This window comes from Eschrichtius robustus, chromosome 8, assembly GCF_028021215.1.
Source record: "Eschrichtius robustus isolate mEscRob2 chromosome 8, mEscRob2.pri, whole genome shotgun sequence".
In the NCBI taxonomy this organism is placed as follows: Eukaryota; Metazoa; Chordata; class Mammalia; order Artiodactyla; family Eschrichtiidae; genus Eschrichtius; species Eschrichtius robustus.
The window spans coordinates 23,453,633-23,525,721 of NC_090831.1; positions in this window are offsets into that span (position 1 = coordinate 23,453,633).

The window sequence follows — 72,089 nt, forward strand, 5'->3', positions numbered from 1 at the left end:
GAGGAGTTTGATATGAATTACTTTGAATTGATAGGTTTATTTTGATGTAATTAATTTTAATAAAATTTTAATTTGAGTATAGTTTTATATTTACAGAAAATTTTAAAGATAGTAGAGAGAGTTCCCATATAGCACATACCCAGTTTTCCCTACTATCAATATTAACAGCTTACATTAATGTGTACATTGTCAGAATTAATGAATCAATATTGATACATTATTATCCACTATAACCCATCTTTTATTCAAATTTCGTTCATTTTTACCTAATCTACTTTTTCTATTCCAGGATACTAGATTACATTTAGCAGTCATGTCTCCTTAGGCTTCTCTTGGTGCCACAGTTTCTGAGATTTTTCTTGTTTTTGATGACCTTGAAAATTTTGAAGAGTTATTTTGTAGAGTCTATAATGAAAGATGACAGTAATGGTGAGTGACATTATGTATTTGTCAAAATCCATAGAATTTCACATCACAAAGTAAATTTTAATATGTGCAAAAAACTTAAAAAGTCATTTAAGAGGTCGAGAGAACCCAGGATGGGATGTAGAATGTGACAAGAGAATCTAACTGTATTACAAATATATGAAGCAACCTAACAGAACAGGATGGGGAAAAAGATGCTGAACTAAGTAATTTTGAAAATGACTTCTGTAAGAATAAAGTCTGTAAGAATAAAGGTAAAAGGAAGGCTCCATAAAGACTATACTAGTTGATAAAGTTGTTTATTACAGGGACACATTTAATAATTCTGAAGCTACTATACCTATATATCGCATTAAATTAATAGATGGTGGATGGTGAGAACCAGGTTTTTCATTGCTGGAGTAGGAGGTTACAGATAAGAAAGAAATTAGAATTAACCATAATCCATATGGTAATGGATTAATGTTGGAGGGATCAGTATGAACTTCTGTTTAGGTTAATATAGATACAGATGGCTAAATAGGGAAACATTTATAGATATGTTTATAGACACATATATTTCCTTGCTCTATCAACTAAAAGAGCCTAGAAGCGATGACACTCTAGTTACAATGAGTAGATGTAGCACTCAGATATCAGTTTTTAATACCATTCTCTAATAAAAACAATTAGCCATTTTCCTTGGAAAATGGCTAATTCTAAGAAGTGGGCAGGGAATATGCAACATGAGCTTGCAGCATTGTGTATTGTAGTGCTAGAAAGTTAGGTAATTTTCATTCCCCCCCACCCCACACACACACCACACACACAGACACAGACAAACACACACACACACACACACACACACACTAATAGAATATGTGAAAGGGATTCAAGAGCTAACTGAAAGGTTGAAATAGCCAAAGTTGAAATAATTTTAGGAACAACAAAATAAAGTAGTAATGGATTAGAACCCAAAGTATAAAATAAATATCCATGAGTCCATACTGACATAAATGATTGAATAAATAAGTAAATGATGAGAACAGAAAAATCCTCCATGCAGAATTCCAAATAATATATGTAGCTATTCTGCTCTCAAGAAGTGGAGCAAAACTCCCTACTCCTTAAGATGTGCTGAACAGAATGGCTTCTTTCTAAAGAATACCATATGGAAAGGGGAATAAAAGAATAACTTTATAGTGAACAAGCCTGAAAAAGACTACCTCAACCCAAAGATCAGATCAACATCAACAGTGATAAGTTACACTGATAATATATAACCTTGATATGATGTGATGAGAATGTAATGTCTATAGATTTTATCACTGTGGTCTTCTGCCCAAAATTCCATTCCTTTACTATGCTCTATTAAACATCAGACAGATCCCAACTGAGGCACATTCTATAAAAATACGTGACTAATACTCCTCAAAACTCTCAGTCATCAAAAACAAGGGAAATCTGAGAAACTGTCACTTCAAGAGGAGCCTAAAAAGATAAGACTACTATTTATGTAGTATTCTGGTTGGGATTCTGAAATAGAAAGTAGAAAACGAAGATTAGTTAAAAATGAAGGAAATCTGAATAAAATACGGGTTATAGTAGATAATAATGTATCAACTTTTACGCCTCTGTGTGTGTGTGAGGCTATGGACCATAGACTACATATAAAATCCAATGCTATAATGAGAATTATGGTGTATATGAGAGAGAGAGAGAGAGAGAGGAGAAGGGAGAGAGAAGAGGAGGGAATCTTTAGTCCTTGTATGCTCTCCCAGGTTTTTGTTTTTGTTTTTCTCTCAAACTGGATTAAAGCCCTATAAAAGAATTATACTGTATTGAACAAAATCCCCTGATGTATAATTAAGGGCCCATAAAATTTTTCTTTTTCGTTCATTTAGAAGCTCTTGGGGATGAAGAGTCAGGTGTTTCATATATTTAAATCAAATGAGCACATTTAAGAATTTCGTTGAACCTGATCCATCCATACACTTAAGAAAGTCTAAGAGGGGCACACCAGGGCCTTCTTTCTTAAGGACACAGTGGGTACCTGCAGTCCTTGAGAGCTGGTGATTGATCATATACCGCAAAACTCCAAGAGGACCACATCCTGGAATAGGATAAAAGATAGTAGACTAAACTCTTTCCTTGTTCAGAGTCTCCTGCATCTTTATAGCCCTAGTATACATTTTATATAATATATTCTAGTAAACAAGCATACAACTCATACACTTCAAAAACATAGTAAAATAATGTTTACTCATTATTTGGGTTCTGGACTCAATTCCAATGTGTAGAGGGAGGTGGTGTCCCCATACCACCAACCAATGCTCTGGACACTAGCTGTGTGTCCTACAATACAACTCAATTCTGACACTGTCTACCCAGAGATAGTATCAGATCCCACAAGTAAAGGACTCAGTCCCACAAGACTGCCCTCTACTTCAGAGGACAATTGCAAACCCAGGTTGTTACCTGTGCTTCAAAGGTTCCCGTGATCCCCTCCTTGGGTTTGATTAATTTGTTAAAGTGACTCACAGACCTCAGGAAACTCATTTACTCACTAGATTACTGGTTTAGTACGAAGGATTTTAAAGATAGGATTAAAGGACCATTCAGATAAAATTTATCTCTGATAATCACTCTTATTCTGGGAAAGACCAATTTAAATCCTGGTGAAGAAATACATAGTATGAGCAGAGGAGCTTCTGTCCTCATGGAGTTTATGGCTGGGCACAGTAGAAGTCATTTGTTCTGGGATGAATTTTCTATTACACTTTTCATTTGTATTTCATCAAACTAACTTACCCTACAGCAGTCTAGCAGCACTCTCAGCATGTGAGACTGTTAGTTTATGACAAATTACTGCACATGGTCACCTACTAGAAAACTGAAGGTTGCTGTAAAAGATCAGTGAAAACTTGTGTATGGCATGATCTTAATTTATTTTATACATCACAGGATTCAGCTTCTGAGGAAAAATAGATTTTTATTACTCTTATTATAATGCATACTTAGAAGCTAAAAGATAAAAGCCGATGATGCTTACTAGTATTTTCTAGTTTTTTAGTATGTTTTAAAGGCTATGAATCTAAATTACATGTAATGATGTTAATAATGTGTTATCCATCATGAATAGACTTACATACCTGACTTTCAAAATTACTTTAGTAATATAGATGGTGACTTTGCACTAACTTATTCCTGGTCTCATGACTAATTTCCTTTGTGACCAACAGACTGTGGTCATGAATGGTGAATTAAGATTTCGCTGCAGCCTATGGCCATTGCAAGAGAAAAGTTAGAAGTCACAGATGGGAATTGATACCAAGATATGATTTTAATAACACCAAATTACAACAAATGAAACAAATTAGTCACAGATACACAGGTAAAATCATGACACAGTGATTCACATTATACCCAGAGGACATTTAAAAATAATAACGACTGTAGCACTTGGTTTCTTTTTTGATAAATGTTGTTAATAATACTTTATATTTGCAATTTGTAAACTTTTTCAAGTGTAATGCAAGGATTAACTCTGATATTTTTACATGTAGGAGTATACGAGACATAAAGTAAAATAATGGGAATAATTTTATGAAAGAGATGTCCAACTCACTAGTTTTGACTGTCTAAACTGGATTATTACAGAGTAATACATTAGAGTTTTTTTTTTGAGCATAGTAAATTAAGACGACTAAACCATTACATTATCACAGTCCTGTTGAACAAAAGTGGTATTTGACTTAAATTTCAACTTCTTTTCAGTGGAATAAAATAGATTGCTCAGAAGTTAAAAAAGAAATTGGAAGGATAATTGCAACTTAAAAGTTAAGAGAACATGTTTGCAGCTTAAAAGTCCTAAAGCAGTTGAAAAAGTAGAAGTTTAAGTCTGACAAAATGGAAGATTTAAATGGAGGTTTTGAAATGAAAGACATACCTCCCTTATCATTAGAGTACAGTTCTTTTTCTTACTTTATGGTGCCCAAACTTAATACAAGTGATGCAGGTGCAAGATTTTTTTTTTTTCTTCAACATGTGTAATGTATGGCTATTACTGATTGAAGAGTTCTATTGTTTTCTTTATTGTAATAGCATGCCTAGTGATGCTTTACCTTACTTGGAGAAACCTCAATCTGATTCTTCAGAAATGCTCAGTAAGCAATAATACCCACACTAAATTTTAATTCACTTTTGAGAACTTTCTCAAATGAACTCATAATGATTTTCCTTAGATATTTCTGGTAATTGTAGAAGGATGCACCACAAACCAATTCTTACAATAATGCCCTTTAGCATCTCTTCTTTTGTGGATCTCAGCATTTCTATGACAGACTGTGTTATCACAGTTTTGTAACATGACTGCTATTTAGCAAGTCACAAGCAGGAAACTTGTAGTACATTTTAATTTAATATATTAAATTATATTTTAATTGGTTAACATTAGACATAGGATAATAAAATGAATTCTTAGTGGTTACATAGTTGAAACAGGAGGGAAGGGGGCAGGGCAAAGACTTTGAAAGAATGACATAGCCCGAGGACATGACATAAACTGATTAGAACCAAATGGGCCCAAGATGGCAGGCAAGTCGACTTCCACTAGACCTTGAGTCTCAGTATATGCTCACTGTAACCCATCAGCAAGCTAAATGACACACCCACAGGCGCCATGACAATTTCCAAGGCCAACCATAAGGATCAAAGAGTGGGTGATGGCCCAATTCCTGGAAATCCCCACCCCTTCCTGAAGTATCTGGAATACTCCTCCCACTCATTAGCCTATGAAATTACCCACCCCTATAAAAACTGACAGCCCCATACCCCGGTGCCCTTCTCACCTTCTGAGATGGCCCACTCTCTCTCTGTGGAGTGTGTTTCTCTCTAAATAAATCCAGTTCTTACCTATCACTTTGTGTCTCACTGAATTCTTTCTGTGATGAGACATCAAGAACCTGAGCTTCATTAAGTCCTGAAACCAGGTGTGTGATCTCAGTTGGAAGACTGTGGGTTTTGGCCAGGTTCAAGTCCCAGCCACATGGGTTCAAGTCCTAATCTGGGTTTAGCCTGGGTTCGAGTCCTGGCATGTGGGTTCAAGTCCCAATCTGAGGTGCATGGTTTCACAGTGATGCCAATATCACTTTTTTTGTGTATTGATTTTCTTCATACAGTGAGAAAGAGAATTGCTGATAAGAACTAGAAGGCTTAGTTGCATGATATTTTCATAATTTTAGCTTCATATTGAGCAGTTCAAGAGTCATCTTGAATTAGTAAATTGTACTTTATTCCAGAATGAAAGCCCTTTTTCTTCAAGATAACATTGTAGATGTATCACTTTTTTGTTGCATCAACACTGATTTGCAAATAACACAGCAGTGCAGTAATTCAAGGTATCTGTATATGTCTCCAGAGATATAGAGCCCAGAAACGTTCTTTAGGAGCTCAGACTCCCTTCCTGTGGTCCTAAGGGTGCTGGTTGTACTCAGTCTCTCTGTTATAGGACTGTTGAGACATTTTGTCCCTGAATGCTCATTCAGGCAGCTATTGGACTGCATAAACTTAGAATCTCCTTTCAAATGCCCAGAAACCACATACAAAATACATTCTATTTTAATATTTCACAAATAATAATATTTTTCCCCACCTAACTTGATGCATGTTCAGTTTTTAACAAAATTGGTCATTAACAAATTGGAATAATCAAAATTCTATACTAAATAGCATAGGGGTGATATGCTTCTAGATGTCTATGGATGTGTGAGATCATTTTCTCCAGTTACTTCACCTTGGTGATACCACTAATAATAATAAACATGAGAGTAAAACTGAATATTTTTATTGAATGTACTCTTTATAGGATAATACAATGTTATGTATTTTTTAAGAATCATCTTCCTTAATCATCATAGCAATCCTAGGAGGTGGGTACTATTATCTATATCTTACATTGAAGTGTTTCAGAACAAACCTCCCCCAAATATGTTACTTCTGCATGAAAATTATTTTGAGCTAAAGGCAATTGAGACCCTGTGGATTGAAGAGAAATTTCTGCCCCTGCTTAACTACTTAGAAGAATTTAAATTGGTCTTTCCCAGAATAAGAGTTATTACCAGAGATAAATTTTATCTGAATAGTCCATCTGTAAATCAAGGCAAACATCTAATTACCCAACATCTGCTCTTCTTCTTATTGTCCTGTAAATTACCCTCCTGTCCTTGGAAGCCTCAGGCCCCTAGCCTATTTCTTAGCTCAAGATGGCATATATATCTTATTTTTCTCTCTTTGAAGCTCTCATGTATGTGGGGTCTTTGACCCTCTCATATATGAGGGGTTCCCATACATACAAAATAAAATTTGATTTTCTCCTGTTAATTTGTCTCATGTCAATTTAATTCTTAGACCATCCAGAAGAACCTGAAAGGGTAGAAGAAAGTTTTTGGGTTTTTTTTTTCCTCCCACAATATACAGAAAACTGAAACACTGAAAGCTTAAATAAATTGCCTCATGTCACCCAGCAAGAGGAAGTATCATGCATAGATCTTGAATCCTGAATCTTTGCTGGATGTGACGTTGTGATTTATAATAAGAAATATGTGTTTGGTCTTTATCCCGTTTCTAGCCCTGAGCTTCTAAAACACTTGGAACTTCCTAAGTGGTGAAAGAGATAAAGGTGTCTTTTTTAATGTTAATGAGGTGACTTTTGGAATGCCCCCAGGTCACCTAAGGATGGGGGCTGGTTGCCAGAAGAACCAACCCTGTGAATGAAGAGTTGGAACTTTCAGTTCCACCTCTTGACCTCTGGGGAGGGGTGAGGGGCTAGAGGTTGAACTGATCACCACTGGACAAGACTTCATCTATCATGCTTATGTAATGAAGCGTTTATAAAAACCCAAAGAGCTTTTAGGTTGGTGGACAGGTGGAGTTTGGGGAGACTGACAACTCAGAGAGAGCATGGGAGCTCCATATCCTTTCCCCATACCTTGCCCTGTGTATCTCTTACATCTGGCTATTCCTGAATTATATCTTTTTATAACATACTGGTAATTTAGTGGGTAAATGTGTTTCCTGTGTTCTGTGAGCTGCTTGTAAGCAAAAAGAACAAAGAATCTTGCTCATCATCCAGTTTAAGAAAGGTTAAAATGCAACCCACTGAAGAGCCCACCAACAGTGTGCCCTGAGAAGAGTTTCAAGACCCAAGATTCTTGAATCTTCCCATACATAGATAAGCACTAAAACCATTAACTTGAAGTATCAGGATTTTGTGATAAGCAGTAATCTTTTACAAAGATATATATTTTATTACATGTATTTCCCAGGACCACTGTCCTCCCCCACCCACCCCCCCCCAAAAAAAAAAAAAAAATATATATATATATATATATATATGCTGGCTCTTGGCTCTTTCCCTTCCTCTTTGGAGCAGTTCCTCAGAGTTATCTGAGAGGCTATCTCCTGGGCTATAGTCCTAGTAAGACTCTGAATAAAATTCAACTCACAGCTCTTATGTTGTGCTTTTTTTTTTTTCCCCCAGTAGACATGCTCTAGCAAATTAATCAAACCCAAGGAAAGGTCCTGGAAATCTGATTTATAGCCAGTTGGTCAGAAGTACAGGTAACAACATGCACTTGAGATTGGCATCCTGAGTTGGAGTGGGTTGTTGGAACCTCCAATTTGTAGCACATGAGTCAAAAGACTGGTCACAACCTGGGCTTTGTTGACCTGAAACTAATTAACTGCCTGATATTTCTCCAGCAAAGATAGGTTTATTCAGGATTGGTGGAGGATTGCAATTTGGGATCAGCAACCACGGTGAGCCACCTGCAAGTCCCTACAGGGCAAGGAAAGGAGAACACTTTTATAGAGAGGAAAAGGAAGTTAGGAGGGCTATAGTAAACAAAGAGTCTGTGGCTTTTCATTGGCTGAGTCCTTGTCAGGAAAGAAGAGGAGTCTTTCTGTATCCTGTTGGGCTCTGCTATCTTCACCATCTGTGAGAGCTCTCCTTTCTGGTCTCCCAACTCTAACTGAGGTTTCTGCTTATTAATTTTTTATAGCCTGCAATTGGCATCCAAAGTGGAGGGCAGTCTTGTAGGATTGAACCCTTTACCTGTGGAATCTGTTGCTATCTTTGGGTAGATAATGTCAGAATTCAGTTGAATTGTAGAATGCTCAGCTGGTGTCTGGAACATTGCTTGATGGTGGGGAGAAACCTCCCTCTCCGCCATGAATTAGAATTCTCCATTCCAGAACCCAAATATTGCAGTATCCTGTAAAATAGCCTTGACATTTGGTTTTAGGTTAAGTTACCATGCTTTAAAAGTATTGTTAATGTCTTAGATTATTTTTAAGTGTGTGAAATACAAAAATATGTTACTTTTTGTGCTAAATAGGCTCCCAGTGATCAGTGGACTTTGCCTGTACTGAAAAGTAATGGGATTGCAAAGGCAGTGAGGACAAATACCATGGACAGCACACAGAGTTACAGTGTGTACTTGCTTTTCCTTCTGCTTCCTTTTTAAAAAATATTTTTATACCAAATACTAAAGAGGTCATGAAGTCAAGATATGAAGACAATCTGACTTTCTTGAAGATTTGTGTTGAAGAAATATTGAAACTGAGATGATAGTTGATGAAATATGTAATCTGTGATTCATCTGTCCTCCTCTAAATTCTAGAATTACTTTCTCCACTCATTTTGTCAGCATTCAGAAATTTCAAAGGACTCAAAACTTAGCCTAAGACATTAAAAAATGGCATAGATGAAATACAAGAACACACACGCATTTTTTCCTCATCAGTGGTTTCCAGGCAATAGTGGTGTTAAGTGTATTTCTCTAATACATTAGCTGAAAAGTAGAGAATTAGAACTATATTTCTCTCTTTTCTCATCCACTTCCTCTTCTTTTGTATCTTTTTTCTTTTTCAGCTGAACTATTCTTTCAATTGTTTTCCTTTACTTCTCTTCTTACCTTCTTTTCCTTTACCTCTGGTTCTTAGAATGCAGATGTTGAGAATTGTGTTTTGATGAGTTTGAGAGATTTGCAAGGGTAGCTGAAGTAATTCCAGCTTGAGTTTTTGTTTTATGCTAAGTTTAAATCAGAGGGGAAAAATGCGTGTGAATAGTTTCAAAGGATTCTTTATGGTTCTCTGAACTTAAGACCTATCTGGTTAATAGAATAGAAGAATTAGTATAATATGTTGCTTAAGAACACATGTTGGAGTAAGATTGGAATTTTAAATCTGGATGTTCCATTTACTAGCCATGTGTATTTATTATTGACTCAATTTCCTCATCTGTAATAATGGAGACAATATTACTCTATAGGGATGTTATACTTATTAAGTTGAGTGATGTGTACCAATTGTCTCGTTTCATGCTTCTGAAAAAATAAATGCTATTTCCCTTTTCCTTACCTAATGCAAATCCAGTAGTTAGCATGGGGTTTAAATTTAAATAGGACTAGTTATTCGTAATTGTTCTTAGGAGAAGAAAATGTTTCCATATATCTTTAAAAGTCAACTAAAACATGTTAACAATTAGAGTAATACATAGCTGATCACTTTTTGTCGTTGTTTTTGTCAGTTTTGTTTTCTGTTTTACAAGAGAGTTTCTTCAGCGGGTTTTAAAGTCTAGTTTCATTTGAAAATGAGGCAGTTTCCACAACTGGATGGACCCCTTGCAATCCTGTGGATTAGGTTATATTAATCTTTCCTTACCAGCAGGGACTTTTCCTCCAGATCAGTGCATCATTCTTTGCCCAGTGTATGGAATGGCTGATTGTGCTTTTGCCCCCTATGGAGCTGGAAACTGGGTGACCAGGTGTAGTATATAATTAGTGTGTCCCAATCAAGCATCAACTGTGTTGTTCCTGAGTGCATTTTCCATATCTGAAATATACCCGTCTGAGCTAAAACTCACTTTACTTTTAAACATTCTACAAATGTGACTGAAGTGTTTTTCATATTGAATGCTTTTTTTGACTTCTTAAACAGAGGATTTGGAGATTTTGAATGACTCTAGCCATGCAGTATTACCATGAATCATCCAGTAGCTACTGAGGAATAGTTATGTTAGACTTCCTCTATCAACTTTTTTTTTTTTTTTAATTTATTTTTGGCTGTGTTGGGTCTTCCTTTCTGTGTGAGGGCTTTCTCCACTTGCGGCAAGCGGGGGCCACTCTTCATCGCAGTGCGCGGGCCTCTCACTATCGTGGCCTCTCTTGTTGTGGAGCACAGGCTCTAGACGCGCAGGCTCAGTAGCTGTGGCTCACGGGCCTAGTTGCTCCGCGGCATGTGGGATCTTCCCAGACCAGGGCTCGAACCCGTGTCCCCTGCATCGGCAGGCAGATTCTCAACCACTGCGCCACCAGGGAAGCCCCCTCTATCAACTTTTAATAAACATTCACCTCATCCCTCTAAGCCACAGTTCCATCTGCTGCTGCTTGCTGCTGCCTATGGATATTTAGATATCAGATGCAGCATCCACCCTTATTTTAATCTACAGGTTAATGGAATGAAATAAAGGACTTTAATGGAATATTATGCTGACATTAGAGGGGTTGTGGTGGCCAAGAAGTAATGGCATGGAAAATATCTTTGATATAATATACAGTTGTCAACTTAAAAAATTGCTCACAACCTAAAAGTTGAGAGTTATCTTTTACCTGGCAGGAATTTTTAGGACTTCAAGCCCAGGAGGCAGCATCTCAAGTAACCCTGAGAGAACTGCTCCAAGGATGTGATGGGGAGAGCCAGAATATATAGGAGTTTTGCAACAAAGGGCAGGTAGTCTGAAAGTCAAAATATTATTGTTAATTAAAAAAAAAAACAAAAACAGATATGTCAAGTTTAGGAATGTAGCACTTTTCTGTGTATGGGAAGATGCAAGAGTCTGGGCTCACTGAAATCATTCCTTTGATATACACCTCAGCTCTCTGGGGCCAGTATCTTGTGTTTTCACATCCTGAGTTTCCTCAGGGCTCACCATGGGGAGTGGCTGCAGTCTGATGGCTGCTAGATGGCAGGTATGCTTTCCTTCCTGAGTTTCCTCAGGGCTCACCAGCTCAGGTTGGAGGGCTGCAATCGCTGATAACTGTAACATACTTTGTTTATTGATATGGCAGGCAATAGTCAATTTCTCACAGTGATAAAGGAGAAAGGATACATACTGCAAATGTACAGCATTTATTATAAAAGATGTATACATAGGTTAAAATGCAGAGAGAATGTTAAAAAGCTAATGGAAGTTTTTAAAGGCAATTTAAGCTATTGGTGCATATTTTTCTATATATTTAGAATTTTATGTATTGACATTGCTTCAAAAATAAAATGAAATATGTTAAATTTTAGGAGTTTCTTACATTTCTATGTAGTTGATCTGAAAATGAGTGGATTTTGCTTGTAGAATTGTCTATAAATTAAGGGTGCATAGGCTTTGAATGTGAGACCAAGGGATTTCCCTTCCATCTGTGTGCATGCATTTAGCGTAATGAATTCTAAGTCCAGAATTTTTGCTGTTAGAACTTTTTGAACTTATCTCTGGTTACTAAGCTGGTTTCTGGGTAACTGAGGTTTTAGACAAATTGCTATCCATTTCCATTCATGGTTGTTTCTCAACAATGATTAGAATAACAGTAATATAAAAATAAGAGACATTAAGAAATAATGACACAAATCCACAAGGGCTGATTAGGAGGACTTCGCAGTGGAATATTTTTCAAATCACTTACTTCTATGATCACAATGATTTTCTTCAGTATTTCAGAGCATTCCTCCTACCTGGATTGCTTTGGGTAGATGGTCTTCTTCATCGTGAAAGATGCAAGGAGCCTAACTAAAGCCAAGGATCAGTTACTGCTGTACAGGACTAACAACTTCATTCCAAACAGTGAAATATAACCCTGAAGAATATTATTTTGACAGATATATCCACAGTGTTTTTTAAGATGCATATACTAGAGCAATGATCAGAGGTGTCTTTACTGTAATGGATGAGGAAAGTGTTTTATAATTCTAGTGTGCAGGATGAGTTTGAAAAATAAAATTTGTGAAGCCAGGAACTTTAAGAGATTGTGTAGAGATAACAAAAATCACATGTTTTAGTTTCTTAGGATTGGTGTAAGAAAGTACCAAAAAATGGGTAGCTTAAAACAGCAGAAATTTATGGCCTCATGCTTTGGAGGCTAGAAGTCCAAAATCAGGGCTATGCTGGCATCTCTGATGGTTCCAGGGGAGAATCCATCCTTGCCTCTTCTAGCTTCTGGCATTCCTTGACTTGCAGATTAATCTTTCTAGACAAATGGCTGACTTCTCCCTACTTGTCCTCATATGATCTTCTCTCTGTGCATGTCTATCTCTGTGTCAAATCTCCCTTTTTTATAAGGACAGCAGTCATATTGGACAGTGCCCATCTTAATGACCTTATTTTAACATGATTACCTCTATTAAGGTCCTATTTCCAAATAAGGTCACATTTTGAAGTATTGGGGGCTAGACTTCAACATATCATTTTGGGGGACACAGTTCAACCCATAACACCTCATGAAATGACAGCCATAATAAGGGGAAAATGAAAAATATTTATAATCCATTGACCATAAAATTGAGATGATCCAAAAATAAAGTGAGAGTTTGATAATGCATGGTTTAGATTTCAGTAGACAACACTCCTACACCTCATAAAGAAGCACCTTCACATGCTAATAATATTATGATGAGAAAAAATGAACTATGTTTGAGGCAAAACAACATGCTATGAGAAGATGTGAAGAAGTTTAAAATGGCTTAAGTCAAAGACCCAGGACAAAGCTAGGAGGAAAAGAATTTTGTATGTCCAAAATTATTAAACAGCTTATGGGGTAAGATCTTCCAGCCTACTGTTGTCCTAGTATTTTTCTCTGTGATGTTGATAAGTGGATGTCAGTCAGAATTTTCTAGTTTTAGCTGTCAACATTGTTTCCTGGAGATAGAAAAGTGGCCTAAATTCATTCTTCTGATGCCTATGTTGTCTTGGGATCTGAGCAGTTGTGAAATTTTGGCTTAGATTATTCTCCCTGGCTTTAGTATTTCAGGGTTGCTAGGGTTTGCTTGACCTGTCCATAGGGCATTAGGGGTATTCAATAGAATTTCAATTCAGTAGAACAGGGATTTGGTAGAACATCTGTTGTTATACCAGCTAAAAATAAGTTACAATTCATAAACACAAATATTTTTTTAACATTCTATGTAAAATAATATCTTATATTTTAACATCAGAGGCACTGATTATATTTATCAAGACTTTAATACAACTAAGGAGCACAAAAGTATCTACTAAATGATGCCATAGGGTAAAAAGGTGCAAATAGATCAGTAGGAAATTTCTCTTCTTATAAATCTGATTTAATATTTTCTAGAGGACTGAGTCCTAGTCTCCAATATATTGGTCTGTATTGTTAGAAAGTAAAGAAATTGATAGCTGGTCATATTAGAAATGTTCTAATATATACTTCATGAATAATTTTAGGGTTATTAAAAAAGAAAATTTTATAAGAAAATATATCCTTACCAAACTCAAAAGGTTAAATAGCACTTTCAGCTTAAAATAATTGTGTTTCTTCTTTTTTGCAAATCTTTTTTCTCCTATCCCATTCCACCTACAAATATGTTTAATGTTAACAATTAAAGCCACCAAATCAAAAATATGTGTTACTGAAACAATAATCACTGAAAATGAAATTTGATGCTTCAAAATACATCCAAATTTATTTTAAAATAACGTTTTCTAGAGGCATAGCTTGTTCAGACTCATGTAACAGAAAATATTGCCTACTAAAAAGAAACTTGAAAAGATTCAGTTTAAAATGAACTCTTTTAAATATTATTTCAATATTTTTTAATGAAACCCTTTGAATTATGGAAATAGCCTTCTAATAATAGCAAAAATATGCATGAAAAAGACACTATAATTTATTGCTTGCAAAACATCTTAACTTGTTTTCAGATGCTCCAGAGTTGACATTAGATATATTCCAAGCAGAAAATAGATCTTAAGGAACTAGCACTGAGCAGTAATGTCCTGGGACACAACATTTATTATTTCTAGGTCACTGCAAGGTCACAGCTGAAAGGAAGAAAAACATAATATATCATGAAATCTCAAGTTTGGCCCTACATATTTTTCAGTCTGCTTTTGGATTTTTCATTTTGGTTGAGCTTTCTTGCTCCCAGATCTGTACCTGACCTTCTTCACAATCTCCTGATCATCCACACTGGTCTGTACCTCTTTCCTCCTGAGTCTGCTCAGAGACTCTGGATTTCTGCTTCAGCCTTAGAATGTAGCCACATCTTCTACAGAATCTCCCATGGCAACAGACTCAGCCTGATTCAAAGATATTTAATTTTCTAGGCAATTTTATACTTTTATGAGAATGAAAACATATTTTAATTCCAAAACATTCTATCCTTTTTCTGAACACTTAAAGTCTTCTCAAGCATATTGTCTATGAATAGTTAAGATGCATTGCTCATTAATTTTTTTGTAGTCCAACAATTTACAATTACTTCCAAATTTCCAGACCAATGCTTTTGCTTTTTCTCTTTTCTGCAACTCTTCAACATCATCATAAAACATGGCATGGAGAATTTAGTCAGAAGTTGTCAACCCTAGATTTAGTTTGGAATAACCTACAAAACTAAAAAATTCCAGAGGCCTGGTGTCACTCCCAGAAATGTGATGTAATTGATCTATATGGACTTGGACATCAATAATTTTTAAAGATCCTAGGTGATTCTAACGTTCAGATGGAGTGGATAAACCCTGAACTCAACTTCCAGAATCCACAGAAAAATGTGAACTCCTCTCCCAGTCTTTGGATATTGTAAACTCTCTCCTTGAAGCAAGTTAGATAACTAAAAATTTACAAATTGAAACCAGAAAAAGAGTTTTGTTTGTGGTTTGTACTCTTATTTAAGGCATTTATAAATACAAACAGTAAGAAGAGACAATTTTCTTCCTTGTTTATTCTGAAGAAATATTGCTGAGGAATGCTTTGCTTCATTTTTGTACTCTCCCTGTATTTTATTTCATAAGAATTTTAATATTTAATCCAGCCATTCGGAGCCAAGTCATTTATCCAGGTTAGGTCTTCTGGTAAAGTTTTATATTTTAAACATGTAGGTCCTGCACATTATATATTAGAGTTATTTCAACATATAACAGAGGTTTGTGGCTATTATAAATGTGTAAATGGGATTTTTTAAAAAAGATTTTACAATTTCCAATCAGTTATTGTTTATGTGTAGGAAAGTAATTTTCTAGTGTTGATCTTGTGCCAACTCATTTTACTCAATGATCTAGATTTTCAGTTAGCTCTGTTTTATTCCTTTTAAGATAATATTATAAAAGGACAATTTTGCACTCTCTTCCAATTATTCCTCCCCAATATTCACATCTCCTAATTCTGCTTTTATTGTTCTTTTGAATTGCCTAGGACTGTAGTATAATTTAAAATGCTTTTGGTGATAGTGAATGTACTGATCATTGTTGGTAGCTATTCCTTTGTTCTGTTTTTCAATCAGTGACTTGATTTTTAAAATCAGTTATACAAAATTCCCCAAAGTACCCCATTTGGTTCAGAGAAAACTGACCCAACTGCAGCTACAAAGCTAAATTTTATTGATCGGAGACCTTCAAGATGGCGGAGGAGTAACACGTGGAGATCACCTTCCTCCCCACAAATACATCAGAAATACATCTACGTGTGGAACAACTCCTATAGAACACCCACTGAACGCTGGCAGAAGGCCTCAGACTTCCCAAAAGGCAAGAAACTCCACACATACCTGGGTAAGGCAAAAGACAAAAGGAAAAACAGACAAAAGAATAGGGACGGGACCTGCACCTCTGGGAGGGAGCTGTGAAGGAGGAAAGGTTTCTACACACTAGGAAGCCCCTTCGCAGGCAGAGACGGGGGGGTGGGGGGGAAGCTTCGAACCACAGAGGAGAGCACAGCAACAGGGGGGCAGAGGGCAAAGTGGAGAGATTCCCGCACAGAGGTTCGGTGCCAACCAGCACTCACCAGCCCGAGAGGTTTGTCTGCTCCCCACCAGGGCAGTTGGGGGGGCTGGGAGCTGAGACTCCGGCTTCTTTAGAGATCAGATCCCAGGGAGAGAACTGGGGTTGGCTGCGTGAACACAGCCTGAAGGGGGTTAGTATGCCACAGCTAGCTGGGAGGGAGTCCAGGAAAAAGTCTGGACCTGCCTAAGAGGCAAGAGACCGTTGTTTCGGGGTGCACGAGGAGAGGGGATTCAGAGCACCGCCTAAACAAGCTCCAGAGACCGGCATGAGCCGTGGCTATCAGCGCGAACACCAGAGACAGGCATGAGATGCTAAGGCTGCTACTGCAGCCACCAAGAACCCTGTGTGCAAGCACAGGTCACTATCCACACCTCCACTCACGGGAGCCTGTGCAGCCCACCACTGCCAGCGTCCCGTGACCCAGGGACAACTTCCCCAGGAGAACACACAGCGTGCCTCAGGCTGGTGCAACCTCACGCCACCCTCTGCGCCACAGGCTCGCCCTGCATTCCGTACCCCTCCCTCCCCCCAGGCTGAGTGAGTCAGAGCCCCATAATCAGCTGCTACTTTAACCCCATCCTGTCAGAGTGAAGAACAGCCACCCTCAGGCGACCTACACGCAGAGGCAGGGCCAAATCCAAAGCTGAACCACAGGAGATGTGCAAAACAAAGAAGAGAAAGGGAAATATCTACCAGCAGCCTCAGGAGGAGTGGATTAAATCTCCACAATCAACTTGATGTAGCCTGCATCTGTGGAATACCTGAATAGACAATGAATCATCCCAAAATTGAGGCAGTGGACTTTGGGAACAATGATATATATATATATATATATATATATATATATATATATATATATATATATATATATATATATATATATATATATATATATATATATAATATTTCCTTTTTCTCTTTTTGTGAGTGTGTATGTGTATGCTTCTTTGTGTGATTTTCTCTGTATACCTTCTCTTTTACTATTTTTCCTAGGGTTCTGTCTATCCTTTTTGTTTGCTTTTTTGTTTGTTTCTTTGTTTTTTAGTATAGTTTCTAGGGCTTGTTATCATTGGTGGATTTGTTTTTTCATTTGGTTGCTCTCTTCTTTTCTTTTTTTATTACTTTTTTTTTTACTTTTAAAAATTATTTTTTATTTTTTTCTTTTACTAACTATTTTATTTTATTTTATTTTATTCTTTCTTTCTTTCTTCTTTTCTCCCTTTTATTCCTAGGCATGTGTCTAACAGGGTCTTAGTGTTCCAGCCGGGTGTCAGGCCTGTGCCTCTGAGGTGGGAGAGCTGAGTTCAAGACATTGGTCCACCAGAGACCTCCCGGCTCCACGTAATATCAAATGGTGATAGCTCTCCCAGAGATCTCCATCTCAATGCTAAGGCCCAGCTCCACTCAACGAGCAGCAAGGTAGAGTGCTGGACACCCTATGCCAAACAACTAGCAAGACAGGAGCACAACCCCACCCATTAGCACAGAGGCTGCCTAAAATCATAATAAGGTCACCCAAAACACACGACTGGACACGATCCTCCCACTAGAAAGACAAGTTCCAGCCTCATCCATCAGAGCACAGGCACTACTCCCCTACACCAGAAAGCCTAGACAACCCACTGAACAAACCTTACCCACTGGGGACAGACACCAAAAACAACAGGAACTACGAACCTACAGCCTGCGAAAAGGAGACCCCAAACACAGTAAGTTAAGCAAAATGAGAAGACAGAAAAACACACAGCAGATGAAGGAGCAAGGTAAAAACCCACCAGACAAAACAAATGAAGAGGAAATAGGCAGACTACTGAAAAAAACTTCAGAGTAATGATAGTAAAGAAGATCCAAAATCTTGGAAATAGAATGGAGAAAATACAAGAAACCTTTAACAAGGACCTAAAAGAACTAAAGTGCAAACAAGCAATGATGAACACAATAAATGAAATTAAAAATTCTCTAGAAAGAATCAATAGCAAAATAACTGAGGCAGTAGAACGGATAAGTGACCTGGAAGATAAAATAGTAGAAATAACTACTGCAGAGCAGAATAAAGAAAAAGGATGAAAGAATTGAGGACAGTCTCAGAGACCTCTGGGACAACATTAAACGCACCAACATTCAAATTTTAGGGGTCCCAGAAGAAGAAAAGAAAAAGAAAGGGACTGAGAAAATATTTGAAGAGAATATAGTTGAAAACTTCGCTAATATGGGAAAGGAAATAGTTAATCAAGTCCAGGAAGCACAGAGAATCCAATACGGGGAAAATTCAAGGAGAAACACACCAAGGCACATATTAATCAAACTATCAAAAATTAAATACAAAGAAAAAATATTAAAAGCAGCAAGGGAAAAACAACAAATAACATACAAGGGAATCCCTATAAGGTTAACAGCTGATCTTTCAGCAGAAACTCTGCAAGCCAGAAAGGAGTGGCAGGACATATTTAAAATGATGAAACAGAAGACCTACAACCAAGATTACTCTACCCAGCAAGGATCTCATTCAAATTATATGGAGAAATTAAAACCTTTACAGACAAGCAAAAACTAAGAGAATTCAGCACCACCAAACCAGCCTTACAACAAATGCTAAAGGAACTTCTCTAGGCAGGAAACACAACAGAAGGAAAAGACTACAAAACAAACCCAAAACAATTAAGAAAATGCTAATAGGAACATACATATTGATAATTACCTTAAATGTAAATGGATTAAATGCTCCCACCAAAAGACATAGATTGGCTGAATGGATACAAAAACAAAACCCGTAAATATGTTGTCTACAAGAGACCCACTTCAGACCTAGGGACACATACAGACGGAAAGTGAGGGGATGGAAAAAGATATTCCATGCAAATGGAAATTAAAAGAAAGCTGGAGTAGCAATTCTCATATCAGACAAAATAGACTTTAAAATAAAGACTACTAAAAGAGACAAAGAATGACACTACATAATGATAAGGGATCAATCCAAGAAGATACAACAATTGTAAATATTTACGCACCCAACATAGGAGCACCTCAATACATAAGGCAATGCTAACAGCCATAAAATGGGAAATTGACAGTAACACAATAATTGTACGGGACTTTAACACCCCTCTTTCACCAATGGACAGATCATCCAAAATGAAAATAAATAAGGAAACACAGCTTTAAATGATACATTAAACAAGATGGGCTTAATTGATATTTATAGGACATTCCATCAAAAACAACAGAATACACTTTCTTCTCAAGTGCTCATGGAACATTCTCCAGGATAGATCATATCTTGGGTCACAAATCAAGCCTCGGTAAATTTAAGAAAATTGAAATCGTATCAAGTATCTATTCCAAGCACACGCTATGAAACTAGGTATCAATTACCAGAAAAAACCTGTACAAAATACAAACACATGGAGGCTAAACAATACACTACTTAATAACCAAGATATCACTGAAGAAATCAAAGAGGAAATCAAAAAATACCTAGAAACAAATGACAATGAAAACACGATGATCCACAAGCTATGGGATGCAGCAAAAGCAGTTTTAAGAGGAAAGTTTATAGCAATAGAATCCTACCTCAAGAAACAAGAAACATCTCAAATAAACAACCTAACCTTGCGCCTAAAGCAATTACAGAAGGAAGAACAAAAAAAACCCAAAGTTAGCAGAAGGAAAGAAATCATAAAGATCAGATCCGAAATAAATGAAAAAGAAATGAAGGAAACAATAGCAAAGATCAATAAAAATAAAAGCTGGTTCTTTGAGAAGATAAACAAAATTGATAAACCATTCACCAAACTCATTAAGAAAAACAGGGAGAAGATTCAAATCAATAGAAATGAAAAAGGAGAAGTAACAACTGACACTGCAGAAATACAAAGGATCATGAAAGATTACTACAAGCAACTATATGCCATAAAATGGACAACCCGGAAGAAATGGACAAATTCTTAGAAAACCACAACCTTCCGAGACTGAACCAGGAAGAAACAGAAAAAATAAAAGGCCAAACACAAGCACTGAAATTGAGACTCTGTTTAAAAATCTTCCAACAAACAGAAGTCCAGGACCAGATGCCTTCACAGGTGAATTCTGTCAAACATTTAGAGAAGAGCTAACACCTATCCTTCTCAAACTCTTCCAAAATATAGCAGAGGGAAGAAAACTCCCAAACTCATTCAATGAGGCCACCATCAGCCTGATACCAAAATGAGACAAAGATGTCACAAAGAAAGAAAACTACAGGCCAGTATCACTGAGGAACATAGATGCAAAAATCCTCATCAAAATACTAGCAAACAGAATCCAGCAGCACATTAAAAGGATCATACACCATGATCAAGTGGGGTTTATCCCAGGAATGCAAGGATTCTTCAATATATGCAAATCAATCAATGTGATACACCATATTAACAAATTGAAGGACAAAAACCATACGATCATCTCAATAGATACAGAAAAAGCTTTCAACAAAATTCATCACCCATTTATGGTAAAAACCATACGGAAAGTAGGCATAGAGGGAACTTAACCTCAACAAAATAAAGGCCATATTTGACAAACCCACAGCCAACATCATTCTCAATGGTGAAAAACTGAAACCATTTCCACTAAGATCAGGAACAAGACAAGGTTGCCCACTCTCACCACTATTATTCAACATCGTTTTGGAAGTTTTAGCCACAGCAATCAGAGAAGAAAAAGGAATAAAAGGAATCCAATTTGGAAAAGAAGTAAAGCTATCACTGTTTGCAGATGACATGATACTATACATAGAGAATGCTAAAGATGCTACCAGAAAACTCCTAGAGCTAATCAATGAATTTGGTAAACTAGCAGGAACAAAATTAATGCACAGAAATCTCTTGCATGCCTATACACTAATGATGAAAAATCTGAAAGAGAAATTAAGGAAACACCCCGATTTACCATTGCAACAAAAAGAATAAAATACCTAAGCATAAACCTACCTAAGGAGACAGAAGACCTGTATGCAGAAAACTATAAGACACTGATGAAAGAAATTAAAGTTGATAGAAACAGATGGAGAGATATACCATGTTCTTAGATTGGAAGAATCAACATTGTGAAAATGACTATACTACCCAAAGCAATCTACAGATTCAGTGCAATCGCTATCAAACTACCAATGGCATTTTTCACAGAACTAGAACAAAAAATTTCACAATTTATATGGAAACACAGAAGACCCCGAATAGCCAAAGCAATCTTGAGAAAGAAAAACTGAGCTGGAGGAATCAGGCTCCCTGACTTCAGACTATACTACAAAGCTACAGTAACCAAGACAGTATGGTACTGGCACAAAACCAGAAATATAGATCAATGGACCAGGATAGAAAGCCCAGAGATAAACCCACACACATATGGTCACCTTATTTTTGATAAAGGAGGCAAGAATATACAATGGAGAAAGGACAGCCTCTTCAATAAGTGGTGCTGGGAAAACTGGACAGCTACATGTAGAAGAAGCAAATTAGAACACTCCCTAACACCATACACAAAAATAAACTCTAAATGGATTAAAGACCTAAATGTAAGGCCAGAGACTATAAAACTCTTAGAGGAAAACATAGGCAGGACACTCTGTGACATAAATCACAGCAAGATCCTTTTTGACCCAGCTCCTAGAGAAATGGAAATAAAAACAAAAATAAACAAATGGGACCTACTGAAACTTAAAAGCTTTTGCACAGCAACGGAGACAATAAACAAGACAAAAAGACAACCCTCAGAATGGGAGAAAATATTTGCAAACAAAGCAGCTGAGAAAGGATTAATCACCAAAATATACAAGCAGCTCATGCAGCTCAATATCAAATAAACAAACAACCCAATCCAAAAATGGGCAGAAGACCTAAAGAGACATTTCTCCAAAGAAGATATACAGATTGCCACCAAACACATGAAAAGATGCTCAACATCAGTAATCATTTGAGAAATGCAAATCAAAACTACAATGAGGTATCACTTCACACCAGTCATAATAGCCATCATCAAAAAATCTACAAACAATAAATGCTGGAGAGGGTGTGGAGAAAAGGGAACCCTCATGCACTGTTGGTGGGAATGTAAATTGATACAGCCACTATGGAGAACTGTATGGAGGTCCCTTAAAAAACTAAAAATAGAACTGCCATACGACCCAGCAATCCCACTACTGAGCATATACCCTGAGAAAACCATAATTCAAAGAGTCATGTACCACAATGTTCATTGCAGCTCTATTTACAATAGCCAGGATATGGAAGCACCTAAGCATCCACCAACAGATGAATGGATAAAGAAGATGTGGCACATATATACAATGGAATATTACTCAGCCATAAAAAGAAACGAAATTGAGTTTTTTGTAGTGAGGTGGATGAACCTAGAGTCTGTCATACAGAGTGAAGTAAGTCAGAAAGAAAAAACAAATACCATATGCTAACACATATATATGGAATCTAAAAAAAAAAAAAAAAAGTTTCTGAAGAACCTAGGGGCAGGACAGGAATAAAGACGCAGACGTATAGAATGGACTTGAGGACATGGGGAGGGGGAAGTGTAAACTGGGACGGAGAGAGTGGCATGGACTTACATATACTACCAAATGTAAAATAGATAGCTAGTGGGAAGAAGCTGCATAGCACAGGGAGATCAGCTTGGTACTTTGTGACCACCTAGAGGGGTGGGATAGGGAGGGTGGGAAGGAAATGCAAGAGGGAGGGGATATGGGGATATATGTATATGTATAGCTGATTCACTATATTATAAAGCAGAAACTAACACACCATTGTAAAGCAATTATACTCCAATAAAGATGTTAAAAAAATTATTATAAAAAATTAATCGATGACTCTTCTATCGTAATGTAGAAAAGTGAGAGTTTTAGCTCTAACTTTAGGCAAGAAATAAAGGCTTAGCTTTTTATATTATCTTTGATAAAATTTAAGAAAAAAAGAGACACAGCAAGAAGGTGTCAGTCTGCAAACCAAGAAGTGGGCTCTCAACAGAACCCAAGAATGCTGGTGCCCTGATTTTGGACTTCCCTGACTTCATAAACTGTGAGAAATAAATTTCTGTTTTTAAGCCAAAATAATAATAATAATAATAAATTTTATTGATCAAGAATATTCCCATCACCCTTACCATAATGACTGGTCCAGTAACTCAGGTTTAAGCCAATCATCATAAGACATTACCCTTAGCCAAAGTGGAGAACTGAAATTGAACATATTTACTAATTTGGGGCCAACAGACATAGATAGCAACTTGCTAGAGGAGTCTGGGCATGAAGTTTCTTCTCTCTTAAAAGCAATCCACCAAAAGAGATACATTTTTTTTTTCTTTTGGACGTCCTGGTATGGGGGTGAGTTATCTGAAAAAATACTACCTCCATTTTTCCACCATGAAAAATAATAGAGCCTGAGAGTGAAGCAAACAAAGATACCACATATGAGTGAATTATAGGAAAACAGCGACAGTTTCAAGCCAATCCTGAAATTTGAAGCCAGGATGAATCCAATCCTGTGAGTTAATAAACTTTCTTATCATTTAAGCAAGTTTAATTTCCATTTTGTTATTTGCAGTTGAAAATATCATAGATGATACTTGACTATATGTGTTTAGAGTCTGGTTTTAATGAGGATGATTCTTACATTTTTTTGTTAAGACATGACAAAAATATATATACATAGTATGACAATGTTAAGTAATTTTTTACCTGTATATATCATGACAATGTTAAGTAATTATTTTTTTCTACTCCTAGCCTGATAAGGAGTTTTATTAGCTATACAGTTGACTTTTATAAATGTTTTCTGAAATCTAAATGACCAGGTGGATATTCTCCTTTATTATGTTAATGAAGTGAATAACCGTAAGAGATGACCAATGTTGAAAATATCTTGGATTTCTCAAGTAAAATTTACTTGATCATTATATTATTCTTTGATACACTGACTTGTTCATTTATTATTATAATCTTCTGTAATGGGGATACATCTTGTCCACATTTGAAGACATTATTTTGCATTTCTGCACCAGGTTCCGTTAGTTGTTAATCCCTGCCCCTCACTGCTTCTTCCTCCCTGATTTTGTTTGGAGCAGCAATATACCCAACAAAATATAGTTGGTTACTCTTATTCACAGATTCTATATATATAAACTCAAGTGAGTTTGTAATGGTCCAAACACTTACCTTTATTCATGCTGGCTCCCAGACATCTAGAGTACAGCAGGTCCTAGTCGTACCCCCCAGGCAGGTGAGACGGAAGCCAGTCCCCAGGCCATTGAGAAGCTGGAATGTTGGACCCATTCTCCAACTCTTTCCCTTCCCTGAGAAAAGCTGGAATTTGGGGGTTATCATCCTCTTGTTATGTTCTGAGCCAAAGGTAAATGTATGGTAAATGAATGTATACTAGTCCAAACTGTCATCTTTATTCTCAGTGGCTCCCACCTTGGAGCTCTTCCTTTTCAGGGCTCAGATTCAGCCAAGACAGATACCAGTCCCTCAGGCAGCCCCTTGAAATGTCAAAACTTTGGATGTAGGGTGCAGTCCTCTCCTTTCCTGCCCAGGAAGAAGCTGGGAGCTGGGGGGTTTCCTCTAGACCATGGTGCTATGCTAAGAGAAGGGATTATGGTGAGAGGGTGCCGCAAAATTTCCTACCAGCTTTGATGCATCTGGTTTTGAGCTTTTCATGGGATGCAGGAGCCTTTCAGCTGGTGCCTGGATTTCTTGAAAAGGGAAACAGTCTGTGTATTGTTGTTGAAGAGGTTTGTCCATTGGTGGAAGGAAAGTCTGAAGCCTTCAGTTCTGCCATCTTGCTCATGTCCAACACCAACTATTTTTTGAATAATATCAATGATCTCACTAAGTGAGTAATAAGTGAAGCATATGCTTATGATCAAACAGGAATGCTGTGGGTATGTATCAGGGTCTTCTATTCACAAACAGCACAAGTGAACTATGATTAATCACCAATCTAGAATTTATGTAAGGATGTGGGTTAGAAAACAACTATTGAAGGAAAAGACACAAATGATATTTTAGGAAGAACAAGAATAAGGCAGCTCTGCAAATCTAAGTTTATAAATCAATAAATAATCTTTTCACGGTACAGTCATTGGGGCGGGGGGAATCATCAGCTTCACTTGTGTTTTACACAAGATTCAAATTCAAGCGGAACTTCTTCATTTCCTGGCTTAGGTTATTTGCCTGCCTTAATTGACAGTCATACCAAGATTGCTTGTAGTTGAGAAGAGATGGTTCTAAAAGAAGAAAGAGGCACTTTTAGCAAGAGAAGGGAAAAATGCTAAGTGGGCAAAAAACACCAGAAGCCCACTAGACATCTTATGATTTTATTTAAATTTATGAATAACGATATCTTCACTTCTTTCTTTCAAAACTGTCACGTATATTTCTGATTCCAAAACTTCTGTTGTATTTCAGCAGCTTATAGGATAAAATTCCTAAACATTATATTTGAGAATTTTGTTAATCTGAACTCAATTCGTACTTTCCTTCTCATCTCTTGCCTATTTGACCTCGGTGCACTCCTGCCATTATCACCCTGATTACACAGGCCTATTTCACATTTTTCAGATAGAACTTTGTATGTGCTACCGTTTTCCTGGAATGCATTTACCACCACCATCCCCAGCCCTCCACCTTCTCTCCACTTTAACACCTACCCCAACTCAGAATTTAGAAGTTACCATCTCAGGGACGAAAAAACTTAGAGAAGCAAGGTGTATCTGCCAAACACCCCAACACAGATGCTCAACTCCCGACCACTGCATTCTGTATAAGCTTTGTCCAACTTAATGCTCTAACATCTTCAGTGATAGAAAATGTATCACTTCTTGAAGCAGCTCATTTCAAATTCTGATAAATTTGACTTCTGGAAACGTCTGGAAGGATAAGGCTAGAAAGATACAACTCATTCTTTAAGGTCTAGCTCATACATCACTTCTTCTATGAAACCTATTCTGACTTCCAGAAGACAATTAATCACTTACCCATATGTACTCCCAAAGTACTTTGTTCCTAATAAGTGCAATAATATTACACTTTACAGTTACTTTTGCCTGCCTTTGTTCCTGACCCTGATTTTGACTTTCTTAAGGATGGGTAGTATGCGTTAACTTTTGCTTTCTAGTGCCTAGCAGTGGAACAAATAGGGGGCAATCAATAAATCTTTGTTGAAGATAGACTAAATTGTACAATCTTTTAAAAAAATTTTTTTTAACATCTTTACTGGAGTATCATTGCTTTACAACAGTGTGTTAGTTTCTGCTTTATAACAAAGTGAATCAGCTATACATATACATATATCCCCATATCTCCCTCCTCTTGCGTCTCCCTCCCACCCTCCCTATCCCACCCCTCTAGGTGGTCACAAAGCACTGAGCTGATCTCCCTGTGCTATGTGGCTGCTTCCCACTAGCTATCCATTGTATATTTGGTAGTATATATAAGTCCGTGCCACTCTCTCACTTCGTCCCAGCTTACCCTTCCCCCTCGCATGTCCTCAAGTCCATTCTCTATGTCTGCGGTCAGCATCTTTATTCCTGTCCTGGCCCTAGGTTTTTCAGAACCAACTTTTTTTTTTTTTTAGTTTCTCTATATATGTGTTAGCATACGGTATTTGTTTTTCTCTTTTGGACTTACTTCATTCTGTATTACAGACTCTCTAGGTCCACCCACCTCAGTACAAATAACTCAATTTCATTTCTTTAGATGGCTGAGTAATATTCCATTGTATATATGTGCCACATCTTCTTTATCCATTCATCTGTCGATGGACCCTTAGGTTGCTTCCATGTCCTGGCTATTGTAAATAGAGCTGCAGTGAACATTGTGGTACATGACTCTTTTTGAATTATGGTTTTCTCAGGGTATATGCCCAATAGTGGGATTGCTGGGTCATATGGTAATTCTATTTTTAGTTTTTTAAGGAACCGCCATACAGTTCTCCATAGTGGGTGTATCAATTTACATTCCCACCAACAGTGCATGAGGGTCCCCTTTTCTCCACAACCTCTCTAGCACTTATTGTTTGTAGATTTTTTGATGATGGCCATTATGACTAGTGTGAAGTGATATCTCATTGTAGTTTTGATTTGCATTTCTCAAATGATTACTGATGTTGAGCATCTTTTCATGTGTTTGGTGGCAATATGTATATCTTCTTTGGAGAAATGTCTCTTTAGGTCTACTGCCCATTTTTTGGTTGGGTTGTTTGTTTTTTTTGATATTGAGCTGCATGAGCTGCTTGTACATTTTGGAGATTAATCCTTTCTCAGTTGCTTTGTTTGCAAATATTTTCTCCCATTCTGAGGGTTGTCTTTTCGTCTTGTTTGTGGTCTCCTTTGCTGTGCAAAAGCTTTTAAGTTTCAGTAGGTCCCATTTGTTTATTTTTGTTTTTACTTCCATTTCTCTAGGAGCTGGGTCAAAAAGGATCTTGCTGTGATTTATGTCACAGAGTGTCCTGCCTATGTTTTCCTTTAAGAGTTTTAAAGTGACCTTACATTTAGGTCTTTAATCCATTTTGATTTTATTTTTGTGTATGGTGTTAGGGAGTGTTCTAATTTCATTCTTTTACATGTAGCTGTCCAGTTTTCCCAGCACCACTTATTGAAGAAGCTGTCCTTTCTCCATTGTATATTCTTGCCTCCTTTATCAAAAATAAGGTGACCATATGTGTGTGGGTTTATCTCTGGGCTTTCTGTCCTGGTCCATTGATCTACATTTCTTGTTTTGTGCCAGTACCATATTGTCTTGATTACTGTAGCATTGTAGTATAGTCTGAAGTCAGGAAGCCTGATTCCTCCAGCTCAGTTTTTCTTTCTCAAGATTGCTTTGGCTATTCAGGGTCTTTTGTGTCTGCATACAAATTGCAAAATTTTTTGTTCTAGTTCTGTGAAAAATGCCATTGGTAGTTTGATAGCGATTGCAGTGAATCTGTAGATTGCTTTGGGTAGTATAGTCATTTTCACAATGTTGATTCTTCCAATCCAAGAACATGATATATCTGTTCATCTGTTTCTATCATCTTTAATTTCTTTCATCAGTGTCTTATAGTTTTCTGCATATAAGTCTTTTTTCTCCTCAGGTAGGTCTATTCCTAGGTATTTTATTCTTTTTGGTGCAATGGTAAATCGGAGTGTTTCCTTAATTTCTCTTTCAGATTCTTCATCATTAGTGTATAGGCATGCAAGAGATTTCTGTGCATTAATTTTGTATCCTGCTACTTTACCAAATTAATTGATTAGCGCTAGTAGCTTTCTGGTAACATCTTTAGGATTCTCTATATATAGTATCATGTCATCTCCAAACAGTAACAGCTTTACTTCATTTCTGATTTGGATTCCTTTTATTTCTTTTTCTTCTCTGATTCCTGTGGCTAAAACTTCCAAAACTATGTTGAATAATAGTGGTGAGAGTGGGCACCTTGTCTTGTTCCTGATCTTAGTGGAAATGGTTTCAGTTATTCACCACTGAGAACGATGTTGGCTGTGGGTTTGTCGTATATAGCCTTCATTATGTTGAGGTAAGTTCCCTCTATGCCTACTTTATGGAGGGTTTTTATCATAAATGGGTGTTGAATTTTGTTGAAAGCTTTTTCTGCATCTATTGAGATGATCGTATGGTTTCTGTCCTTCAGTTTGTTAATATGGCGTATCACATTGATTGATTTGCATATATTGAAGAATCCTTGCATCCCTGGGATAAACCCCACTTGATCATGGTGTATGATCCTTTTAATGTGCTGTTGGATTCTGTTGGCTAGTATTTTGTTGAGAATTTTTGCATGTATGTTCCTCAGTGATATTGGCCTGTAGTTTTCTTTCTTAGTGACATCTTTGTCTCATTTTGGTATCAGGCTGATGGTGGTCTCATAGAATGAGTTTGGGAGTGTTCCTTCCTCTGCTATATTTTGGAAGAGTTTTGAGAAGATAGGTGTTAGCTCTTCTCTAAATGTTTGATAGAAATCGCCTGTGAAGCCATCTAGTCCTGGGGTTTTGTTTGTTGGAAGATTTTTAATCACAGTCTCAATTTCAGGGCTTGTGATTGGACTGTATATTTTCTATTTCTTCCTGGTTCAGTCTCGGAAGTTTGTGGTTTTCTAAGAATTTGTCCATTTCTTCCGGGTTGTCCATTTTATTGGCATATAGTTGCTTGTAGTAATCTTTCATGATCCTTTGTATTTCTGCAGTGTCAGTTGTTACTTCTCCTTTTTCATTTCTATTGATTTGAATCTTCTCCCTGTTTTTCTTGATGAGTTTGGTGAATGGTGTATCAATTTTGTTTATCTTCTCAAAGAACCAGCTTTTATTTTTATTGATCTTTGCTATTGTTTCCTTTATTTCTTTTTCATTTATTTCGGATCTGATCTTTATGATTTCTTTTCTTCTGCTAACTTTGGGGGTTTTTTCTTCTTCTTTCTGTAATTGCTTTAGGCGCAAGGTTAGGTTGTTTATTTGAGATGTTTCTTGTTTCTTGAGGTAGGATTCTATTGCTATAAACTTCCCTCTTAGAACTGCTTTTGCTGCATCCCATAGGTTTTGGGTCATCGTGTTTTCATTGTCATTTGTTTCTAGGTATTTTTTGATTTCCTCTTTGATTTCTTCAGTGATATCTTGGTTATTAAGTAGTGTACTGTTTAGCCTCCATGTGTTTGTATTTTTTACAGGTTTTTTCTGGTAATTGATACCTAGTTTCATAGCGTGTGCTTGGAAAAGATACTTGATACAATTTCAGTTTTCTTAAATTTACCGAGGCTTGATTTGTGATCCGAGATATGATCTATCCTGGAGAATGTTCCATGAGCACTTGAGAAAAATGTGTATTCTGTTGTTTTTGGATGGAATGTCCTATAAATATCAATTAAATCTATCTGGTCTATTGTGTCATTTAAAGCTTCTGTTTCCTTATTTATTTTCATTTTGGATGATCTGTCCATTGGTGTCCATTTTGGATGATTTGTCCGTTGTAAAGTCCCCTACAATTATTGTGTTACTGTCGATTTCCCCTTTTATGGCTGTTAGCATTTGCCTTATGTATTGAGGTGCTCCTATGTTGGGTGCATAAATATTTACCATTGTTATATCTTCTTCTTGGATTGATCCCTTACCATTATGTAGTGTCCTTCTTTGTCTCTTTTAGTAGTCTTTATTTTAAAGTCTATTTTGTCTGATATGAGAATTGCTACTCCAGCTTTCTTTTAATTTCCATTTGCATGGAATATCTTTTTCCATCCCCTCACTTTCAGTCTGTATATGTCCCCAGGTTTGAAGTGGGTCTCTTGTAGACAGCATATATACGGGTCTTGTTTCTGTATCCATTCAACCAGTCTATGTCTTTTGGAAGGAGCAGTTAATCCATTTACATTTAAGGTAATTATCGATATGTATGTTCCTGTTAGCATTTTCTTAATTGTTTTGGGTTTGTTATTGTAGGTCATTCGTTCTCTTGTGTTTCCTGCCTAGAGAAGTTCCTTTAGCATTTGTTGTAAGGCTGGTATGGTGGTGCTGAATTCTCATAGCTTTTGCTTGTCTGTAAAGGTTTTAATTTCTCTGTTGAATCTGAGTGAGATCCTTGCTGGGTAAAGTAGTCTTGGTTGTAGGTTTTTCCGTTTCATCATTTTAAATATGTCCTGCCACTTCCTTCTGGCTTGCAGAGTTTCTGCTGAAAGATCAGCTGTTCAGCTTATAGGGATTCCCTTGTATGTTATTTATTTTCCCCTTGCTGCTTTTAATATTTTTTCTTTGTATGTAATTTTCAATAGTTTGATTAATATGTGTCTTGGCCTGTTTCTCCTTGGATTTATCCTGTATGGGACTCTCTGCACTTCCTGGACTTGATTGACCATTTCCTTTCCCATATTAGGGAAGTTTTCAACTATAATCTCTTCAAATATTTTCTCAGACCCTTTCATTTTCTGTTCTTCTTCTGGGACCCCTATAATTCGAATATTGGTGTGTTTAGTGTTGTCCCAGAAGTCTCTGAGACTGTAGTCAATTCCTTTCATTCTTTTCTCTTTATTCTGCTCTGCAATAGTTATTTCCACTATTTTATCTTCCAGGTGATTTATCCGTTCTACTGCCTCAGTTATTTTGCTATTGATTCCTTCTAGAGAATTTTTAATTTCACTTATTGTGTTGCTCATCATTGTTAGTTTGCTCTTTAGTTCTTCTAGGTCCCTGTTAAACATTTCTTGTATTTCTCCATTCTATTTCCAAGATTTTGGATCTTCTTTACTATCATTACTCTGAATTCTTTTTCAGGTAGACTGCCTATTTCTTCATTTGTTTGTTCTGGTGGGTTTTTATCTTGCTCCTTCATCTGCTGTGTGTTTCTCTGTCTTCTCATTTTGTTTAAATTACTGTGTTTGTGGTCTCCTTTTCTCAGGCTGCAGGTTCGTAGTTCCTGTTGTTTTTGGTGTCTGCCACCCGTGGCTAAGGTTGGTTCAGTGGGTTGTGTAGGCTTCCTGGTGGAGGGGACTAGTACCTGTGTTCCGGTGGATAAGGCTGGATCTTGTCTTTCTGGTGTGCAGAACCGTGTGTCCGGTGGTGTGTTTTGGGGTGTATGTGACCTTATAATTATTTTAGGCAGCCTCTCTGCTAATGGTGGGGTTGTGTTCCTATCTTGCTAGTTGATTGGCATAGGGTGTCCAGCACTGTAGCTTGCTGGTCGTTGAGTGGAACTTGGTCTTAGCATTGAGATGGAGATCTCTGGGAGAGCTTTCGCCATTTGATATTACATGGAGCAGGGAGGTCTCTGGTGAACCAATGTCCTGAACTCGGCTCTCCCACCTCAGAGGCACAGGCCTGACACTCGGTCGGAGCACCAAGACCCTGTCAGCCACATGGCTCAGAAGAAAAGGGAGAAAAAACAAAAGAAAGAAAAAACATAAAATAAAATAAAGTTACTAAAATAAATAATAATTATTTAAAAATTTTTAATAATTAAAAGTAAAAAAAAAACACACAGAAGAGAGCAATGAAACCAAAAATCAAATCCACCAATGATTACAAACACTGAAAACTATATTAAAAAAAAAAGACAGAATCCTAGGACAAATTGTAAAAGCAAAGCTATACAGATAAAATCACACAAAGAAACGTACTCATACACACTCACAAAAAGAGTAAAAGGAAAAAATATATATGTCGTTGCTCCCAAAGTCGACCGCCTCAATTTTGGCATGATTCATTGTCTATTCAGGTATTCCACAGATGCAGGGTACATCAGGTTGATTGTGGAGATTTAATCCACTGCTCCTGAGACTGCTGGGAGAGATTTCCCTTTCTCTTCTTTATTCGCACAGTTCCTGGTGTTTAGCTTTGGATTTGGCACCGCCTCTGCGTGTAGGTCGCCTGCGGGCATCTGCTCATTGCTCAGGCAGGACATGGTTAAAGTAGCAGATAACTGGGGGCTCTGGCTCACTCAGGCTGGGGGGAGGGAGGGGTACAGAATGCGGGGCAAGCCTGTGGTGTTAGAGGCTGGCGTGACATTGCAACAGCCTGAGGCGCACCATGTGTTTTCCCGGGGAAGTTGTCCCTGGATCACGGGACCCTGGCAGTGGCGAGGTGCACAGGCTCCCAGGAGGGGAGGTGTGGATAGTGACCTGTGCTTGCACACAGGCTTCTTGATGGCTGCAGCAGCAGCCTTAGCATCTCATGCCCATCTCTGGTGTCCGCGTTGATAGACGTGGCTCGTGCCCGTCTCTGGAGTTCGTTTGCATGGTGCTCTGAATCCCCTTTCCTCGCGCACCCCGAAACAATGGTCTCTTGCCTCTTAGGCAGTTCCAGACTTTTTCCTGGACTCCCTCCCAGCTAGCTGTGGTGCATTAGCCCCCTTCAGCCTGTGTTCACGCAGCCAACCCCATCCTCTCCCTGGGATCTGACCTCCGAAGCCCGAGCCTCAGCTCTCAGCCCCTACCTGCCCGGGCGGGTGAGCAGGTAAGCCTGTCAGGCTGGTGAGTGCTGGTCAGCACTGATCCTCTGCGGAAATCTCTCCACTTTGCCCTCTGCACCCCTGTTGCTGCGCTCTCCTCTGTGGCTCCGAAGCTTCCCCCCACCCACTCCCCGTCTCTGCCCGCGAAGGGGCTTCTTAGTGTGTGGAAACTTGTCCTCCTTCACAGCTCCCTGCCAGAGGTGCAGGTCCTGTCCCTATTCTTTTGTCTCTGTTTTTCCTTTTTTCTTTTGCCCTGCCCAGGTACGTGGGGAGTTTCTTGCCTTTTGGGAAGTCTGAGGTCTTCTGCCAGCGTTCAGTAGGCGTTCTGTAGGAGTTGTTCCACATGTAGATGTATTTCTGATATATTTGTGGGGAGGAAGGTGTCTCTACGTCTTACTCCTCCACCATCTTGAAGGTCTCACCCCCAAATTTTTATGTTAGTAGTTTCACATGAGAAAATTTCAAAAAAATAGGCAGTATGATACAATAGATTTTATAACTGTAAGCACTGCAATATAAACTTACTCCTGTGTGGTCCCAAAGTATTTTGCTCATATGAATCTAATTGCACTTGTTACAATCTATTACTTATGTCTGCCTTTGCTTCCCCAACTGCAGTGCTTACAGTCAACATATAAAATCTATTGTATTGCTTATCTCATTCAAATATTCTCATATGTATATTTACAGAATCTTTTGATTTTGTTCCTAACCAAGCTCACTTATCTATTTAAAATTTAGAAACAAATATTTTACTATACAACTGTGACTAATGTAACAATAGTGCTCAATCTTGTTATTAGAGCCAAAAACAGCAAGAAAACATTAATTCCTCATTCTTACTTATTCCAGCTCATTTACATTTGTTGTGTTTAGGTTTAGTTGGTTGATTAATTGAGTAAACTTTTGGCTGCAGTAATAAAAGTCAGAATAACAATAGATTAATCCACATAGAAATTTAATTCTTTCTTACATACAGTCAGAGCAAAAAATATTCCTGGTGTGATACAGTGGCTGTATCAGGCTCTATCAGTGCAAGGGTCCCAGCCTCCTTCTATCTTGCTGGTCTGCTACACTCAGTGTGCCGCTTCCATTAGAAATTCCACTCCTAAAAGGGAACCCTCTTGCACTGTTGATGGGAATGTAAATTGATACAGCCACTATGGAGAACAGTATGGAGGTTCCTTAAAAAACTAAAAATAGAATTACCATATGACCCAGAAATCCCACTACTGGGCATATAAACAGAGAAAACCATAATTCAAAAAGACACATGCACCCCAATGTCCATTGCAGCACTATTTACAATAGCCAGGTGATGGAAGCAACCTAAATGCCCATCGATAGACGAATGGATAAAGAAGAAGTGGTACGTATATACAATGGAATATTACTCAGCCATAAAAAAGGAATGAAATTTGGTCATTTGTAGAGACATGGATGGACCTAGAGACTGTCATACAGAGTGAAGTAAGTCAGAAAGAGAAAAATAAATATTGTATATTAACACATATATGTGAAACCTAGAAAAATGGTACAGGTGAACCAGTTTGCAGGGCAGAAATAGAGACACAGATGTAGAGAACAAACGTATGGACACCAAGGGGGGAAAGTGGCGGGGGACGGTGATGTGATGAATTGGGAGATTGGGACTGACATATATACACTAATATGTATAAAATGGATAACTAATAAGAACCTGCTGTATAAAAAAATAAATGAAATTAAATTAAAAAATTAAAAAAAAAACCCACTCCTTTTTGATATCAGCATTCCAGCTAGCAAGACTGCGAGAGGCAAAAATATAGGGCATCACTTTGCCTCCTAAGGCATGGCCTGAAAGTCATCCATGTCACATTCTCTCAAATCCCATTGCTTAGAAGGTAGTCACATGGCTATACCTAAATGCAGGGAAGGCTGGGAAATAACGTCTTCAGCTGTCACGTATGTATTCTTAACATTGAAAGGGTGGGAATGGAAATGTAAGACAACTAGCAGTGTCTGCTGAAGTTGGGTTCATTCTCATTTTGTTACCATCCTGATGTCAAATGGTAATATACAGCAAATATCAATATAATGTCTAATTCCTTTGCTTATTGGAAGAAGAGAACACCAATCTTTTTGGCAAATCATGTGATCTTCTAAGAGCTTCTTTTTAAAATATTTAATTAATTAATTAATTAATTATATTCTTGGCTGTGTCTGGTCTTAGTTGTGGCATGCAGGATATTCATTGTGGCACGTGGGCTCTTAGTTGTGGCACGTGGGCTTCTCTCTAGTTGTGGTGTGCGGGTTTTCTCTCTCTAGTAGACACGCGGGCTCAGTAGTTGTGGCGTGCGGGCTTAGTTGCCCTGCAGCATGTGGGATCTTAGTTCCCCTACCAGGGTTCGAACCCACGTCCCCTGCATTGGAAGGTAGACTGTTCACCACTGGACCACCAGGGAAGTCCCTAAGAGCTTCTTATAGTTGGAAGTTATACAAAATCTGGCATACTAACGGTGCTGACATACTGTCATTTAGCTATTTGCAGGACAACATTTACATGCAGTAGTAATATTTTATTTTTTTTATTGACTGGTGTATAATAATAAAAGTATAATATAATATACTTTATATTATAAAATAGGCCATTAATACTGGTATTATCCTAAAATTTAAAACTTCCTTTCCTCACCTCTACCCCAGTTTTTTCTGTTTTGTTCCCACTACATTTCTATTATTACATTTTTAACACATGCCTAGTACATAAAATAACAGTATAGGTTTATACTGTTTAAAGAATACTTAAAAAAGTATTGTTACCATTTAACAGTATTTATTATAATTATTATAGTAAACAGCTACCTCTCATATAGTCTCTGAAAAAAAACCAATCTCACATAAATTTCTTCTTATTGAATGCATTAGTAGGCAAAAAAAATTATTTGAGGGGACCCTTGGGAGTACACAGGAAACAAGGAAAAGTAACTTAAGAAAACTTGAAAAACATGCAAAACACAAGTATAGCAGGATAAGGACTCCTACATCCCCCAACCCTGCTGAATAGAATAGAATGTTTCTAACATTTCCATGCCCTATCTTTCTTCTTAAACTGCCCTCAGATACACTTCCTCCAAAACCATTTCTCCATCATCGCTACGTTCCTCCCATTTCTGTGACTAACTGGAATAGATGATTTTCTCCTCTCTCTACTATTCCACATGAAAGAATAAGAATGCACACAGACTACTGAAGCAAGAAAATATAAACTCATAAATAATGTAATATAGTTACACATTAATAAGATTGATTTTCCTGAGGGACACTGAGAAAGCAGGTTGTTAGTATATAGTCTCACCATGTGTGTATTTATTTACATCTATTTTTTTCTTATAAAAATAATAAATCTTCAAGGTGGGCAAAATCAAACAGTACAGAAATATGTCATAGAGAGTGAAAATTCATTAATATTGATAATGACCTTTGAAAACTGCATCCTATATTGTCTTAATGATAACCCAGAACCTTTAAGAAACATTTCAATTATTCCTCTGTGTAACAAGGCAGATAATTATACAATAAATATATGATCTCAAATATTAGTTACATTCTAATATCTGGGAAATCAGTGTGTGTGTGTGTGTGTGTGTGAGTTTGGTTCCTGAAATTGCTAAATAAATAAATCATTCTTGAATCAGTAAATAATAGATAATTATTAGTGTGTGATTTTACATGATTTATTCATATAAAGATAATGCTCAGTATTGGTGTGGATAATATGAAATATTCACACCCTCTTTGTGAGCATATACAGGGGTATGCTTTTTCTGGAGTACAATCTGTCAAAAAGCATCAAAAGCTAGAGCATATTCTTATACTGTGTGAATGACTAAGAAATTACATTTATAAGAATTTATTTTTTTTTAATATGTATTTATTTATTTATTTGGTTGTGCCGGGTCTCAGTTGAGGCAGGCGGACTCCTTAATTGTGGCTCGCCAGCTTACAGGGATTTATTTTAAGAAAATAATTAGAGGTGTGCTCAAAGACCTATGTCTTTGAGGTATTTGTACTAGTAAATGCCATTTCATTGTGGTATTTGTAGTAGTAAAAATTTTAAACATGCTAAATTTCAAACAAAGGGAGATGGCCAAAGAAATATAGTTGATCTAACTAATGAAAAACCAGAAATTCATTAAAAATCACAATCTCATAAGCTTTATAATATTGGAAAACATCAAATGAAACAAAAGTAGTGTAAAGTTGATTATACAGTGTCATAGCAATTTATTTGTGCATATTTATATGCATATAAATTGAACAGAAAATTTAAAAAAAATTAACAGCATTTAAACTTTCTTTTGTTATGTTTCTGTATTTTTCAACATTTTCTAACTTTTTATTTATAAATTATACATCAAAAAGAGCCATTATGTGTATAGTTCCCCTAAGACCTTTTTCATCCCATTGAGTGCTATTATGTTGTAATAGAGAATAGAACATGCTGGTATCTATGAGACAGGAGTGTAAGTGATTGGTGTAACGTCTGTACAAGGCTTAGTAGATGGGCCCCCACTGTGCAGAAATAAAAGAGGTACCATTAATTTTGTAGTTGATGTGAAAATTGCCCTTGAGTTTATACAGTGCACAACTCACATGGTTATATTAGGAAGCCATTACATTAGGTAGGAGAATAAGAAGTGATAAGAATGAGGAGGATACAGAAAATCTCTTGTTATTAACATTTAGCCTCTGTATCAGAAGGGATGGGTGTATTCTAATTCAGGATTCGTTAAACTATGACCAACTCAGGCCCATCACATTTTGTGAAAAAAAAAAAAAAAAAGTTTTATTGGAACACAGAATGCTCATTTGTTTATCTCTTGCGTATTGCTACTTTTACACTACAACAAAAGAGCTGAGTATTTGTGAGGGTATAGCCTGCAAAGCCGAAATCCTCACTATGTTATTCTAGACGGAAAAGGTTTGCCAACCCCTGCTCAAAGTATACTGCAATCATGAAAACAAATCAACAACAAAAAAACAAGTAAATGAAAATCTCAAAAAGTATAGTAGTAATTATACTGCCCAACAATATTTTTTGTTCTCCTTTCCATCAGGAGGATTGCACTTTCTTGACCTCTTGAATTTAGGCAAGGCTATAGGACTTGCTTTAGCAATAAAATGTGACCAGAGCACCATGAATCACTTCCTGGTTGAAGTATTAAAGATATAATAAGGTATAAATAAAAGTATGTATTCCCATCCTCTATCGCATTCTACTGCTATAGTTATTAAAGATCTGATGAAGTAGAGGTGTAATCTAGGATGCTGAACCCCACCATGTAGAACAATTGCCTTGGAGACAGCTGCCTGGAAAGCTGCCAACCCCAGCAGAAATTGAGAAAGAAACAAATCTTTGATGTTTTAAGCCACTGAGATTTGGGGCTGTTTATTACCATAATATTTACCCAGCTTATTGTGACTGATACAGAGAGTAACGTTTTGTTTTAAACCATGTATTAACGGTTAATAGATTCACAATAAAATACCAGGCAACCGTTTCTTCAACTGCCTTAGCGTGTGAACATGATAGATATAGAATAGAATTCCTCAATGAAATTTGTGACTACTATCTTAAATGCAGCTAAAATTTTAAGAAATGAGAAAGTGTATATATTCTTACTAATACTCCCATACCAACATATTTTAGAGTTGGCAAACCATTACAGAATTAAGATAGTTTGTCAAAGAATTATAGTCACAAGAAAGAAATAATAATTAAAATTAGATATATGTCATCAAAAATAAATATTTGATATAATGCTGTTTAAATTATTAGCTATTTATTCCTACCTCAGGTTTAAGAAAAACTCTACTTTTCATAATTCTATGATTTTTATTTTTATTTTTTTACCATTACCATTTGTGCTATAGCAAAACAGCAAATTGACTGGAGCTAGCAGCTCATTATTTTAACAATGATGAAGTTCACAATATTGTTTGTTCCTTTTGAACTGTAGCACAAAAGAAAATGGGTTTTAAAAACTGAAGTTTGAATTAGATGGAACTTTTTGTTTTTGTTTAATGGTATCAGTGCTGGGTTAATTAAGCTCAGAAGCCTGGGCTTTTCATAGCAGTCATTAATTTTCCATGAGGTTGAAATTGTGATAGTGTGGAAGATTTCACCATCATGTCATACTAAATATTTGAATGCAGTTTGACCAAATTTCTCCAGCATATAATCTTCTTATCCCCCCAAAACAGCTAAAGCATCATTTGTGAATATGAAAAATTTCCCAATCATTTAAATTTAGGATTCATAGCTTTTCATGTAACCTAAGTTTCTAGGCTCTCTTAGATAAATGGAAATAAAAAGTGTTGACAGAAGGAAAAAACTTTAAATTCTGACATTTGATAAGTCTTGAGGAAATGTATCCTGTATCTATTTCCCTTTTTGTAAAAAGGATTATGGTGTGCTTTCCATTTAGAAAGTATTAAAAACATAACTTGTATTTAAAAAATCACAGGGAGTGAAATAAGTTATACATGCATACACATATATACACACACATACATATAATCTACAGATGATAATTGATAACTATTTAAAAATGAATTTATAGTAATTACATTTTAAAACATATGAAAAGTTGATAAGGGAAATAATTTGGGCAGAGCACACTTCAAACGAGATAACCTCATCATAAAATTTCTATCATCATTAATATTCTCCCTCAACTGTTGTAGCATGTTTGTTTTATAAATTGAGTCACAAAGGATTCTTTTTTCAAACTCAAATTGGTAAAACTATTTGGAGCATGAAAGAAAAGATCAAAAGGGCCAGCTGGGAACAAAGCACAGTGATCAGAATTCAGGATAACCTACAACACATAATAATCCTAATTACCAGTCTTTAATTAAACCAGATACACTGAATAAGTTTCATACTTCCCATCTTCCTGGCTATTGGGCTGAGAGTGTTTTGATTTTGCCTGACCCCAGGAGGGTCAAGGAGGCAATTGCATTGAGTGATTTTTTTCTCTAAAGAAAAAGCCAATGTTAATTTCCACCTGTGTTAAATTTGGTCAACATTACGCAATGTTACTATTTCCCTGATAACCTTAGGTTTCTTCTAAAACAGTTTTTTTGTTTGTTTGTTCTGTGATTTTTTTTTGTTTTTGTTTTTGTTTTGGTGTATAAGCAGGCCTGATTTTTTTAGTTGCACTTTTCAATTTTAGGCTTTATTTTTTTTCATTTGCTTGATTTTTCATAGATTTCTAGAACATTAATATACTGCAGTATAGCATTTAACACCTGTTTGCTAGACCTTACCTGCACTCTCACAGAGAGGGAACTCCTGTGTCTTAGTCCATTTGGGCTGCTATAGTAGAATATCATATATGACTGTCTTCTTGCTGTGTTCTCACATGGCAGGAGAGGTAAGAGAGCTCTGTAGGATCTTTTCAGAAGGGCACTAATCCAATTCATGATAGCTCCATCCTCATGACCTAATCACCTGTCATAAGCCCTACCTCCAAATACCATCACATTGGGGATTAGGTTTCAACATATGAGCACCCATCTCTTGCAGGTACCAGTGGCCCGCCTTTGAAACCACTTTGAGCCCCTACCCCAGACCTTACACTCTGGGTCTGTGATAGGAGTAGCAGCTCTGATGATCTCCAAATCATCTTCAGCCTCATTCTTCCATTGTCTTAAAGAATAGTTCAAGCTTTCTTGAGATGTCTAATTCATACTAATCGTATCAGATGGTTGCTTGGCCACATCCTTAGTGTTTTCATTCTTTGTAATATGAATAGGCTGAGCATTTTCCAAATCTTTAACTTCTGCTTCCTTTTTTGCATTAAATTAACAACTCTATCTTTACATTAATTCTCTCTTCTCTCATTTTACTATAAGCAGTCAGGATGAACAAAGCCACATCTTCAACACTTTACTTAGAAATAGCTTCAACAAAATATTCATTTTTATCACTTGTAAGGTCCACCTTCCACAAAACACTAGAACACGAACTCAATTCAGCCAAATTCTTTGCCAGTTTACAACAAGGATTGCCTTTTCTCCATTGTCCAATAACATGTTCCTCATTTCTTTCTGAGACCTCTTCATAATGGCCTTTACTGTCCGTATTTTTATCAACATTTCTGTTCAGGATTATTTAAGTATTTTCTAAAAAGGTTGAGACTTTCTCTACAGCTCCCCTCTTTTCTGTGTGAGCTCTCACCAGAATTGACTTTAAAGGTCCTTTCATGGCAATGTAGGTTTTTTTTAGAATGAGCCTTAAATCTCTTTCAGACTCTACTCATTACCCAGTTCCAAAGCTGCTCCCACATTTTTAGTTATTTATTATAGCAGCACCCTACTGCTGGTACCAATTTCTGTCATGGTTGGTTTGGGCTGCTATAATGGAATGGGTAGCTTATAAACAACAGAAGTTTTTTCCTTAGAGTTCTGGAGGATGGGAAGTCTAAGAACAAGGAGTCAGCTTATTCAGTGTCTGATGAGAACCCATTTCCTGGTTCATAGACAACATCTTCTCCCTGTCCTCACATGGCAGAGGGGGTAGCGGAGCTCTCTGGGGTCCCTTTTATAAGGGCACTGATCTCTTTGATGAGAGCTCCACTCTCATGACCTAATCACTTCCCAAAGGCCTTACCTCCAAATATCATCACACGGTTTCAACATATGAATTTAGAGGGGAAACAACATTCAGTCTAAAGCACTCTGTAACTATGTTTATGCTCTGTGGTCCTAGTTATTTTTCCTCAGCCCTGGAATGTTGATAGGAGATATGGAAATGTTGAGTGGCATTGGGAGTTTAATTTTACTAACAGTTAAGCTGTTAAGGGGTGGCTAACTCCTGCCATTGAGATCTCAGGGAGCTCTTTTTGGTAGAAAACTTTCTAAGGCAATTTTTTCGCTTGGATTCTCTAAGACAGTCCAATGTCCTGTATAAAAATAGTTTTTGTTTGTTGCCTGTTTGTTTTGTTTAAGTCAATACAAAGTAATGTCTGTTCTTTCAGAAATTCCAGTACCAAAGTAATACCATGGGATTGGTCATTCAACATAAATATCATCAATGTTGAAATTGCCATATACGGTTTCAAAACACAAATTTATTATTCAACATGAGACACAATGTCTTATCTGAGGAAGAGATACATTTTGCTTTTTGATGCCTTTGTCTAAACAGAGCCTTCTTACTAATGTCCCAAAATGTCAATCTATTTTATTTTAAGTAATACAGTCTTGGAGGAATAACACAAATTTTAATGAAAATATTACAAGCAGTACATGTAAATTCTAGTAACAATTAATGACATTTCTTAATATCGTGGTAACATTGTTCCTCTATGTGACTGTAGGAAACTAGCTAACAATGTGTGATAGCTACTGCTGAACTTATTCAGACTGAAAATATGTTTAAGTAGCTTTCTCTTCTAGTATAGAGAAGATATCTGGGAAAGCAATCTTTTTCATTTTAATTCTGATAACTTGGTGACTTGGCATGTGTCCAACTCTGATTTTTTAAAACTGGATCGAAACCAGGTTACTGTATGTCAGTCTTCCCTGTGAATTATTTATAAGAGTAAGAAAGAGCCAACACTTGATCTCCTAAGGAACATTAACACATGGGGGATACAACAGTCTTACAAAAGAAAACGAGGGTTTGAAAGGAATAAAGCTTATGACTAGTGAACTCTGAGAACATAAAGTACTTTGAAACCAAAAATATATCCAATACAACAAAACCAAGACCTTAGTAAAAGAAAACCATAATCTGCTTCTGATCTAAGAATGTATTGTACATTTTCCTCAGTGAGAGAGACAAGGTACCCTTTATTATCAGGAAAATTCTATTTTTTTCCTTCCCCAAAGCCTAATAAGACTGTGTTGAATATTGTCTGAACCTACGATTCTTTATATAAATATTGCTTTTAAGAATGCCATGACAGTTACAAGTGTTTCTTTTTGGTGCTTTAAGGGGGAACTTCTTAGTTCACGTGACAAAATACAGGCACTGTATCTTCTGGTATAAAAGCTTTCTCTAGCTTTTTAATCTAGCTTTCCACAGTGTTTAGTGTTACATGTTTACCGTCTCTTCAATGTCTGTAGGAAAATGTCAAATTTATCATGCAAGGTTGTAATATAAGTAAATATGTATTATACATAGTCTAATATAAGTAAAGGATCTGTTAATTTACCATTAAAAAAAAAGAATGCCATGAATTGCTTTGAAATAAAATTGTTAAATTAGGAAAGTAAAATCAGCCACTGCCCGATTTAGTTTCACGTCTTTTTTTTTCTTTTTTGGTCGCACTGTGCAGCAGGCGGGATCTTAGTTCCCCGACCAGGGTTCGAACCCGTGCCCCCTGCAGTGGAAGCATGGGGTCTTAACCACTGGACTGCCAGGGAAGTCCCCACATCTCTCTTATTGCTTTTCCAGGACACCAATTGGTGGCCCCTGATGCTATGAGGGGGAGTTTCTAGAGGTCAGCAACCATTTCTTGGTCATCTCTTTAATGTTTATTTGAGTGCACTTTCCCATGAATATTTTTTAAATGATGAATAGAAATTGAAACTTATTTCTTTGGTTGAGGGAGGGAAATCTTGTTGGCAAAGAGCCAAAAGAGGAAGACACATTAAAGTGAATGAGCACTCACATTAGCGCTTTCTACATAAGCCTTAACCACTTGAAAGAAAATTTTCAAGCCCGACTAAGTCTCAGGCGTTGAGAACAAATCTATTAGCTGTACCAAAAAACAAGAAGGGAAATAAAAAGAAGGGCAATTTAATTAAAGGAAATAATAAATATGGAAAAATGAAGAGGAATAAATCTATTGTAATTTAAGTTTCTGATTTTTAAAGTTACTTCAGAAAGGGGGTGAGGCACAACAACTGACTTCAACTCCAGCCAGTTACAAACATTTTTGTAAATTGCTTCCTCTGTATTATGTTGGCCTGAATATGCTTTATATCCAGCTACTTTTTAGTGGGCCTAATGACTTTGTTGGAAGGTTGTAAGCAAGACAAATATTGTGTAATGATTGGAGAGGGTCATCAATTCTTGGAGAAAATTAATGAGAATAATTTGAACAGGAGAAAAACGGTGATAATTCCTTTTTGTACAGCCTTTGGAAACTATCTTTGACATATTTTGAGGCTTCTAGCTTTTAAAATAAGACCAAAGTATTAAAAATGATATAGAAATGTGCCTGAACTTGTAATTATTAGGTGATGAAGAGCTGTTTTTAAAGGTTTGATTTTCAGAGGCTGGACAAAAGGAAGACAACTAAAAGGAAGTATTAAAGCTACTATTATAACTGCTAGTAAATGTTTTATAGCAAATAGTTCAGTAAAACAAAATAGTTTTTAAAACTTATTGTGGTACATAGAGAGATAAATAGAACCATTAGCTCAATACTGACAGTGTCAGTGGAGGAACACGGCAACAACAAACACAGATAGTTTTAGTAAAATGAATGTCTGCTTTTAAACCTTGCCATGGATGCTAAAAGAAAATTATTTGGTAGAAGTGTGTAAATGAGTATGTTATTGGTAGGAAAAATTATATGTAAAAATTATGTATGTATATATATATATTATTGTGTCCTTATGCCTTAGATGACAGTGGTATAAATCAGGAGATCATCTGACTATATGATAACATATTGACTGGAAAATTGTTTTTATAATTGTAGAAAAGGTAGAAAAGTGTAAAGAAGTACCTTCCTAAGCTTTTGTTCTCTAGTTGAATCTATTCTGAAGGAGACCTAACACCCCAGACTATATAAGGCTGCTTTGACATGAAGGAGCAAAGGCAGTATACCTTTCTTTTTAGAAAATGAGTATTACCTCCTATTATATTTATATCAGACTTAATTTACTCTATAACCATTAACACCAATATAGATGGAAAATACAATTAAATGGAAACACTTTGAACTTCAGCAATTATATGATGTTTGAAAATATTCTACATTCAAAATGTTACTGACAGCAAGTTATTGGTTATTCTCTAGGTAGACCATTCATTGAGAAGGGGAGATAAAAAGTGTTTATACACAATTTTTCCAAGAGGTATTTATAATCATTGGTTAGCATCAAAAATGGCAGTTATTTAAATTGGAAACTTTGGTCTTTATCCAGTTGTAGTAAATTAAATCTTCACTGATACAGGAGAAAAGTATGGTTTAATTTTATAAATTTTTTTTTTCAAATTCAATTTAGTACTACCTAAATGTACTTTTCCATATAACTTTCTCATAAAGAGCACAATTTTCACTCTGAAGGAGAAAAAAATAGTTCAGTGAACAAATTCAAGAACCCTTTATTTCTGGCTTGAATTATGGGAAAATAAATCTAGAAATGTTGACTGTTTAAAATCATTATAACTATCCAAGATTAAAGCAGTATTATTCGAAAATAAAATCTATGGATCAATAATAATTTTGAAAACATAATTGCTAAAGGCAGGTTCATCCATATGTGTGATTAAAGATAAAAAGAGTTTGAAATTCACCTCTAATTTCTCAGTGAAGTAGACAGTCAGAAAGTTTGTTCATAATATTTACAAGTAGATTTTTAAAGTTTAGATTTGGTATATAATCTTAAATAAAATACTCTCAATTTTATGCTTAACCTCATGCCATAAAGTGAAAATGAGACTTTGTACTACCCTGGATAAATTTTAGGACCATTGTATTTTATAAATACTTAAAATTGAAATTATCCTATATCTACTAACCCTTGATTTTTTTACTGTACTTTGTCCCCCACCCTACTCTTCCTATTAATTAATTCATTCACTCATTCATTCATCATTCATTCATCTCTTTGCCTGATTCTCCCCAAGAATGGAAGTTTTACAAGGACATTGTTTGCTTTTTTCACTCCATGTATATCCATTTTCTGGAAATTTTCCTGGTCTCATAATTGGCACTTGATTATCATTTGTTCACAAAAAGACATTAATTCCTAACTCTTTTGAAGTTTTGACCTAAAATTTCCTTGCTTTCACCTAAGAATCTTATCTCTACATCCATATTTTAGCATCTGTGGTGTGCTGGTCAGTGTTTAAAAACTAACTCTCCAGGCTTCCCTGGTGGCGCAGTGGTTAAGAATCTGCCTGCCAATGCAGGGGACACGGGTTCGAGCCCTGGTCTGGGAAGACATGCTGCGGAGCAACTAAACCCGTGAGCCACGGCTACTGAGCCTGCGCGTCTGGAGCCTGTGCTCCGCAACGGGAGAGGCCGCGATAATGAGAGGCCCGTGCGCCGCGATGAAGAGTGGCCCCCGCTTGCCACAACTAGAGAAAGCCCTCGCACAGAAACGAAGACCCAACACAAGCCATAAATAAATAAATAAATAAAATTAAAAAAAAAAACAAAACAACTGACTCTCCAAGAAAGAAAAAGGAAAAAAGAGCACCCTCATATGTAGCATTTGCTGATTACTATGGTGGGAATTCCCCCCATTGATGATGCAATCAGAAGAGAGAAGTAGAAACGTGACTGGACCAATTTCAGTAGAAGAGACTAGAATGGTAATGCATTTCTATACGTTAAAACGTTCAAAGATCAAATGCTGTCACAGCTACATTCTGTGACATTTCTACATTAGGAAAAGATAATTTCAATAACATTTAAAGTATTCCACGCCAAAAAGTGGGAATATCTCTGATCAGTATTATAAATTTTTTACAATCATAAAAACAAAACCTAAAAATATGAATAGAAAAGTATAGAACAAATTTTATTTATTAATGTAAAAATTCCAAATAATTATAAAGATTATATAATAATTATATAAATAAATGGAATAAATAAAATTCAGCAGTGGATTACAGAGTTAATATACTACAACCAAGTGAAGTTTGTTATTTTATATCTGAAAATTGGAGAACAAAACATTGAAAAAGGTACTTCCCTGGTGGCGCAGTGGTTAAGAATCTGCCTGCCAATGTAGGTGACACGGGTTCGATCCCTTGTCTGGGAAGATCCCACATGCCGCGGAACAACTAAGCCTGTGAGCCACAACTAGTGAGCCTGCGCTGTAGAGCCTGCGAGACGCAACTACTGAGCCCATACGCCACAAATACTGAAGCCCACGCACCTAGAGCCCGTGCTCCGCAACAAGAGAAGCCACCTCAATGAGAAGCCCACGCACCACAACGAAGAGTAGCCCCCACTTGCCGAACTAGAGAAAGCCCACACGCACAGTAAGGAAGACCCACCGCAGACAAAAATAAATAAAATTTTTTTAAAAATTGAAAAAAATAAATGTGCTTACCTCTAGGATTTTACAAATGGTTTCTCATAAAGCTCTCTGTTTATGTTTATTCTCTTGCACTGGGTCTTCTCATCTGCTGGATGAAATTTTGGGGAAGTGTCATGACTTTTCAGATCATTGTTAGTAATGAATGTTCAGTATTTTTAAGCCCAGTCCAGCATAGTAACAAAAAGTTGAAATGCCATCCCTTCTCTCCTCAATTTTTTTCTTTCCCATCTCTAAACTACAAGACACACACCTGAAGTTGAAAGAGATTGTGTGCATAGCGCCTTTCCCCCACATTTTACGTGTTCCTTTCTCCAACCCCTGGCTTGTTAACCAAGTTTCTACCCTTTACTGGATCACAGAATGAGGATGGAGAAAAGGAAACAGTAATGATCTGACTTGACTAGTGCCATTGTCAGAGGGCAGAACCATTTCCAGATTTGGCAGGTGTTTAAAGCTGACCCTTTTCATCATGGGACATACCAGTGGCTTTTTCAGAAATTTAACCATTTCTAAGGGTATCTTGCCCATAGTTCTCTTCATATAAATATTTGCATCTCTTTGTTTCGGAATCCCAGTAATTCATCTCCCTGTATGGATTAAATTGTATTCCCAAGTGGCTTTAAACAGAATCCAAGATCACTCTTTCCTGCCTTTCTCTTCCTTTCCGAGCCACAAAGGTTTTTAATTACAAGTTTATGTTCTTTAACAAATATAGTGCTATCGGATGATTCATTTCTTCCTGAGTGAGTTTTACTCGTTGGTATCTTTCAAGGAATTTGTCCATATTATTTAAGTCATCAAATATGTTGTCATTAAAATTTTCAGAATATTTCATTATCATCTTTATCATCTCTTTAAAGTCTCTTGAATAGTATGTATTTTTTCCCTATTACCTTATTAGGACCTCTGCTACAAATATGAATATAAGTAGTAAGAATAGGCACCCTAGTCTTATTCCAGACTTTTGATGGAATTTAAACACAGTTTCTGGGACTCATTTCCCTGTGGCTCCCTCCTTTCCAAGATTCTTTCACTCATGTTTCAGCTGTTCTGGCAGCCCAGCCAGTAAAATTATGCATTTCTATTTGAATGTCAGTTATCTTTGCCTTGTGGACTAGTGGAAAATCCTCAGAAAAAAATTATTCAGGAAAAAATTTCACACAAACACAAATCTCACTAACTATAGAGTTTTTATCTACTTCAAGGGTCTATATATCTGTAGCTTCTGCCAGATTTTGGTTACTCACAGGTGTTTCAAATAGCAGCTTTTACATATTTTGTATAGAATTTATAATTGTTATCTGTGGTAGGGTATGCATTCATTACCAAAAAAGTAACTACATAAATCACTTTTAAAATCTGGAAAACATCACATTAAAACAGGAAAATATAAAATAAACTATATTTGTATTATATATTATGGTACTCAGTGCTTAGAGAATCTATTAGTTTAATTAGTTAAAGTAAATACTTGGAAAGATTTCAATTTATGAATGTGATGATTTATAGATATATTTTAATATTATGAAAAAGAAGAAAATTAATTTAAATATATTTGTATATTTCTCCCTTTAAACACTATGGTTGACTCTGAAAGGCAATAAGAGGCCATAAAATGAACCCAAATACAGTATAGGCTATAAGCCATTGTGCCCTGCCCTGAAAACTGGGTCTTTGCATGTAAGGTTATAAGATACGTTATCCTTTACGAAGAAAATAAATGCCAATCTTAGGAGAAGGATGATCTCCTGTGCATTAGCTGAAGCTATAATCTGAAAATGCATGTACCTGTTAAGGCCTTCTTTATTTTTTCACAACTAAGCTGAAGTTAGAACAGAAGTTTTCTAAGTAACTACAGTTTCCAAGTGAGGAATTGTTCTGACTCAGTCATTTGAGTTACTTAATAATAATTGGTTCCTCTGAGGATTTTCATTTCTATGACTTAGATGGTAAACTAAAGGCATATTGATAATGGTTTTCTCTGGTGGGAAGACAAAAGAGGAATCACAATAACTTATCCAGGATGAACTCAATGGGATTGTTATTAGTGCCCATTTGCAAATTGCATATAACCATTCTGTGCTATCTTTCTGAAGCTTGTAATTTAAATTTTTTATATTTCGTAGGTGAATACAATCTTGGTGAAATTGAGGGTCTAATAATAAGTACAGAACATTTGAGAGAATGTGCGGGTCTATGAAGATTTTAAAAATGACTTTTTCCCCCAGAACTTGTAGTGAAATAAATTGCTTGCCTTAACATTTGGGGATATCTAAATTGTTCAGTGAATGATCAGAGCAAATATTTCAGCTACAGCTTTTCAATAAAACCAGTTATTTGTATAGCTTCATATTTCTATAAATTCTTATATATCTGTACTTAGAATGCATTACTAGTTTCCCAACTATAGCTAAACTAAGCCATTATTTTAAAAGCAGAATCCTGTTATTATCAGGTAAGCATTATTCTTTCCACATATAATGTCCCTTAAACATACTACACGCATTATCACTCTGAATCGAGAATATTTCATGTAACCCAATTCAACCATAAGACAGTTTATAGCACACTTTCAATCCCAACATTATAATGAATTGTTCTATTTTTCACATAGGTAAATAAGAAAAAAAGGTTCAGAGTTTAGTTATGCTAGTTGTAATAAATTATCTTTTCTCCATCTAAATGTCATGGGCTTTTTAAAATTAGGCAAACTCTTAATGATAATTTTTTTAAGAAGTTAAGTGTAATAGGAAAAAACATTTGGCAGAAGCAACTGTGAAATTATAAAAAGTGCCCAGTATTATGCTTAAGATATAGTAGAAGCTTTAAAAGTACCATGAATGTACAAAGTGATTTATTATTTTCATAATGAGGTCTTTGGATTCAAACTGACTTGGATTTCATTACCAATTATATATATTTCCTAGTAGGTTAACATTAGGAATATTGCTTATTTCCTCTAAGAATTTCCTAATCTGTGAAATAGAGTGAGAATTTACTTCACAGCATTATTGTATGGTTTCAATGAGGTAACTCACTGAATCTGGTGCAGCAGATAGTACTAGAAAATATTGGTTCCTTTCCTTTGTATTGAAGCTTGCCCTCTGTGTTTCTTTCATTCTTTCTTTTTCTTTCTTTCTTTCTTTTGCTTGTTTTCTCTCTTTTTAAAATTTCTTTTATTCTTTATAAAATTTTAAAAGTTACATTGCATTTATAATTTTTACAAATATTGGCTATATTCCTTGTGTTATACAATACATCCTTGTAGCCTATCTTACCCCCAGTAGTTTTTACCTCCCACTCCCTCACCCCTATATTGCCCTCCCCGGCACTGGTAACCACTGGTTTGTTCTCTATATCTGTGAGTCTGCTTCTAAAAAAAAGTGTTATAATCACCAGTTTGTTGTATTTTTTAGATTCCACATGTAAGTGATACCATACAGTATTTGTCTTTGTCTGACTTATTTCACTTAGCATAAAGCCCTCCGAGGCCATCCATGTTGCTGCAAGTGGCAAAATTTCATTCTTTTTTATGGCTGAGTACTATCCCATTGTGTATTTTATATATATATATATCTCACATCTTTTTCATCAGTTCATCTTTTGATGGACACTTAGTTTGCTTCCATATCTTGGCAGTTTTAAATAATGCTGCTGTGAACATTGGGATGCATGTATATTTTAGAATTAGTGTTTATGGTTTTTTTTAGATATATACCCAGGAGTGGAATTGCTGGGTCATATGGTAGGTCTGTTTCCAGTCTTTTGAAAAACCTCCATACTGTTTTTCACAGTGGCCACACTAACTTACATTCCCACAAATAGTGTACAAAGTTTCCCTTTTCTCCACATCCTCTCCAACATTTGTTATTTGTGTCCTTTTTGATGATAACCATTCTGACAGGTGTCAGGTGATATCTCATTGTAGTTTTGATTTACATTTCCCTGATGGTTAGCAATATTGAGCATCTTTTCATGTGTCATGTTTGTTTTTTACTTAGTGATACTAGTGGTAAAAACTTGTGCACTTGTGATTCCCATGTTGTCAAGAAGAAGCAAGTAAATGTCAGAAATGAGATGTTTATAGGGTATATATTGCACTTCAGCATATCCATAAAATTCAAATTTGTTTAGACAGAAAAGTCATTCTACATACTAGAAAAACACCTTGGAATGCATAATGTATAATGCAGTCACATACTTTGATATGTACTTATTTTACTAGTTGGATTTACGGAAAAGGACTTCTTTTTAAAAAAATTTAATTCAAACCATTTTTTATTCACCCATAGCATAGTTATACAATAGCATAGATATATTTCATATGTACATGCAAACATGCATACATGTACACAGGAACTTTCAGGGAACTGCAAGAATATATGGATTTCTAAACAGTCACGATTAGAAGGATAGAATAAGATAAAGCATCTGGTATGGGCTATATGCTCCTTATTATTCAAACATCTCTCTGAAATTATTCTTGTCCTCCTTAATGTCTAAATATTATTACCTTGAAAAATAGAATACTAAGAATCAGATGCCATAATTCACTTAAACAATCTCTATATTGCCCTAAATCTACATTATAACAATTACAAAAAGTAGTGTGTTAAAGGAAGTTTCTTAGAACATAGGAAACATTTTGCTGAATCAAGCTTATTGTCCTTAAGTCCAGAATTTTATCTGCAATGGAGTATTTTGAAGAAATTTATATTAAAAGTATAAATTTTCAAAACAACCAGCCTTTGATTTCTCTTAATATATTCCATAGATTAAATAACCCAGGGCTTTTTTATGACTTTCTTTTGAACTATGTGAAGAAAATTGTATATTTTGTGTAGTCAAAAGTGTTTTCATCAGTACTACACTTAACTAAAGGAAGGCAGAAAACATACCCACTAGATATTTTATAGGATTTTTTAAACTTTCACAGAATAAGGATGAAATAAGAAATTATTTGAATTTCAATTTAACACTAACAGATATAATCTTTGTACGACCTGAAAAGACATTTTGGTCTATAAGCTTTTCAATTATCAAAAACCAAGCACAACTCAAATTGCAAGTCTTTGATGCACATCTCTCTCTGTAGAACTGCAGGCTCAAGGGCACTTGTGTCTAGAAAGGTTCCACGCCTGTGACTCAGACACATTTGTGTTTTCAGAGTACTATACGCTGTATCTTCAGTGTATGTCAAAGGTAGATCCTCATTTTTTATCTTATGAATTATTCTTTCATTCTTCTACAATTTGGTTAATGAAAGTTTTCCATGTATTGAACAACGTTTTTGCCTGGATTATCCTTGATCAGATCTCTCATTCTAATTTTACCTAGTCCAGAAAATGTGTACCTATGGGTATACAAATGAGGCCAATTACTCCTTGAATTGCTTTATTTACTTTTAAAAAAATATTTATTTTATTTATTTTATTGACGTTTAGTTGATGTACAATATTATATTAGTTTCAGGTGTACAACATAGTGATTCAACATTTATATGCTTTACAGATTTGATCACCACAATGTCTAGTAACCATCTGTTACCATACAAAGTTACTGCATTATTATTAACTATAATCCTTATTCTGTACATCACATTCCCATGACATTTATTTTATAACTGGAAGTTTGTACCTCTTAATCCTCTTTACCTATTTTGTCCATCAACTACCCCCTCCCCTCTGGCAACCACCGGTTTGTTCTTTGTATCTATAAGTCTGTTTGTGTTTTGTTTTGTTTGTTCTGTTTTTTAGATTCCACATGTAAATGAAATTATGCAATATTTGTCCTTCTCTGTCTGACTGATTCTTTTGGCCGAGCTGTGCGGCTTGCAGGATCTCAGTTCCCTGACCAAGGATTGAACCCGGGACACGGCAGTGAAAACGTGAGTCCTAACCATTGGACCACCAGGGAGTTCCCTGTCTGACTGATTTACCTAGCATTATCCATTGTGATTTGATGACTTTCTTTGGTGTTATGTTTGTATTCCTTTCTTTTTATTTTTGTGTGTCAGTTGTAGGTTTCTGGTCTGTGGTTATCATGAGGTTAACAACCTATGTGTATGGCAGTCTATTTTAAGTTGATGTTCATTTAAGTTCAAGCATATTCTGAAAGCACTACATTTTTACTCCCTGCCAAGCTTTATGTTTTGTCACATTTTACACCTTTTTATGTTGTGTATCACTTAGTAATTAGTTACTTTAGATATAGATAATTTTACTACTTTTGTCTTTTAACCTTCATACTAGCTTTATAGGTGGTTGATCCACTAGTCTAACTGTAAGTTTGCCTTTACCAGTGATATTTTTTTCTTTCATAATTTTCTTGTTTCTAGTTATGACCTATTAAAGAAGTTCCTTTAACATTTCTTATAAAACTGATTTAGCTTTTGCTTTTCTGGGAAACTTTTTTTTTTTTTTTAAAGGAGTCTATTTGGTTCTTTTTTTTTTTTTTTAACTTTGGGTTTATTTATTTATTTATTTATGGCTGTGTTGGGTCTTCGTTTCTGTGCGAGGGCTTTCTCTAGTTGCGGCAAGCGGGGGCCACTCTTCATCGCAGTGCGTGGGCCTCTCACTGTCGTGGCCTCTCTTGTTGCGGAGCCCAGGCTCCAGACGTGCAGGCTCAGCAATTGTGGCTCACAGGCCCAGCTGCTCCACGGCATGTGGGATCTTCCCAGATCAGGGCTCGAACCCATGTCCCCTGCATTGGCAGGCAGACTCTCAACCACTGCGCCACCAAGGAAGCCCCTGGGAAACTCCTTATCTCTCCTTCACTTCTGAATGCTAACCTTGCCAGGCAGAATATTCTTGATTGTAAGTTTTTTCCTGCCAGTATTTTGAGTATATTGTGCTAGTCCCTTCTGTCCTATAAAGTTTCTGTTGAAAAATTAGCTGATAGTCTTATGGGGGTTCCCTTGTACATAACTAGTTGTTTTTTTCTTGTTGCTTTTAAGATTCTCTCTTTAACTTTCAACATTTTAATTATAATGTGTTTTGGTGTGGATCTCTTTGGGTTCATCATGTTTGGAACTCTGTGCTTCCTGAACTGGGATGTCTCTCTTTTTCATCAGGTTAAGGAAGTTTTCAGCCACTATTTCTTCAGATAGGTTTTCTTTCCCTTTCTTTCTCTCTTCCTTCTGAGACCCCTTAGAGGGTCTAACTAATGGACTAACATGCAAATGTTAGTACACTTGGTGCTGTCCCAGAGATCGCTTAAGCTAGCCTCACTTTTTTTTTTTCAATTTTTTTTTCTTTTTGCTGTTCTGGTTGGGTGATTTACACTGCCTTGTCTTCCAGGTTGCTGATTCATTCTTCTTCATCCTCTGATCTGATTTCCTCTAGTGTATTTTTCATTTCAGTTATTGTATTCTTCATTCTGACTGTCTCTTTTTAATATTTTCTTTCTCTCTGTTGAAGTTCTCATTGAGTTCGTCCATTCTTCTCCCAAGTTCGGTGAATATCTTTATGAGTATTACTTTGAATTCTTTATCTAGTAAATTGCTTATCTACATTTTGTTTAGTTCTTTTCCTGAAGTTTTGTCTTGTTCTTTCATTTGGAAGGTATCCTTTGTCTCTCCATTTTTCCTAACTCTCTTTGTTTGTTTCTATGTATTCGGTATATCAGCCCCACCTCCTACTCTTGAAAGGGTGGCCTTATGTAGAAGGTGGGACCCAGTGACACAATCCCCAAAGGTCATGAGTCAGGTGCTCCAGCGGTACTCCTATGTGGACTGGGTAAGCCCTCCTGTTGTGTTTGGGTCACTTGCTCTGGGCGTACTGGTATATGCAGCCAGGCCCAGCCATGACTCCTGTGGGTTTGCAGATGTGCAGGGTTGGTCCCCAGGACAACTGACTGAGAGGTCTGGTCATGACTGCTGCAGGTGTGCTGGTGTGCAGAGCTGTCTCCCTAGCATGGAAGCTGCTTTGGAGGGGCTAGCTGTGGGGGGCAGGATAGGAGGGGCTGGTCCTCAGGGGAACACCAGGGCAGGGCCCACAGCTTTAGCTAAGTTGATGGAGAGTGACAGAATTGATGCCAGTGCCAAGCCAGCTAGATGGAAAAAGAGTTAAAAAAGAAAAAATGGCACCTGACAGTGCTTCTGTCCCCAGAAAAAGTTCTATCAGATCCCTGTCCCTCAGGCATATGCTCTAAAATTAGTCAATGAATCAACTTCTCCTGTGACCCAGGCCCTTTTCAAGCTACTGCCTCTGTGCTGAGACTCAGAGTGAGCGAGATTGTGCACAAGCCCTTCAAGAGCAGAGTCTCAGTGTCCCATAGACCTCCTCTCTCAGAAATAAGCCCCGCTGGTTTTCAAAGCCAGACATTATGCATGCTTATCTTCCCGGTACAGGTCTTCTGGTCTGGGGAGCTCAGCATGGGGCTTGGGCCCCTCACACCTCAGAAGGAACCTCCACAGTTGTGATATCCCTACCTCTTGTAGGTTATTGCACTGGGGGTGTGGGTTCTGGCTAGACCAAGTCTCTGTCCCTCCTACCTGTCTCGATGTGACCTTTTCTTTATATCTTTAGTTGTAGAAAATCCCTTATACCAGTCTTTAAGTCATTCTCAGAGATAATTCTATATGTGGTTGTAATTTTGGTGTGTCCATGGAAGGAGGTGAGCTCAGGATCTTACTACTCTGCCATTTTGATTGATTTATTTACTAATTATAGAGTACGTTGCTCTCTATACTATATAGTTCCTACATAAATTGAAGATTGATAATGTAATGGAAATGTGTGATATGTCTGAAATTATTTAAGCTCATATTTAATTCCTTTACAATTCATACATTATTTAATTGAACTTGTATATCTGCATATCATCAAGTTTATTTTAGCATAGCCATTTATATTACATGCAGTCTGAAGAATTTTAAAAATTTCCAACTTATTCGCTTGATAAATATAGTGATATTTTATTCATTGAGTACTGTTAGGCAGGGAGAAATCCATATAAAGAAATTTTCAAGCAACTGAATCTTACCCTTACCCTTAAACTAGGAAATTTAAGCATAGACTTTCAGTGCTATGTGTTTCAATTATGTTTTGGCTTCTTAAAACATTTTGGTAGAGTGGGTGTTTTCTTCTGACTTCTTGACTAGATTATGAATATTTTCAGTTTCAGGTAATTAACTTTAGATAAGTGAGATTTGCTAAAATTTGTCCAGAATATCAAAAATCATCAATCTTAAGGACACTATTTGACCTGATTGATTTATCCTGCCCCTCTTACTAATTATTTTAGTACAGCTGCTCTTGTGCAACACTGCCTTATTCCCCAAATTAAGTTTAGAAATCAAATATTAAATTGCAATAAATCTGTTTAGTATCACCCACCAAAACAAATTGCAATAAATTCCTGTATTTTTTTTAAATGTAAGGAATTTAAAAGACAAAATTTAGTTTAGTTCTGTTGCTTGCTTTTATATTTCCTTACCATTTTCTTCTTTTAATTCCTCTCTCCCCTCTTTGTCTCTTTCATCTTTTATTTTTAAACAGGGTCTGAACATATGATTCAGTGCTTCATTTCTATGGAGGTGTTATCACAAATTGACATACACCTCAACAGAATCAGGTCTTTAGTGATTCCCAAACCTAAGGAATTAAAAACCTTCATGGTTGTGACAATAATGTTGGAAAAAATTATATTGGTTTGTTAACCATTTATATTGGTTTGTTTGGTGTGGACAAATTTATTTTGATATAACTTGAGAGATGATCAAACTTATACTGTAACTATCAAAAATAAAAATAAAAGTAGTATAAAATGTGATCTAAACCAGCTTCAATTTAAGTTGGACACTGTGAAGTTGTTCTGACTCGAGAAGATCATATATACGAAGACTTAATAGGGCGATTTCTAAGTGTAATGAATCTTTGTCAGATGCCCCAGGGATTTACATTTCTCAACGTGACTTTACTAGCCTGTGAGTGCCTCAGAGGCAGAAACTGTGTCTTACATTCTTATTCTCAGCATAAAATCTGATGTTAATAATAATAACAAATTAGTAAAAATTATAACTCTTAATTATTTTAGATGCTATATACATGCTGAATTAACATACCCAGAAATATCCGCATGGTCAACCACCTCAGTTTAAAAGGTGTAACTTATTATTCACTATAATTGTCTTTGGCTTCAAACTGAAAGTGCCTGAACATGGTAGCTAAGATGACATTTCCTCATGAATAATTTTCTGCCAAAAAAAAAATCAAAATTTTAATGAAGAAAGGACAAAAAGAAAGTTAATGGTCTAGGGAAATGAGATTGCGGTTTAGTGATTCACTGAACCCATACAGGCAAATGGCCCTGGGGAGAAGAAAATGTTAATTTTAAGAGAACCAGAAGCAGGATGAGCCACCATTCCTGAAAGTTGAGAAGAGGTGGATGTAGGACAAGAAAGAACATGGTTTTTAAATGGTGGGTGGTAACATTACTGATAAGATTGTATAGATTAGATGACATAAATAGATTCAAGTGGAATTCACATTAATTATCATGTAAATTTCTAAATGAGAGATTCTTCTTAGGATGTATTATATAAAAAGAGAGGCAACGTAATTAAAGTCCATGATGCTAATTTTAGAGATACATTATTTTACTGATTGGTTATTTATCTCTCACCTGGCAGTTTTAAATGTTTTCTGTGCAGAGAATATTTTCACGTTTATGGGAGGCATTATGTGTATAGTTGATAATCAAATCTTAGAAGTGATCTTACTTTGTAAAAACTATTTTATATAATTAATTGGGAAAAAACAAGTGAAGATCTACTAGATAGTGGACATGGGCATTACTTAGCTTCCAATTCATTAGAAACTTGATTGCATATACTTTGGAAGCAGTCCTCTCTTGGCCACTAGGACTTCCAAATCCATTAATTTCAAGGTTGTAGGACGGTGAAGCAAACTTTTTTTTTTTTTTTCCAGTGAGTTATTAAATAGAATAGTAAGAGCACTCCTCTCTCTCTCCTGACTTCTGTCAGGAGCACTCCTCTCTCTCTCCATACCTACTTATGGGAGAGTGGCAATATATTTATTGGTTGTGGGTTTAAAGGATATACTACACCCTGTAAATTTGTACACAAACTCACAGTGTGTCGTCTCTCAGCTGGGATTGTATGTGAGCCTTCAGCAGGCTGTTCCGCTGCTCTATCAAAATGGGGCCCTCTATAGATGAGTAATGATGAAAGACCAATCTCTGTGCACGTGAGATCAATACCACAATTTTTGCCATGAATTATATCCCCAGGTGAAACACCATATTGTGGGCATGCCACGGTGATGAAATAAGTATTTTATAAGTTGACTAACAAGTCCTTCCAGCAAGAAAGACAAATCTGTACCTAGATTTTTATATTTTCTTAGGAGGACAGTGAATTCCCTTCTATTTATGGAAGGGGACCAATGAAATAACGACACCCCCAAGTAACGGGTTGGTCCACCCAAGGGATAACAGATATTGGGGCTTAGCATTGGCTTCTGGTGTCGTAGATTGAACACTAATCGGTGAAGGTAACTGGGTTCATCTTGGTGTTTTAATTATGTATTGTTATGTAACAAATCACTCTAAAGTTTAGCAGCTAAACAACAGTAAACCTTACCTCTCTCAGTTTTGTGGATCAGGAATTCTGACCCACTCTCTCTCATGTAGTTGCCATCAGATATTGGCCAGGAATGCAGTCATCTGAAGGTCTGTTTGGAGATAGAAGCTCTGCTTCCAAGGAGGTCATTCACATGGCTGACTGTTGGCAGGAGCCTCAGTTCTTCTCCATGACTGTTTAGGGTGGGTTTAGAGTAGCTTTTCATTTAGGACTGGGTTAGCCTTGCTAGAAAGGCTTAGACCTTCCATGGCCTCTACTGAATTTCCACGAGGTCTGATGTGGTCTCTTCATTCTGGCTGGTCATACCTAAATGTCTCTTAGCCCAGTCTGTGAATTGTTTACCTTATTGCCTCCTGGTAGTTTTTTTCTTAGCATAATGGACAGTTACTACACATGCAACCCTTATTGTTCATTCAAGGGGAATCCTATGCAGGTTTCAGGATCCCTTTCTTCTTATGGCTCCCTCTTTTCTGATACTCTGCACCAAAAGTTACTTCTGCTATAGTCTCCCTGAACTCTGATCATTGATTCCACAACACAGCTAGACAGCTGTGCCCTACTTGAGTTGCTCCCAACCCCCAGCCCATTTTACTGTCCAAAACTCTTCTGAGAAAGCTAAGGCAATAGTAAAAATCATCTCATTTGTTTCTTCTTTCAAGGGTCAGAGTCCTGGGTCACCTTTTTTCCAATATCTAAAAGCTGTTGTTTCTTATGTTTTACCAGATTTCTACTTGTTTATGTCAGGTGGCACATTGGATACTAGTAAATCCATCATGATCAAAATGGCATTAGAGATTTCATAGCATTGTGAAACAAATTAGGGCACTTTTCCTCATTTTCTTTTTTTTTTTTTTTTCCTCATTTTCTTACTGGGGAGATTCTTATTTTCTTTGGGATAAACTTTTTTCTTTGCTATCTTTAAAATTTTATAAGGTGAACTTTTTTACAAGGTTGATTTTAAAACATTTAATTTTCTTGCTTGGTTATTGTTTAACTTAGGTCACTTTTAATAATTTTATTTTCTCAGAAAATTTTCTCAGAAAATATTTCACATAATTGATATTTAATTCAAATTAGTATGGCATTGCATAGTATTCTCTGGTTTTTGTTAAAATTGTTTCTTTGATATTAGTATATACAGTTTTTAGTTTTCTGTATTTGTATTTCTTTATTGTTGTTAACTTGATTTACCCCTCTTACAGAATTTTCTTACTGGACTCTATATGAAGGAAAAGTTTTTCAGTTTTTTATTAGTGTTATAATTTACCATTTATTAATGTCTGCATTTACTACATTGATTCTTCCTATTTCTCTATGGTTATTTTGTTTGTCTTCTTTCTTTTACTGAATGCTGAGCTAATCGTCTTTGCTTTTCTTTTCTATGTAACTTTTCTTGCTAAGATTCTATTTTTTAGACAAACATTTATTAATCAAATCAAATTTTTTAGTTTTGTTTTATTATCTACTTTACTAATTTCTGCTTTATCTTTTTAGAGGGAGGGCATCTGCCTTATTTGGGTTTAATGTCTTCCTATTCTACATTCTTTAAAGGTTAATTGCTCATTTACATTAATATTTTTAACTATATCTACTATGTATGTTTTTCTTTTTAACAGTATCTTTTAAGTTTTGATATTTACTGACTTTATTGCCCTTTAGTGTTCATTTCTAAGCTCTTATGTAGCTGAAAATACGTTTTTTTTTTCCTTTGGCAAAAAAATGCCATTCAAGCTGATCCAAATCACTTTTCAAGAAACCACTCTGTGGGGACTTCCCTGATGGTCCAGCGGTTAAGACTTCACGATCCCAATGCAGGGGGCCTGGGTTCGATCTCAGGTCAGGGAAATAGATCCCGCATGCCACAACTAAGACCCGGTGCAGCCGAATAAATGAATAAATATTAAAAAAAAAAAAAAAGAAAGAAGCTGCTGTGTGGATTGATCATTGTCTTCTGGAACCTAGTAGTGAATAAAAATTTTAGATTAGCCTCATGTAATTATTTTGCAGGCAAATATTGACAATCTAGAATCTCTTTTCAAGTTTCCTTTTATTCTTAACTTAAAAAAATAATATCAGTCTTAGGCACTAAGCTGTGTCTCCATATTGCTTTATTTTAGTTTATTTTCCTTGTATCAGTATGTACATCCTACAGTTTCCTAAATATCCCTTTATTTTTTCATTATTAGCCAGTCTCCATTTGCTTCTTCTTGAATTATAAGTTAATTGGTTCACCTAATCTTCTCATACATCTTTTAGTTTTTCAATATTATGTCTATCCTTTTCCTCTGATTTCTTAGAAAACATTCAATTTGTCTTCTACTTTTTATTACATTTTACAAAGTATCCAATGTTCTTTTCACTGTATATATATTGAAGTTATTAATTTTTTGATCATGTTTTTCTTATGAAAATAATTCGTTTTTTTAACCTCACAATGTTCCTTTTTATTTCCTAATAGCTTGATTTTTGTCCAGTTCACCCTCCTCTTGATGCATATTGAGAATACAAAAGATTTTGCAATTTTTTATTTATGGAAAAAATATTTGACATTAAAAGGGCCAAAGTTTAAACTAAATTTTAAACTAAAATTTAGCCATGTCTTCAGATAAATATCATTAAAATGTTTATTTTGATTTATTTAGTAGTTGCAAGGAAATACTAATTTCTTCTTAGTTATATTTGTATCGAAAAGGTGATTTACTTATAAAATTTCTTTCAGTGGCCAGAGCCCAGTTATAGATCTGGGAAAAATGCAAATTGTGTCCAATTTTCTATGATTGTTGCAAAATCCTCAGCAAAATCCTTTGATTTTTTTCCAAACAGAAAATATTGCAGGGGCATTCACAAGACCTTAATATTTTGATGAAAAAATATTCTATCCCCAGTACAGTATTATGTACTCTCTTGTCTAAGAATTTTTATAAACCATGTACACTGAATTTTATATTATTGCTACCATAAGTATTTGTCAAAAAAATACTCAATGGAGGATGTTTATCTTGAGGGTGGCCTTTACTGGGACTGATTTGTAAAACAAAAGCCTTACAAATGTGGTAGAAACTCTTTGGTTCCTAATTAAAGTGATGGACATTTGGGTTATTTACACCATCTGGCTATTAGGAATAAAGCTGCTGTGAACATTTGTGTACAAGTTTTTGTGTGGACATACAGTTTTATTTCTCTTGAGTATATGTCTACGAGTAGAATTTCCGAGTCATGTGATAACTCTAAGTTTAAGTTATTGAGGAACTCCCGAAGTGTTTTTCAAAATGGCTGCACTATTTTACATTCTCACCAGCAATATATGAGGGTTCCAATTTCTCCAGATGCCTATACTTTTTATTAGCTATCTTTTTGATCATAGCCATCTTAAAATGTGTGAAGTAGCATCTCGTGGTTTTGCTTGGCACTTTTCTAACGACTAATGGTGCTGAGTATCTATTCATGTGCTTATTTGCCATTTATATATCTTCCTTTGATAAATTTTTTATTCATATCCTTTGCTCATTTTTAATTAGGGTATTTGTCTTTTTACTATGGAATTATAAAAGCGCTCTCTCTCTCTCTCTCTATATATATATATATAGATTCAAGTCTCTTATCAAATACATGATTTGCAAATATTTTCTCCTCTTCCATAGGTTCTTTTTTCACTTTCTTGATGGTGTCTTTTGAAGCACAAAATGTTTAATTTTTATGAAGTCCAATTTATAATTTATGTATTTTTATCTTTTGTCACTTGTGCTTTTTCAGTCTTATCTAAGAAGATTTTGACTAACTTCAGGCCACAAGGATTTACTCCTATATTTTCTTCGAAGAGTTTTGTTTTCAGCTCTTTCATTTAGGTCTGTGATCCATTTTGAGTTAATTTTGGGGTATGATGTGAGGAAACGGTCCAAATTTTTTCTGTTCCTTATGGATATTCAGTTGAACTGCCACCAATTTTTGAAAAGATTATTCTTCCTCTATTTTATTGTCTTGATACTCTTGTCAAAAATCAATTTACTTTAAATATAAGTGTTATATATACACTCTAAATTCTACTTCATTGTATATGCCTATTTTATGCTTCTTCCACACCATCTTGACTATTGTACCTTTATAGTAAGTATTGCTTTGCTGTTCTGAATCCCTTGAATTTCCATATGAATTGTAAGACCACCTTTTCAATTTCTTTCAAAAAGACAAGCTGGGATTTTTATAGAGATTTCAATTTAGAGAGTACTACCATTCATGAACATAGAATATCTTTCCCTTTATTTAGGTCATCCTTAATTTCCTTCAATAATGTTTTGTAGTTTTCAGGGTATAAGTTTTATAGGTCTTTTGTTAAATTTACCTCAAAGTATTTTTATTCTCATTGATGATATTGTACATGGAATTGTCTTCTTAATTTCCATTTACGACTACTAGTATATAAAAATGTAACTGATTTTTGTATATTGATCTTGTACCCTGGAACTTTTTTGCTGAACTATTTTATTAGTTCTAATAGTTTTTTAGTGGATTCCTTAGGATTTTCTATTGCATGATCATGTCATCTGAAAATCAACTTAGATTTATTTTTTTCCTTTTCAATCCACATAGCTATTGAGGGAATTTTGAAGGTGCAGAAAGGTGAGCCAAGTACTGCCAGCTAGCTGAAATTACACATCAAAAGAAATAAATCAATGGTTGAAATTTTGATTAAATGAACGTCACATAGGAGCACTGCAAATTTTGTTTGAAACTAAATTGCTGACTTACTTACATAGGGTTCCTTAAACTCCCTCTAGTTAGAAATTTGATTAATCCAAGAGGTTGAAATGAGACTAAACCTGTAGGGGGGGGGTTAAACCAATCAAATTCATAGGTTATGGTTTCACAGGAACATTGAACTAAGAAAACCTTCACATACACTTTGCTGGTCTAGTTAGAAGATTATAGTATATGACATTATAGTATCATCCATTATGAGGATAAATGTGAGTATATAAGGGCAATTAATTTTATTAAATATTATCAAAATGAGGATGACAATAATCACACAAAGTGATTATTGGCAAAAATCACACAAAGTCTGCTTTTCTCCCCTTAGATATTGCTGTTCAGAGATAGTTTCAACAATGTATATATCTCATAATTTCAATGCAACTTATATAACTACCATAACATATAAAACCCAGATGACAATAGAAGTCCAAAAACACTACTCAAAAAATCATAAAAATAACTGTTATGGTTGTTCTTTTTAGGCAGAACTTTCAAGTGCATTCTTTACCCATGAAATGCTACAGATTTTTTTCTTCTTCCAATAACTTCTAGTAGTTTCTCTTCACTTTTACCTTTGGAGGCAGTATAGGGCAATTGAAGTTATTCTACCACATTGTGTCCCACAAATTATTTTTTCTATGGTTAGCTCTTGGCAGCTGTCTGCAGGACGTGTGATTTACTCTAATCCAAGGGTTTAATAAATCCATTTCATGGTTATAACATCTGCTTTTCATGAAACTGTATGGAGAAAAATGGATAAAACTCATCCAGAAGATAAATGTAGCAATTTGAGGGGGAAATTTACATTTTCCTCTTGCTGATAGTTTTAATTTTCCAGACTGAATTACTTTTAAATCATGTAATTTTAAAAGTTTCATCCAAATCATTGAATTAGGATGACTTCTAAACTTTAAAAAATTCCAAATTTATTTAACATTAGTCTTTCCCATCCCCAGTCTAAAGAAAAATAGAGATACATCTAATATTAATAAAGAAAAAATACCTTTACATGTCAAATGTTTGAAGCACTTTTCACACATTATCTTGATTTACGCAAAAACTCTGTACCTTGCATCACTAGCCAATTATAAAGTTAGTAAATTTTCTTAGACTCTAAACTCCTCAAAGACTCATATTGTGCTTACATTTCTTGTTCTTTTCTCTTCAAAGTGTGTCTTTTTTTAAAAAAAGAAATATACTTCAAACGCTTCTCAAAATATCTGACAAAGCAATACTACAAGCTCTCTTACCACAGGTTCATCATATTATCTATTTTACTAAGTATAGAGGTATTGGATGATTTTAAAATTTCTTCCTACATGCTTGTAAGACTTATCTCAGATTTATCCTTTCTATATTAAGCAGGTATTAATCAAGCTGCTATGATGTAAAAATTAGATTATTTCGTGTAGCTACTGAGAAAGAAAAATTGTATATATAGCTGCTGATAGCTTATAGTCAGCTCAGCATCTCACAACTGAGTTGTGGTGTGCCCTGTTGGGCATTAAGAACTTCAGAGAATGTTAACATTAGGTGAGATCATTCTGCGACTATGATAGAACAGTACAAACTACCACAAGTGTAAACATCACAATGACCAAACATCTGTCTCTCCTGGCTGATATGAATGCTAATGCTTTTCCAATGACAACTCTGGCCTAACTTGACTTCTTCCACTTCCCTCACCAATTTTAACTCATTTTCTTCAAACTTCTGGGAGTTCTCAAATTTTCTCAAAACTGGATTCACATAGTCAATGTCAATAGCATATAAACCTACTTAGATTGTGCCTATATGCAGATTTCAATTTAAATTCCTTAATTAATTTTACTTATTCAGCTAATCTAAATGGCCTAGATAAAAATAAATAAGATACTCAAATCACAAATTAGCCTTAATACCTGACAGCACCCAGTCCCATACAAACCCATACTTCCTTAAATTTTGCTCCAAATTACTCAGCATAGGATCAAGTCTATAATAATCTTACCCTAACTTCCTCTTACTTCTATATGCCGTAATTCTCATGGTACACGATTTCTCTTACTACAGCAAGTTCATATACATAAACAAGTTTGACTGTAGGTGTGTTCCTGGTGATCTTTAGACACTGAGATTTACCATTGCATATTTACATGCAATATATATACATATATATGTATATATATATGTAAAAATATATATATCTGTGTAAATGTGCTTAGTTACCTATAATGGCAGAGGGAGATACAGACACATAGAGAAAGAGATATATTTAATTTAGTGGGAAGAACTTAGCAAGTATTTAATAAATGCTGGGTGAATTCCTGAACAGCTGAACAAAATTAATAAAGAGTTTCTGGCAAACACATTATAATGTCCCTGGGATTGGGTTATTCCCTAAGATGTGAACGAGACAGCAAAGTTAATGAACACTGTATTAGCTTTGAATTTTAAGAAAGTGAACCTCCAGTCCAGGAAAACATCACCCTTTAAATGCTATAACATCTTGGTGAAGCACAAGCAGTGGTCAATTTCTGTGGCTCTTGTGTCTTAGAAAGAGCAGATTCTGAGCCACTAGAGGCTCCACTGAAAGTGTTCTACACTGGTCTGTTAAAAACTTTCTATAGTAACTTTACCCTTTGGGACACACAATGAGGAATTAGCCTTCAGACATCATTTACCACCCACTCTTTGTAGCCATCCTGCTAAGTCTTTCAGTAGAATCCCTTATTCCTCATTAACTCAGGACCAGCCTAGGACTTCAGTCCAATTTGCTGAGGGCTCTGGTTGCATTTCCAATTCTTCTTAGCCTCTCTGTGTCTTTCATTTTGATTTGTTGTACTGACATCTGCTGGATAAGAGGTTCTCTTCCCAAACTCCTCATCACCAGGCTCCACTTATTTGATCCAGAGTGGGAAGTGATTTGATGACATGCTGGAGATTTGAAATTCTGGTTTCCTTTCCTATTTTCCACCCCCTCTCCAATTTTAACTAGTTTTCTTCAACCTTCTGGGAGTTCTCAAATTTTCTCAAAACTGGAGTCACATAGTCAATGTCAATAGCATATAAACCTACTTAGATTGTGCCTATACGCAGATTTCAATTTAAATCCCTTAATTAATTTTACTCATTCAGCTAATCTTAAGTGACCTCTATGAACAAAAATAATCCCATTTGAGGAGAATCCAATATTTTCTTCAAAAGTCAAAGAAAATTAAAACTGTTATAAGAATGGAAGTTGTCTAACTAGTGTAAAGCTGTAAAATATACTTACAGCACAAATTTTGTGTTTGTGAGTCTACTTAACGGTTATAGCAAAAATATCAAAAGCATACACTTTTTTTCCTGATAAATTCAATGGTTAACCCATTGGTGCTTAATTAAATAATGCTCCATGAATGAAGGGATTTAAATTATTTTTACATTCTGATGGATTCTGAATTAGTATTTATCTTTGTAATTATCTCTCAAGTTAAAGATTTAGGTATCAGTAAATTAAGCCCAAGATATATACACAGAGGGAGTGGCTTCTCCAAGAAATGCATCTAATTAACTTCTATAAAGCATAGCATATCCTATGAGATTTCTAATGTATACTAAATAAGCGATTTAAGGGAAGTCACCTTCATTGTTTACCTAATATGCAATAAAAAAATAGGAAAATAAAAAAGCAAGTAACATAGTCTTGAGAGAGTTTTTGATTGTTAAATGAAATAAAACTTAAACATAATTATTTCCTGTGACATAAAGAGAAATTTCGATATTCTGGTTATAGTAAAGACAGTATAACAATATGCCTGAGGCACAGGATATTCCTTAGCTGATTTTATGTAGTGCAGTTTTGTTTTCTCAATGCACAGTTTTAAATAATATTAGAGAATTCAGTGGGTGCATTAACTACAGTAAATGAAAAACAACCATCCTATTGCAGTAGGCATTTTTATAGATATCAGATTAGAGGGGGGAAAAAAGCAAAATGGAATATTTCTATGTTGCAGATTATCCTGACTCATAATGCTAGTTAAAATTGATACCATTTTAATTTAATGAATCTCGTCAAATCCCACTGTTAGAGACACCAAGCATATGCTGACAATTAAGTGACCAATTTTATAATTTTGTTTTGAAGTACTAAATAAGAACTAAATAAATTTACAGTCCCATCACCTTAGAATCCTACGGTTTACCTACAGTGGCTCAATTTGCCTCAGTTTGCAAATGACTGGTTCTGAAGAAGAAAGACAAATCAGTTCTAATTTGAGTAGCCTTCCTAGTATAGCCATAAGAGTTTTGACCATAACATTTTTGTAAACACATAGTCATTTGAAATTTTTACTCTGCTTGCATAGAGTGTTGCAAAATAGACCAGTTTAGATAATTTCACTGTCATATGTATAATAGTCATATAAGTATTTATGTAATTCTTATATAAATTTGTATATATTCACATTAATATATATATAATATTTATAAAAGTAAGAAAAATCTGAAAACTGAGAACATAAAGGAGATAAAATTATCCACTAAATTATTTCTGTACAGTCTTCCCGAAAATAATGATTACATTGAGTACTTTCTGACTGTTGGATTCCTGGAAACCCCTTCACCAAGGATTTCTTAGCTAGCTAAATGTGCGAGATAACTGCTGATGCCAGGAATCCTTGATCTGCATTGTCTCCCATCTTAATTTTAGATCTTGTGGCCTATTGGCCAGTGTTGTTGGTTTCTTTGTAATTTTGTTGATTTGTCTAAAATATTAATATTAATAAATGTAAATAAACTTATATGTAATATTAATGTATGTAAGAATCCTCAAGGAAGTATGTTAAAAAAACAGATTCCTAGGTACCATACCTAGAGATTTAATACATTAGGTCAAGGAATCTGCATTTTAATATGTACCCCAGGTGATTGTGATGTAGGTCTACAGGCAAAACTTTAGGGACATTGTGGATACTTAGGAAGTATGAAAAGGAGTTGGGCAAATGAAATACGTTAATAGTGTGTTATTTCATGTTCAGCGATTCCCAAATTTTTGTAGTAGAGAATTGTTCTGTTCATCAACTGAAACTTCAGTTAATGGAAATCTGAGCATTTAGAACAGCTACAGTTTGTGAGAGAAAGAGAAGTACCATCACTGGTTTCCCTGGTAGTTTGACCAGGAAGTCTTAGAGGAATGTCAAAGGGCAGAAGAGTTTAGTAGCAATCATTGGCTTCTGAGTGGCATGTTAGAATTGGTACGATAGGCCATTAATCTTAGTTGAGTGAGCCCTTTGCTGGACACAGATCTCCTTCTCCACTTTAGTCCTTTACTATCTGTTCACAGTCGGATGAGGAGCTGCAAGTACAGCAGCTTGAACTGTGGAAAGGGAGTGATGCAGTCACCATACAGGAAACTAGGGGCATTAATAAATACCGATGACTGGTTAAGCTTGTTATGCAAAAATTTGCTATTACAGGACATTTTGAGATATAAAGAGAAAAGAACAAAGTTTTTGAAGGCAACTGAATTTAGAATCAAATTGTTGTTTTGTCTGTTATTAGCACTCTGACCTCAGACTCTTTGTTCTCAGTCTCAATTCACTTGTAAAATGGGCAAAATTATGCTTATCATGTAAGACTGTCGTGAGGATAAAAATAGGTTAAGAAAACTGAAAAATACTTAGCAGAGTGCCTGAAAAAAAATTTATGCATACATATATTTGTTTTTCTTTCCTTGCCTCAATTTGTTTGCTAGTGATCTCAGGTGGCCTCGGCCTGCACCAGCTTGAAGCAGGGTTTCGGTTCCCTGGCAGTGATTGAGGTCCGGTCGTGGCGGTGAGAGCACCGAATCCTAGCCACTAGACCAGTGGCCAGTGACAAGGCCCTGGCCCTATGGCTTTGCAGAAAAAGAATTCCCACAAAGACGGAAAGTAGTGAAACAAGTAAAGTATTTATTAGGAAAAAAAGAGTACAGTACATGTGGATAGACACACAGGAGGGCTCAGAGAGAGAGTCGTGCCCTCGTGACAGTTTGAATCACCTTTCTGGGGCATTTCTTCCGTGTTTCCTTTGACCAATCATTTTGATTTGCCTGGTTCAGAGTCCATATTTAGTGTACCTCAGGATTTTCCCATGTGTGCATGCGAATCTCTTAGCCAAGATGGATTCTACCGAAGGGGCCTATGGGTAAGTGAGCATTAGTTGGCATCACTCCCCTGTTGAGCTCCAAGGAGCCTTTCTGCACATGTGTAGTCAGGGAGGTCTCCCTACTTCAAGAATGAGGAATATGTGGTCTCTTATCTTCTATCTGGGCAGGGCCCGGCCTCCTCTCTCAATTGTCCTGTTATTCCCATCTCGGAGTATCGGTCCACAAGGAACGAACTCGAACCGTTTGCCCTGGGGGCCCATCTGTCTCCTGCCTCACTATGACCACATTTTGAATCTTTTTTCTCATTTTCATCATATGTGTCTGTATAACTTTTTAATTTCCATTTGAAAAACCAAATATTCGTAGTGTTCACAAATGTTAGGGAATGATAAGAATCTAAAAGAAAATTAAGCTGTAGCCTGTTAGAAAAAGGAGGATTTTTGATACTTGTTTTCTTTTATTAAGAGGTGCTTATTTTTTCTTTTGACCACTTTGAAACATTAAAATAAATCCAGATATCTTTTACAACTATTGAGTATTATCAATTTTACTTGGATTTTATTAGAAAATTATACCACACACTTAAATATAATTTTACATTTTTTTTGCTGAGGAACACATATTTACATTTTATTATGAAAAATAGGTAATTTTTTAGATACACTTATTTTTTATAAGGTGAAGCCCCATTATCTCAGTACTCAGTTTTATTTTTAGATTTTTCACTTAGAGCTTTCCTCAGTTTTGAATAACTTAGGTCCCTCTCTTTTTTAGATATAAATGTGCTTTGTGTAGATGATATTATTCTGCTATATGTTGCTCAGGTCTATTTAATAACCACTATAGAGAATGACGTGACAAACTACCCAGTAGCACTACACACTAGGTATTTCAGATTAAAAAATTAAATTGTTGTTAGAAGAATTTTATAGTATGAAAGTTGAACTTTAATACAAACTATAACCTAAGAAACAAAATTTGACGTGTAGTGAGTTTATCTTACATCTTTTTCAAGTGAATTTGGTTACTCACATGGAGAAAGGCTTTCTTCCGAAGACAGTTTGTTTCTGAAGTCGTCCTGTAAAATTGACTTCTCCACATTATTGCAATAGTGAGTTTCTAGTATATACTTAATATAATGGAGACTTTAAAAGATAATCATCAGATATGATGAAATGTAAAAAATATCAGGTATTAATGTACAAGTACAATTATAAACTGACTTGAAGGTCTGGAATTCCATTTTAACTCTTTAAGGTAGTTTAATTACTCTTAATTGAAAAGAAAGCATATTTTAAAATTAACACATATGTTAGGATTTTCTAAAATCAAAATCTATAATGAAAAGAGCTCAATTACATGACTGAAATGGGAATTCTTTAATCTATCTTTAGAATACATGCAATAATACAATAGCTGTGAATGAAATTGTAATACAAATTTTAAAGTATGAAGAAAGGAAAGAAACGAAAATTTAAATATCGCAGTTTAAAGTGTAAAATCGGAGCGCACAGAAAAGCAGAATTAAGCTGTGGTATTATAAAAATATCTGTTTTTATTAATCTGGGAGCAATTTTTGTTATCATGTATCGTTTTATCAATTGTGGGCAGCTCACAGACTTAGGATTCCACATTTCAGCTTCTGTGATTGGCCAGTGTTTATGTAAAAGATACAAAAAGCAGAAAGAGATCAACATTGATTGACTGCTTGCTTTATGTTTCTCACCACCCCCATGCACTCATGTCTACCAAGCACACCTGTGACAGGCCATCGACTATGACTGCTTGTCTGAAATCTGATCCTGCTGCAATGATTGCTCGCAGTGCCTGATGACCCAGATATAATTCCTGGCTCTGATTCCAACTCTGAGCTGACTTTGACCCGCTGGCAGGGACTTCCAACAGCACCTGA